The sequence below is a fragment of the Grus americana genome, chromosome 3 (assembly GCF_028858705.1).
Source record: "Grus americana isolate bGruAme1 chromosome 3, bGruAme1.mat, whole genome shotgun sequence".
Lineage (NCBI taxonomy): Eukaryota > Metazoa > Chordata > Aves > Gruiformes > Gruidae > Grus > Grus americana.
This window is the reverse complement of record NC_072854.1, coordinates 106,576,998-106,635,193: the sequence shown is the minus strand read 5'-3', so window position 1 is coordinate 106,635,193 and position 58,196 is coordinate 106,576,998. Positions and strand designations below refer to the sequence as shown.

Genomic DNA, 58,196 nt, shown 5'->3' with positions numbered 1-58,196 from the left:
ACACCAGCTCTCCCACACTATTTCCCAGTACCCAGGAGGTGAGTTTTTTGCACCACGCGAGCCACGGGTGGACTTGCCTTGCTCACCTGCAGTTGTTGCAGACCTCCATGGGCCGTCCCCTCGGCCGGCCCGCAGGAGCAGCCATCACCCAGCCGCTTGGCGAGAGAATGCCGAGGTGGGCTCATGGTGGGGGGTGGGGGTTAGGGAGACCATTTGCTGTGACCCCGGAGCCCTGGGGCAAAGCTGACTGCAGACAGGCTCTCAGCAAGGCAGGACCGGGGGCAGGACCAGGTTGAGCTGGACCTCACAGCCAGCACACACATCTTACATGGAGGGGGACGTCTAGGTTTTACTGGTGCTACCTTCACCACGCCAGCTGGGGATGAGGCTCTTCTGCCGGTCAGGTATGGAGAGGGTAATTTTAGCTTGGAGGTGTACTTTTCTGGCAGCCCAGAACTAAAGGACTTTTCCTACCAATTTTTACTGGTTTTCATGCGACAAAGACCCTTTGCGCAGGTTCAACAGCTTAAAACTAACAGCACTGCCTTGCCCTCACCTGTATTGGGCAGGGACATGGCGTCAGAGGGAGAAATGACATCTACTCACACAAGCTCCAGCTTGGGGGTGGATATGCATATTCCTCAGGCTGGAAGAAGAAAGCGCAGGTAGTTCTCCTGGTACCCAACTGGAGCCATCTTCATCCATCTGGCAGTAGAAACCACAACCACCCGGCAAAAACTTTGCAGGCATGAGGAGAAACCACAGCTTTGCGTGATGCCAAATCGACCCCAGAGCTTGCTGAAACTGGACGCTTGCTCTGTCACCGGCTTGACTGTACCCCATTCCTCACCTCCCTTGCACACCGTCTGTGCAAGCGGGAACCCTTGGCGCTCCCCTCGACTCTGAGCTCTGCAGCGCGCGTGCTGGAATCTCAATAGGCCGGCAGGGAAACGAAACGAGTCTTCTAGTATCTCATGAAGGATACCCAAGAAAGAGGTCATCATCAGGACTGTGCTGCATCTGCAAAGGCAGCTCGCGGAGGAGATGAGGAGAGGGCAGGAGAGAGCAGGTACATGCACGAGAGGGAGAGAAATCACAGTTCTCTGCGCTACAGCACGTCGCGCGCCCTAAAGAAAGTGCCTGGGCTGGCCCCTGGTGGCTGTGGCCTGGGTAATAGCGACGAGCTCCTCGGTTTTGTTAATGCCATTTTAATAGCTGCACGTCCGTAAAAATGTCTCTTCTTTCTGAAGAATCCACTTAACTTTTGCTTCTTCTTTAAAAAACCCCAAAAATACAGAAAAAGCAACATTAACAAATAAACCTAAGGCACCCTACCTTTACCAGCCCTCCAGAAAAAAAAAACCCAACAGCTCTATAGATATATGAAGCTGGCAGCAGCCTTCCATCATAGTACTCGATTCCTCTCACCTTGTAACTTTGGTATGAGGTTGACAAGAAGATTTTAATATGCTTAAATAGATATTTATAAGAAATACTGTATTATTATTTAAGCGTATGAAGAGCATATGCACAACCTCATATGCTTAAATAATAACACTTTATTCTTACATACATTTATATGCATGCATAGGTAAGTATAAAAAATATTATAGTAATATATTTACAATAAATATATATTAATTGCAATATGTTTATTAATATATTATTTGTAAAATATAGATTATAGATAAAATATAGATAAGTAATACTATATTATTTGTTATAATACAGTAAATAATGTATATTATTATTTAAGCATATAAGAAAGCATCTGCCCAACCTCGTACCAAAGCCAGAAGGCGAGGGGAATCGAGTCCTGTGAGGGAAGGATGCTGCCGGCTTTAGAGGACGTGGCCTTAGCCAGCAGCAGCTGTGGTACCCGCAGAGATAAGGCGGGAAAGGCCGGGAACTGGGGGGGATGTGGTGGCAGGAGGGGGAGGTGAGGGAGCCTGCGCATGGGGAACGATGTACACGCTGCTCCTTTCGGGCAGGGGGTGCCGCAGTATTTCTGGCTTACGGTGGGTAGGGAGCAGGGAGGTTACAGACGTGGCCGGGAGAGGCAGGGTGAGGGAGCAGGGAAGGGAACAAGCTTTAGAGCAAGAATGTATTCATGTCATTCGTATTTGTAGAAAGAGCACACACGTCGTCTCGACACAGAGCCTAGGACAGGGTTTGGGTGACCCAGGTTTCCCCACGTCGGGGGACGCAAGCTCGCTGCTTCCCACGCCGGGAGCGCGTGCCCTGCCTGCCCAGCAGCCGGGCAGGAGCAAGGTCGGAGCAGCTTCAGGACGAGGGGCCAAGGTCAAAAGGCCCCCAGTGTTAGCATCCTATTTTACAGGTTCTCCTGTAGTTCAGGTAACTAAGACCGGGGGGACGAATTCAGCGCCGGCGGCAGCAGGCAGCGGAAGCAGAGCAGCCCCTCGGCAGCGTGGCAGGGAACAGGCGCGTTTCTGCAGAGCTGTTACGCCCGGGCTCCACGATGCTCGTGGGTGCAGTATACCCACTATCTGCACCCGTAGCCAGATTTCATGCAGTACAGACAGCAGCTGCTGCGCGGCGGTCTCTGCTAGCAATAGCCACGACGGCTTAAAAATAGATTACTGCACCGTTATGAACTTGAATGCTACCCTAGTAGTGTTTATTTTATTAATTTATTGAATAAACACTAGCAAGGTTAGATACTGTCTGTGGCTTTGGCTTCTTTTTTCCACCGCATTCAAAGCAATTACTTTCATGAAAGCAAATGGTCCATTTAGTTGGAGAACCTATAAGGCAGAAATGAGATCAGATTCCTGAACAGATGTGCCCTTCTCTAGAGGGATTCGGTGTCTGCGAGGCTTCAAGCTGACACCCGCCAGAAAACATCTCCTAACTTCACTACGTACGAGCTGCGCAGCAGAGCTGGCGGTTCTATCAAAGAACCAGCTCCATAACTTCACAACAAGGGCGAGTTTCATCAATTTAAAGCATTTCGTGTAGCAGGGACCGGAAGGGAGGAAGGATGCCTTTGTCATGGGGATGGGGGTGGCTCCTCCAAAAAAACCCAGCCCCAATTCACTAAAAGAAAATGAGTCCCTCTTCCTCAACAACTCAGGCAAAGGAAAATGCTTCTGCTCATTTTTTGCATGCGTAGCTCTGAGGAGGGGGACTGGAGGGAGCCAACAGCAGCTATTGCCGGGCCATGCCTGATGCAGCACTTTCCCTTGGCGGGTGCTATGCGTCTCAGAAAGCTCCCGAGCTCCCCACCCAGCCCGGTCCCAGGTCAGCAGCAACTCCCCGGTGTCATTTCGGTGACTGTTATGAGAGTTAGCGCTGCTAACCGCAGCTCAGATCACGCCCTGGGAATACGGCAAAGCCCTGCTGACACAACCAGCCTCAGCCCTGCCGGTTACGGTGAGACGGTGCGCATCCACGGCCGTATCTCTCAAACCAATGCCCTGGACTTCCCCCGGCGCTCACATCTGGCTGGCGAAGTCCCAGCTTTCACCCTCTCCCCCTGGGAAAGTAGCACGGGGATCAGTTTGGCAACCCCCGTGCTCCGTATGGCCGCTCACGTGTCCGCGCCAGCCGGGCTGGGGAGGTCTCCCCCTTCTCTGTGCATCTTCTCTGGCCCGTGCTCACGGATGAAAGGAGGCGCGCGCACACACACACAAAAAGCCATCATCCACTCGCCCGTGGAGACGGCCCCTCTGGGTAAAGCACACTGGCACGCCAGCACATGGAAGCTTGCGTCGCTGCTGCCAATTCCCTGCCCGTTCCGTGGCTAAGCCAAAGCCTGAGGTCCCAGGGTTACGCCTGCCTCGGGCTGGCAGCTCTCCCGCGCCCCGAATTAGCAGGCACGGAGACCGTTTGAAGTCACTCCAGCCTTTAGATGTAGGGACACGCAGCTCCTCAGCGGTAACCGGTCTCGGGGATGCGCCCAGCTGGGACGCCAGTCCTGCCATCCACGATTCGCGCTCCTCGCAGCCGGCAGCCGTGCCCCTGCGTTCACCTGGCAGTCTTCCCACCCGCGGCCTGCTTGGCAGGGCCTCAGCTGCCAGGCAACGACGCCTTGGAGAGGAGGCCTGAGCGGGACCGTAAATAGCATTTCTTCGGCCTTCCTCCTCCTCCTCCAGTACCGTGGAAAGAACAGAGCGCGTCTCACCCGATGACTGCTACGTCACCTCAGCCCGTCCTCTCCTCAAAGCAAGAGTCCGTCCATGAGGTAAAAGCAGAAGAGATAACTACGCTCCTCGCCAACTTCAACAGATGCTAAGGGAAACTCGGAAGTAGAAGAACCTGCAAAATCTCTTGCAAATCTAGGCTGGCAGGAGAGGGGATCAGCTAGCCAAAGGGGGCGGGGGGGGCAAAGCCAAGGGTTAACATTTATCCCCGAAGCATACGGAATTAGCTTGCAGCCACTGCAGGATGTATATGCAATAGATATTTTCCAGTTGGGTTTTACTAGGGACGCTTCCGTGAAACAGCATCTCCGTAAACGCAAACGTCGCGCAATGAAGAGGTGAGGATAGGCTCTTGCCAAGGTAGGGGGACAAGAACGCACAATCCCAGCACCAGCAGGAGACCCGAGTGGTTTCCAAAGCCACAGGGATGCATTTTGTGGGCAGAGTTTGTTGCTGTTGTGGGGGGGTTTTCAGGTTTTTTTTTTTTTCCTTAAATCTTTCTGACTTCACATGAGCTTCTAGTAACACAAAGCACTCCTGCTGTTAGAGATCCTGCTGCGTGTAACGGCGTGCCTACATGCGATGAGGAGGATGCTGTTGGCAGGGGACGACGCAGCAGAGAATACGTGCGCGCCCCTCAAACCACAAGCTACGTGTAAGCCTACAAAATGCATTCTCGAGAGAGGTGGACGGAAACCTAGGCTTATTTCTCACTCAGGAGAGACTACGACACCAACTTGGAGAGCACATGTCGTACCTGCCTTTGACCCCAACCTCATGGTTTGTGGGATTTTAGCCAAGAGCATGGATCTTCAGTGTTTCTGCAGCAAAGGGACAGTAAGCATCACCACCGAGGAAAAAGCAGAAAGCTCCTGTCTAGGCGTGCTGCAACCGAGAGCATTCCTAAGCCTCAGCGTTTGCCTCATAATTAGACAATACTCTTCATTTTGAAGAAATTGTTTCTTGTATATTTTAGTTGTGAGCATCTAACAGGTAATATTCTCAGGGACGACAAGCAGGAAGCAACCGAAAACCACCCTCGGACTTACAGCTACGATTCACGCCATCCTTCCCTGTTAATCCAGAAGTACCTCATCACTGCCAGGTGTACGCAGAAAACTCTCAGATACAGAAAAGGCGGTACCTCTCTCCTACAAGGATGTGACTTTTTGTTGTTATTGGGTTTTTGTGGTGTGTTTATGTGGTGGTGGTGGGGGGTTGTTGTTGGTTTGGGTTTTTGGTTTGTTTTGTGGTGGTGGGGTTTCTTTTTCCAAATTAAAATCCCCGTGCATGGACCAGGAGCAAAGGAAGGGGTGGTATGAATCACAAGAAAAAAAAACCAACAAAAACCCAAAAAACCACAAACAAACCAAAACCCAAACAGATCTAACAGCCACCTCTGGAACACCCTATCTCTGTGCAGAAAGTCCTTCCGAAATAGTTCACAGCTTCTGCCCAGGGAGAAACGAGAGCGCCAGCTACAAGGGCAAGAGAAGAAGATGGCACGTCCTCACCTGTATCTCCCTCCTCCATCCTACTTCTCCACTTGCAGCCCCTGCAATGCCACCAACCCCTCTAACCTGGAGTACGTACTTGGCCATACACCACAACTGCCCTGGCCCAACTTAATTCTCGGCTGGGCAGCAGGGGAAGGATGCCTTTTGAGTAACGGGTGTCCAACATCAAGTGACGAGGCAATAAGCGTGTGGGGGTCTCTGCTCCCCCAACCAGGCGATTACTCTTGGAAACATAACCCTCAAAAGAAGGCTCGCGCTACGCTGAGGCACCCTTCCAAAAGATATGTAAAAAGTGATAAATTCTTACAGTTTGTGGGGGGTTTTTTTTGAGAGCGATTTCTTGCCTTAATCAACTATGTGACAGTAGCTCTCCGGAACAGCAACCAGACAGTCCCTTCGCATTCCCTGGAGGTGTTTTTGGTGCGCACGCTGTCTTTTATAGCAAGTCTTTAGCCTCTGCTGCATGCACCGCTAAGCATCATATGTTTTACATTCAAAAAGACAATGTGAACTGGATTAGGTACCATCTGACAAAATTCAGTAGCTTACATTAAGCAGATCAGCCTACGGAGTCATAATGGTCCCTTTTTAATTTGACCATTGATAGATGTAATGTTTTTTCACACACTGAGCTAGGTTTTTTTGGACATCATATTATCCAGGTCAGAAGATGACAAAGCCTCCTCAGCTTAAAAAAAACCCCAACGCATAAACAGTGGCTTTTTGTTCAGCAAAATACTTGTCTGTTTGTAGGCAAACCTGCCATAGACAAGTCTGCAACATCTACTTTGTCGTGGTTTAACCCTGCTGGCAGCTAACACAACCACACAGATGGTCACTCACCCCCCCGCCGCAGTGGGATGGGGGAGAGAACTGGAAAAAGAAAAAAAAAAAAAAAAAAGAAAGGTTAAAACTTGTGGGTTGAGATAGACAGTTTAATAGGGCAGAAAAGAAAGAGAATAATAACAATGATAATAGAATATACAAACCAAGTGATGCACAGCACAGTTGCTCACCACCCAGAACTGATGCTCAGCTAGTTCCTGAGCTGTGCTGCCTCCCAGCCAACCCCCCAGTTCTATACTGAGCATGATGTCATATGGTATGGAATATCCCTTTGGCCAGTTTGGGGCAGCTGGCCTGGCTGTGTCCCCTCCCAGCTTCTGGGGTGCCTTCTTGTTGGCAGGGCAGTATGAGAAGCTGAAAAGTCCTTGACTGCTTGGCAACAACTAAAATATCAGTGTGTTATCAGCATTATTCCCATCCTAAATCCAAAGCACAGCACTACACCAGCTGCAGGGAAGAAAATTAACTCTATCCCTGCTGAAACCAGGACACAGTGCAAAAAAAAAATCTCATCACTGAGGATGACTTCTTATAGATGGTGATGGGAATAATACACAAGTCAAAGCTGAACAAACAGCTCCCCAATATTAACAGGGTGATCTGGACCAGGGAAAGTTTTTCCTGACACTAGAATTCCTCCTCTGAATTCAAGTCTTTGAAGCCAAGTTCTATGAAAAGTGTTTTTAATTCCTTGCTCGTTACGATGACCAAGAGCAGCTGCATGTGTGTGCTACAGTAAGAAACAAAACTGCAGTACACAACGCAACCGACGTCTTTGATCTGAACGCTGCCTGGACTTCATTAAACCTTGAATTTAAACTTGAGCTCCAGAAGATAAACCGAAGTAGTCTAACATGGAATCTCAAGAGAAGCAAGTGTGGCAGGAAAAGCTGGTATTGGAGTGGTAGCACAGGAGTAAGTCTGGATTGACCGTATTATGAAACTGAACCTAAATTGTGTACTGCTAGGGAAATGGATAGTCCTGCTCCCTCACTTCAGATCAGGCGAATGATTTGGCTAGTTGACCACAAACGGTGGCACCGGCAGTACGTGCGTGAGACACACTGGGTTCAGTCGCATCGAAAAGGGGATTCAAATCACTAAGTGGTCACAAAACCCCATGAAAGCCAGAGGGCAAGAATGCATGTCCTGGGACAGTAATCCCAAATCACAAACCACCACCACCCCAGAAAAAAGAAAAAAAAATGCATCCCCAAAATTCACCAGTGGAAGAGACTGTTAGTGAGCAGAAATAGTTGCATTTACTTTCCTTCCTGAAGAAGATGGCATTGCTAATTTCTAGTAGGTGCTACAACCTGTTGTAGAGCAGGAGTTAATGAACCTGGTCCCTGGACAGCGGCATCACCTAACAGCTACTGCCAGATGGGATAAAGGGCTGGATGAAGCCAGCTCAGCGACGCGTCACTTCAACGTAGGTACGCTCCTATTAGTTACTCTACGTTCAGCAAGTTACTTTTTCAAAGCAAAATCTGAAGTGCTGGGTTCCAGCTCCGTGTTAATCAAGCTCTCCAGAACTGCCCATTGAATTTGCTACAGCCACCCAAGAGACGCTGATCTCAAGTCTGAGGCTATTGCCCAGTACATTTCATTTTCGGCTCTGGTAGGCCAGCTTGCTTTTTGGTGTTGCTAATACAAAGCATCCGACTTAAGAAAAACTAAGGTTTTGTATTTACTCTTGAGAAAATAGCAAGTAAATACAGCTGTTAACATACAAATCTAAACCAAAGACCTAAAAGCCACCTTATAATATAAACGTTATAAAGGACTTCACAGAACAACTCGGAAATTGAAATGCAGACGTACATGCAATGATATGCCTTAAACAGACGTCTAAACTTTGAATGTGTTTGTCACCAACGAGTAAGGAGCCACGTCCCGTCCCTCCACCCCATACAGTTAAACTCCTCCCCAGGAGGATGTCTACATGACCACAACTTGTTTCTAGTATTCAAAATCTCAGCTGCAACTGAATTACCCAGGAAATAGCAGAATTGCTATGGGGAGGGGGGGGGGAAAGAGGTAAACTATTTTAGGAACTGAAATTCAGGCTACTTTTTTTTTTTTTTTAATGTGAAAGAGGAACCCAAAGCCACTTCTTCCATAGAATGAGAACGCTTTAAATCAGTATTAAATCTCTCTTGCATGTAAACTGTATTAATTTTTTTTCTGATAACACAGCATGGGAGACTTAGGCAGATTTTTTTTTTCTCTCACTATTAAATTAGCCCACATTCAAGTTTGATGGTTTCCCCGCAGCTCCCAAACACCACAAATGAATAAGAATTTACATTTTTGAATATACAATTTCTTTGACACAAGGCAACTGTGGACACTAAGAATCTTGGAAGACTTTAAACGGTGCTTGCAAAACTGGCTGAGGAAAAGCGTGCTTCTCTGAAAAACAAACAAATCACAAAAAACCTCCCTTAAGTTATTTTGGATCTATTCATATTTTGTTTGCCAATAGTTTCCTCAAAAATTCTCTCACCCAACAAGCAGGCATAGACATTTCCGAGAGGACCACCCCCCCGTTTTATCAAAAGAACACTTAGGAGACCCAAGAGCAATAAACTCTTCCGGTGGATTATCACCGCGCAGGTCAGCTAACTCCCCCACGACCCATTTCCCACCTGTCAGCAGCCCCGGCAACGCGGAGCAGGACGACAAGCTGCAACACCTATTTAATCCCAAGCCTGTAGACTTTGGACTATTTCTTTCCAGGCGATGCCCAAACCTGCACGCGCAGGCAGCTAGCGGGGCCGCCAGCAGCTATCGCTCACTCCAAACGCTTTTCGGTTTGCTCTTTCGTCTTTGAGACTCTCCCAGGTACATGCGAACTGTCAACTCTGCAGGAGTTATGTCAACAATACTTAGACGGCTAGCTTCTAAAATCTGCTGGAAAAATATAACCCCAAAGAACTAAACTCTCAGCATTAACAAAAAAAAAAAAGCAATGTCACCTTTTCTCCTCCCCTTCCTCTATTAACATTAAACAGCATCAACCAGAAGATCCATCCAAAATTGGACCGACACCTGACCATTCTGGCAAAGTATTAATGTAAAAAAAGCAGTTCTCATTGAAAGTCGTTGATTAAATTGCTTTTATTTTCATGCTGCTGCACATTAAAGTCAAAAATGCAGCGTACTCGAGGCAGGGGGTGAGAAAGCTGGAGATCAAGTAATTTGCTCAGAATACAGTGTGTCTGTTAATGAAAATCTATCACACTTGAAAAACCGAATGAGGAGCAGAGAGGTGGTGCCGTAAGATTCCTCGGGAATAAAACCAAGACGGCACTCTATCAATACAGTCATAGACAGCTCATCACTAACAGGAGTCACGCGGCGTCTCCGGGACCACAGCCATCACAACGGACGCTCTCAGAGAGGCAATGGTTTACCCCTCAGGTGTAGGTGCAGCACTACGCGCTTCAATGTCGTCAACTGCACAGACCCCCGAGCCCTTCGCCTCCTGGTACGAATTCTTCTGCCTTGAACGGTTTAACCGCACGGTCATGGTATTCCTCACCCCAATCCTCTTTGAAGAAAAAGAACTTAGTATCACATTTGAGTACCAAAATCTCTACTTTGGTTTTCTAATATACCCAAGAAAGAACAAATAAAGTTCCTTTATCAATACTTCAGTTCCAGGTTATTTAAAAAAAAAAAAAAAAAAAAACACTTAAAAAAATCAGCCTAATTACCTTTTTGTGTAGGTGGTTACAGCACTGTTGACTGATGCGTGAAACAGAATTCTGAAGTACAGGGCAAAACAAGTAGTTAATTATACTGAAATGCATTTACAGCAACTTTAACAGGGCTGTTACCAAGTAGACAGAAATGACACCTCCAATCAGCTAAGCCTTAGTTGCTCACCTTTTGTATTTCTGTAGTTCGGGATGCTCCAAGACAAGTCTTCCTTAATTTTTAGTCGATACCTATGAAATGACTGGCATCAAAAGGACGTGATCACATTTTGTCTAGCATTAGTTTTCACTGTGACAAGCTACTCCATTTAAAAAGACTTTACTCTGCACAACCCTGGCAGACAGCATTCATTACTAGAGCTGAGCAAGTTATGAATAATGTGATTTATTCTGTAATTTTTGGCTCTCTGTTCAAGATACCAAAGCAGATAATACATCTCTATTAATCCTCTTTGGAAATCTTCAGACAAATTCACTCATGTGTTTAGAGCTCACTCAGAACCTCTCGAAAGAAGTTAGGAGCAAATAAGCTCTGTAGGGGTCTTAGCATAGAGGTGAAATCTGTTCGCTGCCTGCATATTTTCTTCTCCATAACTCATTTCATGATCTGCAAAAGTTATCAAAAAGTACACCACATAAGTCATTTCCAGACTGGTCCATCAGAATCCTTAACCAAGTTTCAGGTGAAAATTTAAAGTTTTTATAGAATATCATTTCAGCAGTAAATTTCTTCACAGAAACTTTCATCGGCAGTTGAGAGGGGGAATATAAAAAATGAAATAAAATATTAACTTTCAAATGTGTGCTCCTGTCTAAGTACACCTTCCATGAAGTATTGTAACTAACAAAAAAATGGTACAAAAGTGTCTTTTTGACTGGAGTGTACAAACTGAAACTAATCACAGGTGGACTACGCTCTCAAACACGCTAGGGGTGTGACTGAAACAGAAAGGTAGTCAACCGAAAAGGGAACACCTACAAACCAGGAAACTAGATAAAGAGTGCAAAAGGGGTTAAAAAAGAAAAAAGGCAAAAAACCAAACCCCAAACACACCAAAAACCCACCCCAAACCACCATGCCCCACCACTTATACCGTACTAACAATGAAAATCAGGAACGCTCCCAAGTTCAGCATTAAGTTGAGTAAGAAAGGAACCTGAACAGCACCATGCTTAGTTAAGAGAGCTTGGTCCAGCTCCAGACTCTACCCGGTAACGTACTCACCGAACTTGCTTTCACGTGGAGTGGACAGAAATTTTAGACTCTTAAAAACCCCTCACATATACACTACTTCAGCCAAGGTAGTTATCCCCAGTGTTTGTTTCCTAGATTTGCTACTGTAAGTATTCAGGTCATGCATTGAAGAGAAAAAGGGAAGGGAAGGCTGATGATTTTTTAATCAAACATAACCCACATGTAATATTTAAAAATCAAGACTAAAAGCAGGCATCATTTAATGTATTTTAATAGCAAACTTACAGGAACAGCACAGAAGACAGACAACATTAAAAACATGTACTTGCATGTAGGACAACTCAGTTAGAAAAGTATAGTGAATGGATGGAATCTACTGTATGATAAAAATGCTACAAACACCATTTAGTTGCCATTGATAAGAAATTTACTTGTTTAAAAAAATCCAAATGCTGGCATTGTCCAGAAAAATTTGACAGGTTTATTTATATTTTTATAAAGTTGACTTGTTGAAACTTGTTCACTGAAACATTTTTTTGACCACATTGATGTTTTATGTCCCCTCGTTTATATTAAAAATCCACACACAAATGAAAATGGAAAAAAACTTGCCAATACCCAATTCTGTCCCCTATTTTTCCATTTGCAACCATATACTTAGGTACCTTTTAACCCCATGGAAAAAATATCTAACGTTCATTACTACCAATAACAGGAAGAAGATTTTGCTTCGAGAATGACAAACCCATCTTAGTGAAGTTTAGGCACGCTCTCCACGTATGCGGCGTGCTAGCTGGATATCTTTTGGCATGATTGTGACACGTTTGGCATGGATAGCACACAGGTTGGTATCTTCAAACAGGCCAACCAAGTAGGCTTCACTTGCCTCCTAGTGAAGAAGAAAAGAGCATTTTCAGTCTCTGAGCACTAGGAAAAAAAATAATAATAAATCAAAGTACAATGTAACATGGCATTAAGTTTAGGCTTCTAGCTTTATTACTTGTAAACATCAAAAGTGTTAGATTCTCAAGAAATAAAAGCCTCCATTTGCTTATAAACCACCAAATAATATTCTATGTCAAGGTTGCCTTCTATTGCCATTTGGTGAAGACATCCTCCAGAAGACAACTGAACCAATGTTCTGACAGGACTCTCACAAGATAAGGGGTTATCTTATCAAAAGGTTCGTTTGTTTAGGAACTTCTCTTTTTAAAGACTGGGTTACACTATTTGAATGACTTCTCCGCTGCCTCTTCCAGAGTAAGAGCTATTGAGCACCAAGTGAAATCAGCAGGTGCTAGGGAAAAGAGGAGCGCGTATTCCTTCACACACACACAGTGCGGGAACGCAGCTCCTTCCCACAGGGTACTGAAGGGGTATCTTAATTCAAAAGTCAAAAATTAGCAAGGAAAAATTGTATAGAGAATTATTACATCTAAGACAACTCCTCCTTTGATTCAGGAACTCCTTGACGGGACAGCAGTCTGAGAAGTGCCATCAGACACTTGTCCTACTCCCTATACCTTCTTCCTGCCTAAGCACCCCCGGTCTATTTGGGGCACACAGCACAGCCCCCCACTATCACGGGAGGTTGTCACCTCACACCTGTGAGAATCACAGAGTCAGCACTTGGGAGGGCAAAGGACAAGCCCTGTCCTGGAAAAACTACAAGCCTGACCACAGTGTTTTCTGCTCCTGAACCACTGCAGACAGGATTCTGGGTTGGACAGATGTTCTGTTGGACCTAATCATGCTTCTGGCTCGTGTTAAGTTAGCTGCTTATTAAGCCCAGCCCAGCAACGGTAACCATTTATACATCTTTGGGTTGATACAAAATCCTAACACCTAACAATCTCCTAGGAAGCGTCTCAGCATCCCAGCATCAGGCCAGCATGCAGACCAGGGCACAGCACACAGGAATGATGGGGGTCACTCACAGAAAGGAGGTTGAGGTCCACCTTTCTAGAATACATGCAAGAAAACAGCTTGTGTGAACAACTTCATTACCAGGAACCACAAAATCAACTTACTAAGTTCAAAGTTCCTGTCTAAAAACATAGAGCATTTAATCCAAAGAAAGAAAAATATTTACTACAGCAGATGAGGACTACAGTATTAGTAAGCCATTCCATATCCAGTAGGATATGGCTACAAAAGTTCCCCTAACACAGTTTTGCTAAATCACTACGTGAAAAGTTAAGACACTTCACCAAATAAGCCACGAACAACACGGTACTAAAGGGGTTAAAAGTGGTTTTTTGCAAATACGCAAGCAGAAAGCACTAGGAATAGTACGTGAACAAGTTCTATACCAACAACTCCTTAATGCGAAACCAGCCATCTGAAAATAAGTATTAACTACCAACTAAATTTTAATAAGCAGTTGCTGATAAAAGGATACATAGGTAAACCTCAGGATTTAGGAACTACCACATTCACTCACAGCAGTGAGGACAGAACGACAACTAAAAGCAAAAGCAGCAACTTTGCAAATGCCCGCAGCCACCTTTTGAAGCTAAAAACGTGCTCAAGTTTATAGCATCTTGCACCATATGTTTTAGCCCTTATCAAGTGGGAGTCATTAACCAGAAAGACAATTTTTCCTGGGTATCAGGTATTCTACAGTTGCAGATAGGTTCTGGAACAATCTTTCAACAGCTAAAAGAACAGTAAAGACCTATCTTTAATCAGGAGCGTATTTCTATCACGAGAGGGAAATGTTCCCGTGACGAGGACACAGTCTTGGAGGGGACCTAATTTAGATGCAGGAATTTCATCCTCAATACACTCTAAATAACTTATTTAACTAATATACTAAAAAAAAAATATGCTTAGCATCAACTACATCGTACAAAAGCACTTACTTCCCTAACCACGTTTAGATGCGCCCTACCCAGCTGTTTTTCTTTGAAGAGCATTTCAGGATATCAAGACCTCCATTTGGACGCACTAGAACAAGCTTTATTACGTGACAACACCTTCCTCTCAGACTGCACGGCTTTCAAAAGCAAAGCCTCTACCAAAGCTCGAGGGCAGAGGAAACAGAGTCATGTGAAAAGTGCCTTAATGAGATGCGCTGTTCTGTCAAGTGCAACTACTTGCAGGGTGGGGATATTAAAAAAAAAAAACAAAACCACACCACCCCACAACATAAAAAAAACCCCAAACCAACAATGACAACAAAACCAACAACAAACCCCCCCCCCCCCAACCCATGTTTATAGCCTCTGTAAGGAGCTGCTGACCTGTCACTGCGTTCTTTCAGCCAGCGGTACCCGCGGGGCATCGCCAGATGCGCTGTGAGCAAGGGCAGGCTGGGGGCGGGGGGGGGGGGCAATCCCCCACCTCACTCAGCCCCCTCCCGGGAGGGGCCACGCCCACCGCGGCAGCCCACCAATCAGGCAGAGCTGGGGCTAACCCTAGAAACAGCCCGGCCAATGGGGAGCGGGAGGCGGGACCCTCCCTCACCTGCAATTGTCTCCAGGTTTTTGGGGGGCACTCCCAGCACTGACCCCTGCGCGGGGGGGGGTGTCCTTCCCCCGGGGAACCCCCCCCACCCAGGCTGCCACCCGGACGCAGGGAGGCTCACCTGCAAAGCACCGATGGCAGCGCTCTGGAAGCGCAGATCTGTTTTGAAGTCCTGAGCAATTTCACGCACCAGACGCTGGAAGGGAAGTTTGCGGATCAGAAGTTCGGTAGACTTTTGATAGCGCCTGATTTCACGGAGAGCCACGGTACCCGGCCTTTCAAAATTAAATAATAAATAAATAAAAGAATTAGTATTCAAAATAGACTCTACATCACCTTAAATACACGGGTTCATCATATAACCTAAACTAAGCACTGTACACGTGCTGTTTTCACTAGAAGAGCCCCGGCGTTTCCAATACAAAACCAGTTTCGCTGGCAAAGGGTCGCTGTTTTCTCACCATCGATCTGCGCAAACTTCCACTGGCCTCAACGGGGACACCACGGGCAGGCATGCGAGGCCCTGACTTCACTAAGAGAAGAGGTGGGCAGCGCGCGTTCCCTAACTGATGCTAACAAATCTCAGCGCGGACGTGGCAAACTCCGACGCCGCCACGAGCTCACTGTACCGTCGGTACTCTCCAAGCAATTAGCCTGAGAAGCAAACTCAATTTTAAGGGGAATCTGGCTCTTCTTCCCTGCTGGCGTAAGACACTGAAAATTCACAGAACTAACAGAATTTATATTCTGTATTATATTAGCAGTACAAACTACCCAGCCTATTTCCTTGTGTCAGTTTCAGTGTCAGAACTACAAATTCAGATTAACAACGTACTTGTGGAATTAATACCATGCTTATTTCTGTGGAAACTTTGTATTTTCCAGCTCCAGCTTTATTACCTTTCTCCTGGGCTATTAATTCCACCTCACACCTACAGCAACAGACTTTTTAGATTAAGTTTACTATTTCAAATCTGCTTCTCCTTTCCAATCCACTTTTTCCCCCCCCAAGGAATACGTACGCCTAGCCCAAAATCATCCTCCAAGCTGAAGCATGACCGTTACCATTCTGCACCGAGCAAAGAACTTCCCCGGGTGGAAAAAAAACACCAAAACTAAAAAAACCCAAAAAACCCAACAAACAACCCATCACTATTAGAGGATTGTCAAAAAGATCTACTGCTCATTCGAGCCTATATCCTCCCGTGCACAAACGTCTATATTTGGGACGAGCGAGGCCCCACGCATCCGTGGGCACGCCGCGCCCTCTCGCGGCAGATCGCCTCCCCTGCACGGCCACCGGAACCGAAACAGCGCCGGGGACGGATCAAACCCTACAAGTAAATGAAGATCCGCCGGTAACAATAAACTTCGCGGCGGCACAACCTTGCTGCAGCAGTTAAATAACCAGAAGCAAAAAAAAAAATTTTATATATATATATATATATATATATATATAAAAATAACTAAAATAAAATCGTGGAGTCGCGTTCGCCGTAGGGAAGGTTGTTGATTTTTTTTTAGGCGCCGGTACCGAAACCCCCGGAAAGGGGTTAATGGTAAATACCGGGTCGATGCCCGCGCTGGGGATTTATGCGGTTTTTTCGCGGGGACACACACACACACACACGACGAAACCCGCGCTCCGCCGCGGGGGAGCGGGACCGGCGGGCGGGCACGGAGTGAGCGCGGAGGGGGGAAGCCCCCCCCCGCCCCGCCCCCCCCGGCCACGCGGGGGGGGGGGGGGAGGAGGGAGTTTTGGGGGGGGGCGGTGCGCCCGGTGCCGCCTCTGCGCGGCGCTGCGTACCTGTAGCGGTGCGGCTTCTTCACCCCGCCAGTAGAGGGCGCGCTCTTGCGGGCGGCTTTGGTGGCGAGCTGCTTGCGGGGCGCCTTGCCGCCGGTGGACTTGCGGGCGGTCTGCTTGGTACGGGCCATGCTCCTGCCGACGTCGCTGCCTTACACCTGCCGGGGGGAGGGAGGGAGGGAGAGGGGGAGAGAGGAGGGCCGGCCGCCCCGCTCAGCGCACGCCCCGCCGGCACCTGCCCCCCCACCCAGCAGGCGGGCGGGCGTCCGGCCGTGTCTCCCCTCCGCACCTCCGGCCGGCCCCCGCCCCGCCGCCCCGCGCAAGGCGTCCCTGCCCGTGGCCGCTGAACGGCGGGGCGAGCCGTTAGCCTCGGAGCCCGCGGCCGCCTAACGCCTCCGACCGCCAAAATGATTTAAAAAAAAAAAAGAAATTAAACGTCTGCCGATCGCGGAATATTAAAATACAGGGTTTTTGCCCACGAATTCAATAGCGAGGCTGCGGCGGCTGAAGCCGAGCAAGTCGCCCGCCAAGCAGGCGCGGACAGGCGGCTGTCGCCTCCCCCCGCCGGCTGCCCGTCACCTGCGAAGTGTTTGCAAATATCTGCCCGGCAAACATCGGGGGGCTGGCACCCGACCCGCCGCTTCAACCCGGCGAAAAACCTCCTCCGAAACTGCGGAGCGGGTGAAAGCGGAGAAGCAGCCCCCGCCGGCCCTCCGCCGGGCAGCCCGGCCCTCGCCGCCGCCCGCCTGCGCTCCCGGACCCACCGGCAACGGCAGGCGAATCGGCGTTTATCGTGCGAAAAGGAAAGGGTCCGGATAAAGTGCGAGAAAGCAACAAACTTTTTTTTTTGGGGGGGGGGGGTTGGCTTTTGGGTGCCGTCTTTCTCTTTCTGTGTAACTGCTTCCCCAAAGCCGCCTCGCTCCCAAGCGCCTCTCACAGGCAAACTCATCTCCCAGACCCAGAACAAAATGGAAACAATCACGAAATGCAGCCCTAGTCCTTTTGCAAAGGAGGAAAAAATAAATTGCGAAAAATAACGCCAAAAAATCGCAAGGAACTCCAAACCATGTGGGTGCAGATGAAGGGGGAGGCAGCGGAAAAGTTTGCACTCGAAAACCAAAAAATTGCGTTGGGTTTGGGTCGTTCCTTTGGCGAATTTCTTTCCCTTTTTATTGTTTTTTATGCAATAGGAAAAAAAATATGGTCGGTGACCAGAGAAAAGAGACAAGATGGTGAAGCTGAGCAACAACTGTGGGGAGCAGGGGAAGGAAGGCAGGAGAGTTACCCTGGGCTGGCGAGCGGCTCCTCTTTGCGGCCGCTTCCCAGCCCCGATCCGGGGAATGTCGGGCTGAGGAGGCAGCTAAGGGGCTGGGGAGGCTGCTGGTGGGGGTTTGGAGCGGGGGCGAGGGGAGCAGAGGGGGGCAACGACCGCGCGAAGCGGAGCCGGGGGGTACCCGCGGAGGGAGCCGCTCCGGCTGCGCCGGTAAGGCGGCGCGGGGAAGGGGACCCGAGCTGCCACCGCCTCCCGAGACCCCCCAAAAGTTTGTGGGGAGGGTCGGGGGAGGGCGGCGGGGCGCCGCCGGGGGGTGGCGGGGCGCGGGGGGCGGCGGGCGCGGCGGCAGACTTACCCCGTCCGCTGGGTGAGCGCGGCTGCCGTGCGGGAGGGAGGGCGGGCGGGCGGGCGGGCGCGAGGAGGAGCCGGAGCTGCGACTGCTGCTGCTAGCGGCGGCGGCGGCTCGGAGCACAATTGAAAGATGGCTGACTCGGGAGGGCCGGCCCCCCGCTCGGCCCCGCCCCCGCCCGCCGCGCCCCGCCCAGACCCCGCCCGCCCGCCAATGGAGCACAATGGAGGGAAGGCGCGGCCCCGCCCTCGGCCCCGCCCCCTCCCTCGGCGCCGTGTGTACAAACACAAAAGACACGCCGCGCGCGCGAGGGGGATTCCCTCCCCCGGTCCCCCCGCCTCCCCAGCGGGCCGGGGGCGCGCGAGGCCACGGCGGGGCCAACGGCCGCTCAACGGCACCGGGCGGGGAGCGGAGCGGTGCCCGCGGCCTCCTCTCAGCCGAGCCCGGCGCCCCGGGCCGGCAGCCCTCGCCCTTCCACCCCGCCCGGCCGGCAGCCCCGCAGCCCCCAGCGGGCCGGCGCGTCCGGTCCCTCGCCAGCCGTACCCGCCGGGAGGGCGGCAGGCAGAGCGGGCAGCCTGAAAACAAGCCCCAGGGGAGCGGGGCATGGGGCCGCCAGCACCCGGCTGGGAGGTGAGCCAGCGCTGCACAGGGAGCTAGGCCGAGCTCTTAACCCCCACCAAAGTACAAGGCACCTTGTCATCCCCCAGAGTCCATCTTACTGGTGTCAGGGGTTTGGCTTTGTAAAGAATACCACCATAATTCTCACTGTAAACAGGGCTGTCAGAGCTAACCCGGCAAGGATCTGCTGTGGAAGTGCCATGTTCCTCGTTCCGCAAAATAAGAGCGGGAGAGGACTGCCGGGGTCACTTCCGACTCGGAAACAAACTGCAGACGCAATGGTTCACAGGGAAAATCTGAGGTTTGGGAAGGAAGAGGAGTCTCATTCCCTGTATCAGTGCTGTCATCGCCAATGGATCCCGCCCAGTTGTATCAGCTGCTATGTTCTTTAATGACAAAATTCACTCTTACTTTATTTTCTGTTCACATCAGAAGCCAAACACCCTATGGGAAAGTAAACTCTAATATGACTGAACAGTCACCTGCAATTTTCTTAACTGCATTTCAACTACAGAGTCAAATTCTGTACTCATGTAAAGTGGTGCCACCATCTTGTCTGTCATTGAGGAATAAGAAGGAGCTGTATTTGATTTGCAAAAACTTTATTACGGATGATGATGATGATGCAACGCAGTTCTGTGTAGAGACATCCAAGCCAACTCCAGCAGCAGAAGCAGTTTAGCCATGTGAGCAGAGCAATTCGCTTGGGGCTAATCAAACCCGACAAGGAAAGAGTGTTATCGCGGGCAGAACACCTGGCTAAAATAGATACAGGCTGCTTTGGTACTTGAATAAATGCAACGGGCTGCACTACACAGACTGGTGTAGGCATACCAGACACACACCTCTGACCCTATGGTGAGTTTATGAGAGGTGACTGTCAGGATAGAGAAACCATAAAGGATTTTAGTTATACTTACAGAAGAATTAGTGGAGTAATTTATCTATTGATAGTATTTCATGAGAGAACAGCACCTTATTGGACAGCCAGAAAGAGAACTCAGAGCTGTACGGTATTATACAATGGAGCATTTGCAAATACTCTGAACGCTAAAAGCCGGGCACTGAAATTGGCATAAATTCCCAACATAACGCACGCATCCCATAAAGAGCAGCTGGAAAAGCTAAAAGCCGGCTCTTCCACCAGTTCCCGGCTGCGAGAAGCTGCCCAGGAATTAATAATTATCCCAGTTACCTTTAACTCTGGACACGCTCGGACGCAAAGAGGAAGTAGCCGTGCTTTCACCGGTTACTCCCCACGTCCTTCTCCCGCGGCGAGGAGCTGTCCCCGCCGCACTCACCGGCTGCCGCCCTCCCTGGCTTCCCCGGCGGGACTCGGGCGACGCGGGACCGAGCCCTGAGTTTACCTGCGGCGAACCGGAGCAGGGCAACGCTCTGCCGCGGCCCTCCCCCCCGCCCCGGGGCTGACGCTGACACGCGTGGGTGCCACCTAAACGTGCCCGGCTCGAGCGCCCGGTTTGCTGGCGCGGCGCCGCCATTGGCGGAAGCGCCTTGGAATTCCATGACGTAGCGGCGGGGGGGCGGGGCGCGGGGGCTGTCCCGTCCCCAGTGCTGCGGCTCGGCCCCTTCCCCCGCGGAGAGCCCGGTCCGGCCGTGGAGCCCGGAGCGAAAGCCCCCGTTTTCCTCCGGGAAAGAGGGGACCGAGCAAGCCTGTGTCTCTTCCTCCAGGCCCCCACCGCGGCTGCCCGCCCTACCGCGAGCAGTTCTGACTGATGTAAACCGCAGCACTACGGTGCGCTGTCAACTGCCTGCACCGAAACCGATCAAAAGCCCAGATAAGGAATAACTATTCCAATATTTTCAACTTTTGCACCCTCGTTTCATCCTTGCTGATGAGTGCCATTAAAAACCTGCTTTTCCAGGGCGATGGGAACAGGTCCGACTCCGGGGCAGCCCTTTAAGCTTTGCCACAAATGCTATTTGTGCGCCAACAGGACACTGCAGAAAGAGACTCCAGACGTTCTTCTTTCACTGGCAGCGCTGATAAGCGTTTGCTCCTCCTTTCCGAAGGCCTTTATCTCTGCAGACCACAGGGATCTTCCACCCTTCAGTGTCTGCAAGCGGCCGTGAAGAAATCTAACCTAATGAGATTCCACCGGTTTAACCGACAGTAACATGCCAAGGACTACTGCAGTACTTCATCCTCACCCAGCGTAACCACCGCTGCTGCAAACGTGTCCAGATTGCTACAGGAAATAAGATTAGGATGGAAAACAGCTGGTCCAGATTGGAGCCAAGGAAGATTCAAATGATACTGGATAGAGGAGCATTCAAATCAGAAGTTATCCAACATGGTTTTAGCACCTTTCACAGAAAGTACACAGCCCTCGTTCAGCAAAAAGAGGCAGATTTCCACAGCTCATACTCATTTTGGCTGTTCAAGTGGCACACATTTTCCAAAATACTCTCTTTCACCTTCACCTTTTTTGGGAAACACCCTCTCTGTCTCGCCCAGGAGACTCTGGGCAGAGGAAGGCAGGCAGTTTTCCTGTTAGGCTGGATTAGTTGCAACTCACTGTATCAAGCTGAAAATACTGTTTCAAAATCGTTACTGAAAAAAAGATTTGTTGCTTTGGAGCAAACCCTTTAAGTTCAAGCTTTCCAAATAGCTCCTAGCCAGCTTCAAACGCTGGTATGAGGTGCTGGCTCTGTTGGCCAAAGAGCTAACAGATCAACCCCAGTGACATCACAGACTGCACGAAGATCTACCAACAACTGCAGCAGCTGCTTCCCTTTGCAACAGCACAGATTTCAAGCCCCAGAGCAAAACAGAGGGCAGCAGATGAAGCGTGCCTTTTTTGAGGTTATCCGGACAAAGGAGAATGAGTGAGCCCAGACTATGATTGTTTTTAAGCAACACTGCAGGTATCTTTCAGAAACATTTGAAAAAGGTTTTCCACTACAAAAGACATTCACAGTTTACCACCAAACTCCAAATGGTCTCTGCTCAAAGAAGAAATACTTCTTTCCTACCCCTCCCCCCCCCAAAGCACAAACTAAAAATCCAAATTACTTTGTCTAGTTTCAACTCAACAAATAGAGAAAGGTTCCCTCCTATTACTCAGGGGAAGTTGTGGTTGTTATTCATTTTTATGCAAAAAGCTACTCAGACATTTCAAGTGAGGGAAGGAGTATAAAAGACTAGCTTTATTTATCTACAACACTCACTCGACTCCTACTTCCACGTGTCTCCTCCCAGACCCAATTCTCCCTTCCTGTTCTCTGTCAGCTCCATCTCTCTTCTCTCACTCATTGAACCTCCAGCCACCCTTTGCACTCGAGCTCTGCGTCCTCACTTCTGTTCCCTGTTCCAGCTCCCAGCCTGCCGGCCATTTTATGCTTTTATATTCCCTACACACCCTCCTTGATTCAATATATTTGCTCAGGCAGTTTCATTTTTCACCACCTTTCTCCTTGACCCTATCCCTACCTTTCATCCTCTTGATTTCCACGTCAAACCTCTCCTTAGTTTTTCAGCCAGTCCCAGTCCCATACCTGCTGTGTTTCCTTCTGCAGCTCCCAAGCTGGACAGCCTCTCCTGGCCAATTCCAATCTCCATCCTTAACAGTCCAGTCCAGTGCTGCTTCATCCTCAACCCAGTCCTGGCTGGCCCGTCACCCACGTTCTGGCTGTGGCTGCTGTACAGTTACAACTTCTCCTGGAAATTAAAGTAAAATCTAAGTACAAAACGCTGGCAAGTTTTCAAACTATCTTCTTCTTAAGATGCATGAAATGCAGAATGAAAACATTTGTAACCCTAACTTTGTGTTAACAGTACATGTTGGTGCAGGTTTAAATGTATTCCTAAATAATCATCTACATAAAAGATGAAAATACACTATTCCCAGTGTTTTTACTAGGAAGTTACTAGGGGTAGGAATCATTGGCACTTACGAAGGAAAGTACAGGTCATTTAAAACCTAAAAATAATTTACAATATTTTTCTCTGTGTAAACAGTTTTCTATTCTTGTTTTGAAGTTTTCTATGTCATGAATTTGTACAGCACAGAAGTTATAGTATTGTAACAGCAGCCATTGTAACGCATAGTTCTTTGATACGCCAAATTGCCTACTATACCACACAGTGCACATATCTATCATTTGTATTATTTATACTCTCTGCCAATATAGAGGCAAAAAGTACACCAGCCAAAACTAGCAGCTGTATAGTACCCTTATCTTTCGAGACTGGCACCTACTGGAAATACAGATAAGTTGTGTAATAGTAGTAGACGCTGCTTTTTCCTCCCTTTCATCTGTTTTCATTGGGTCTTTTAATCGTGTATTTTGCCTTTTGCAGTTTTCTGAAATACTTCACATATATTAAGACGTTATGGCCCCACTGTTTAAAGAAAGCTCTTAAACACGTTTACTTATAAAGCACCTCGCAAGCTCCATCGACTTGGAAGATACCTACTCTTAAATCTACACGCATGCTAAAGTTTCTCCCTGAAGATTGATTCCTCAAGGAAAGTCCCCCTGTTTAAATAATAAAGAAGGACTACATGTGCCACATGAAAAAATTCTTGGAATTCCTGGGTTCTTTAGGAAAGCTTAAAAGAGACAGCTACTTTAAAATGCCAAATTGTCATTCCTGTCAAAGGTACTTCTTTTCACACTTTGAGCATCACATATGTGCAAGGGATTCAGAACAATCTATTTTGGAGACAAACTGCATTTTTCTAATGTCTCATAACCCAAGAGCAGTAAATCTGTTTTGGTTTTGTTTTTTCCCTCCAACCTTTTCTTTTTTTTTAATTTACACTGTTTTAATGAAAAGTTTCTCCCAAAAGGAATTTCAAGGACGAAGTTCTAAGAGAGTGAAAATAAGCTTTCAATAGCACAGAGAAGAAGATTCAGGACTCCCGGATTTTGCTTCTCTTTTTGGATTATCACTAATTTTTAGGAGGCTTGATGAGTTTGACTCAGCCTCTACCTTTGTGGTTCCTCTCCTACAAAGATCTACCAAGCGCCTGGTTTCACTGAGCACATGACTGCCTTTACATATGGACTCCTGTCTCTAATTCCCTGTGTATCATCCAGGATTCTCTTATTATAATCTCAGTTGTACTGCCTATTATTAACATACATGCACTGCTAGAACTCATCTCTCATCCTTCTAATGAGGTCGTACAGAACATCAAAGAGTAAATAACATTACATAAAATAGCGCTAATTCTTTCTTTGCCACGGTCTAGTGAGTTTCTTCTGGTGGAAAGAGTGCCACACAAAAAACCTTGAAGAGCATTCTATAATGATATCCCAAAGATCCACTCCTTTTTCTGTCTTGTTTGCTTATTTGTTTATAACAGCCTTTTAAATGTTTAATATTTTAATATCCTTTTTATTAAAAAAAACCTAAAGTCTATTGCATTTTAAAGACTGGAAGTATCTTTAATTGCCTGATACACAGCTAAGAACAGTTCAGGTACCTAAGATGCATTGTAGCTGTAACCATAGTCTCCACTTTTTCTTATCAGCTTTGAAGGGCTTTTATACAACAGTTCACTTTCTTAAGGTGGAAACAGGATTTGAAATATTAGACCAAAAAAAGCAGCGTTCCTATTATACTGACACTATAAAAATCCTAAACAGAAACATAGGTAGCCATACTCTATTTTATATTATGTTTTCATTTTGTATGACTCGTGCTTAATATTGGGTAATTATATTCTCATTTGTTTCAGTGTGTGGGATGATAAATACAATAACAATAAAAATAGCACTACATGTTTACACAGTCACAGACCTCCTCTTCTCAAGAGAACTTCAGGTTCTGATTGACTTCTCTAAGCTTGTGCCTTTTCTTCTTCCATTTCTCAGGACAGCAGTATGCTATTTTTCTTAAGCAGATGCTATCAGTTTGGAGTGCATTAAAGGGTTAACTGAAACAGAAACTGAGTCCTAGTACTAGATAGGGAATAGGGTACAATGATAATTGTGAGGTTATTGTACAGCCTTGCCAAAGACTAGAAATTTTATGACACAGCAAGGATTATCTGTGATTTTTAGATAAAATATGATCAAATGTCATAACATATTTCAGAGATGTGCTGTGAAATTTAATTATAAAAATATGTCTAAGGCATTGGGTGAAAGGACTGGTGGACAAGTAAAAAGAAAATAGAGTTTATTCTCTGTAATGATAATACAAGATTTTGAAATTTACCTGCTTGAGTTAGTTTGCATTGACAGACAGATTTCAAGTGGGCTTTTGCAAGATTTTCTGCAGTATAGGGAAGAGCAATCGTTCTGGGGAGTATTTCTTCCTAAAGTTACAGTATGATAGAATTATTAAACTCATTTTAGCTCTCCTGGTTGTTCACACATGACTAAGTTATCAGAACAAACTTTTCCATCTTTTTGAAGCATTGTATTGTACTGTGGAAGGAACTGGATAGCCCGAGGGCTTCGTCCTAATGGAGACTACTGTAAAATCTTTTATTTCCTAGTACTTCTGTGTTGATAGATTCATTAAAGCTGCCAAGGAGAAACAACCAGCACAAGCTCTAATTGGTTCCCAAATAAGATCCCTACTACTTCAGTGATTTACTCAGAGCTCCTGTTGTAGAAGAATTTCAGCAAGCTGATTTGCCCCAAGACTCACAAACACTGGAAAATAAACCCCTGCAGGCTTGCATTAGGGAGAGAAAAAAAAAGGCTAACTGTTTTCCACCACCCATTAGGCTCACATTGGCCTCATTTTGCAGCGCTGTTCTTGTAAAGGATGTCTTTTTATGCACTGATGCAGTATCTAGCCCATGCTGACACTGCCTTGAAAGGCTCTATGAGCTACTATACTTGACAGAACTAAAAGAGTAATATTATTTATTTCATTTCTTTGCTCATTGGGGTAATCTCATGAGATATGAATCTCTTCTTCATGAGGGCCCTGGGGATAGCAGTCAGACTGAAACTCAGCCGTACTTTAGTACAATGCAAACAGCATGGACCACTGTACTCAGGCTCCAACAGCAAACAGCAGACCAAAATATCATGTATGATGCCCAATATCATAATTTATTTGGAACAATATTCTGTAGGCTGGTTATTTTCAAAATAGATCTGCATCTTCCTTGTAAAAGCACACGGGTAAGATTGTCTTGAAATGGCATTGATGCTTCGGAAGCCTCCTTTGTGAAAGTCAGCTGAAGAAGGGTCTCAGGAATGAAAATAGTATTCTGAGGTCTGACCCTAACACAGCTGTGAAGTATTCTGCCATAGCCCATCTTTCTTAACAAGTACTCCCAAATCTCAAAACCCACTTTCTGGAGAACTAGTCTCCTGAGAGACAGCAGAAAAGGGAAAGAGAAGATGGAGTGGCAGACAGTATATTTTAAAGCAACAGCAAAGAACATCAAGTTCTTTTCAGTCTTATGAGACTGCAGAGGTTTTTAAAGAAATGAAAGCTTCTTATTTTCCCAACATTCTTTGTAAGTCACACATTCAGTAGACTATACTTTACTGTACCACATTTTTAGATCATATTTCTTCATTTCTCCTCCTCCTCAAATTTGCATCTCATAAGGCATCTCAATGTGAAAGCTGCAGTTGCTGTTAAGAATAGTGCTTAATATTACTGCTGCTCATTAGTTTCTAAGCATTAGAAACTAATGTAACACAATTCACGTTCAAACCTTCTAAGGAATAACTAATTTGCCCTGACTACTCATTGTTGAGTATCTACAATCCCAGCTGAGAATAAAAGGATTCACAGGTATTTACCACTTCTGAAAATCAGGCCTAGTATGCTTTTGACTACATACCCAAATGTGGGCATCCCAATTAGAGGCTATTTTCAAAAAATCCTTCAAAAATACACATATACTTGCTTTCACATCACGGAGACGACGACGTTAGAGCCAGAATTAGAAGTTCCCGGCTCCCAAACACGCTCTGACCACACATCTGTGATAGAGAAGGGAACCGGAAGCAAGGGTGCAAAAGAACGATGTGGAAATAGGTAGTTCCTTTTGATCAAACTGTGCCTGCCAAGCCTCGCTCTCTTTGTGGGTACTGCAGAGCCACTTTCATGGGGCCCAGTGCTTTAAAGGAGTCCAGTGATCCTTGGTGTATGGGAAGAATTTGCCAGACAGCACCAGTTCTTCATATATGACTTGTATGTCTTAGTGAGTTGCTGGCAAAATTCCCTCTTCAGTTTTACAGTGGGTTTGGGGAGTTTTAGTAAAAGCCCCAAATCCCTGCAGACAGGTGATAACATCAAAATCTCATCTTTTGTTTTGGAATTCTAAAGAAAGTGTCAGGCAGTTGTGCTTGTAGAGACAAGCTTGATCCCCTAGCAGCTCAAAACCCACCAAAACAAACAAACAAGCAGCAGAAGGTAAATGAGAATGCACAAATTTAGCATGTGCTAACATTGCATGATTCTGGCAAATCTGATGTTCCGTGGGGACTTGCTACAATTTTTGCATGCTAAGTCCTGGCACTACTACTTGAAGTGTACCAGTGGTGTGAAAATACAAGCCACAATCTAGGCAACTAAAGTGGAGAACATCAGCTGGGTTTAACACGGACTGCAGAGCACGGATCTCAAGAAAGGGGCAGAGAAGCAGCACCACTTGAAACCTCAACAACAAAGAATACAGGAGAGGTTGCCAGCCAGTTTCCCCTGGGCTACAAGGTTTTCAAGCACAGCTCCCATGCTGGCACTCTGTCCCACATCCAACAGAGAGGCTGTGCTTATGTAGGATAAATCCCCACTGTGAGAGGAAGTATTTATCAGATGCTACTGAAGTCGACATTACACACTTCATTACATCTTGAAGTTACACCCTTCAGCCTAGTCCTGACCCACAATGGACAGCTAGCATTCCTGGGAGCCACTGTCATTTCCCACCTGCCAAAAGCACACAGCGCCCTTCTCCCTTGGCTCACTGAAGAACGAAGGTGGCTGTCTGGCAGTCCTAAATTTTGGTATGTGGCTCAGAGGGTCAGGAAGATTGGCCACACCACATCTGCAATATTTAAGATTCTTGGTTATGAGAACCACAAGATGACTTCTAGAGCCTTTACGGGTAAAGGGCTGCCCGCACAAACCACACAGTGAACACACTTGGGTGCCATGCCCAGTTCTGCGGACGTGAGACATGGTTCAAGTGGCATGAAGGCTTCTCCTGACAAATCGTTCCTCTAACTTCCTGCTACAAAAGAACAACAGGGAGGAAAAAAAAAAAACCCAAACCAAAACCTAGCATCAACAAGATTTTTCCAACTGTGACTTTCACACACTAGCAAGACTTCTTCATAGCCCTGCTTTGAGAAAAAAAAAGCAATCTGATATATTCTGACACCAACACCACTTCTAGGCCAGAGCCCAAGTCAGACAGGAACACGAAGGAACAAATGCACAGCTGTATCACTGTCATGTTGCTAATATTCAAATATAACCATGTGAGGACATGATTTTTCCAGGCCTCACATACTTATGACTTAAAGATCCTCAAGGGGCATAGTATGCTGTCTTACAAATTCCTCATACATGACACATAATTACCTCTATTTTGGAAAGGATTAGAAGAAACACTGGAAGGGAGTCCAAAATACGACAGTGACATGCCTTAAACACCATACTAACAATTTAATTTCAATTGCACGGGTGTGAAAAGATGTTGTATAAACAAAATGGCAAACCATTGCAATATCGAGCCAACAAGAAGCTACACACATGTGTAGTGTTATAAAGTCAGTATTCACCAGCTTGAGGTTCCTGTATAAAACAAACAAACAAAAAAATCCATTTTCCCCTAAACATGATTTCTATGGTTTCTTTTAAAGAGAAATCCCTGCATCCATTATTATTCATGGTCCTCTTTAGGGTCCTCTTTAAGGGAGAACATTCTCTACACAAGGAGATAAACATTACAAGAATGTTGTCTGAATGTAAGCGGGGCTTATAATGATCCAGTCAAAAAGAAGCCATGTCAAACTCAGCACCCAAAGAATGAGGCCTCTCTACATTACAGACTCGATCCTTCACTTCAGACATTTCTCCCTCAAGTCAACAGAGCTTTGAAAATTTACACAAGCTGAGGATCTGACTCAGAACATTTTATCAAGGGACAAACGAATCAGTGACATGATCTGCTTTAAACAGGATTTACGAACACCCACGACGTGCCACAGACTGCTAACCACGTGTTATCTCTGCTGAACGTAACCCAAAATGAGGGTTTACCTGCTTGAGGCACTCTGCTTTAAACTTCTGTCTTTTTAGACCTCTCCTGTGTGCTCTCCCTTTTGTTGCTGTCCTCCTTTTCTCCTTCAGTTTCTTTGTAGAATCTCCCCAGGTAAACTGAAAGCAAGCAGATGAGGGTGGGGTAATGTAATTTGGGAGCTCCTCCCAACTACTGGAAATGCAACTTCAGTTTTAGCAAGGAACATTTCCAAATCAACTTGCATGTCAGGTGAAAAATAAAAGAGGATACCTGATTATTTTTTTTTTCCCTTCAGCTGATCATTTCAAGAAGAGTATAACTTACTTTGGTCTAGGAGCTTCAGACTATTGCAAACAGTGTCACAATTGTATGAAAAGCTCACATTACAAAGGCATGTTCACCCTCTGCTGTTTCTTAAAAACTTTAAGGCATAGGGGTCTGACAGATAATATCTACCACCTACATAATACACATCTTGTACTGTATGCTCACTCTTAGCTTTGGATTTTTGCGAAGTTGCCAAACATTCAGATGCCAATGAGGGAACTAGAATCCAGTCCTTACACAGAGATTAAGTAATTCAGCACAGTGTCTCTGCAAGCTATAATTAAAAGCAGTTAGCTTCATTACAGGGAGAGCAAAAGTAAAGAGGCAGAGACCTATTTTTGGTATTGTTTTCCTATAAAATATACTATACACTACAACTAACCCATTCACCGCTCTCCAGCTGTATTCAGTTAAAATTAATCAGAAAAGTGCAGGACATAGCTGATGCTATTAGGGATGTACATGTGAAAGGAGCTTATATCTAAGCACTAAGGCTTGCAAATCAAAGGAGACACAAGGTTAGGGAAATCTTAGAATCTGAAGTATTAACTTCTACAGTATTACCTGGTCATCTAATTAGCCAATTCATCTCAAATGATTGCTGCCAAATTTTAAATTATTATTAACACTAACAAGGTTGGCTGTGTTGATGATACAGCAAAACAAAAAGGGATTTTAATTTCTCAAGTTCAATACATATATATATGTGCAGCGCAGTACATGTTCCTTCCCTGAAAGGACTCACAGTTTAAACATCCTTGAATAGGATGGAGACAAAGATATTAAGTACAACAAAGGGACTAATGTGAGGGCAAAAACAGTTTTACAGCTATTTTTAAATCTTGATTATGTCTAAGTATCTGCATTATTGCCGACTGTGGGCTATAATAAAATAAGTGTATAAAATACAGTTATTCACTAGAGACTTGTTAGGAGATTGATATCTAGGCATTCACTGTGAGACAATAAGTATATTTAACAGGAACCATTGTATTAATACAAAGGTAATATAAGTAATGTAACATTTGTATTTCTCCCCCACCTGCTCCCAACCCAGTATCAGGTATCTTAACACTGTCTCTACCCATTGCGCTCATGACACAGAAGCTGAAGCAGATGACTATTGACATTTGGCAGGAAGCTGCACTTGCAAATATCAACTTAGATTCATTACGGTTAATTACATTTTTGTAAAATGGTATGATGTCATAGTATCTGAAGTAAAAAAAGTTCCCTCGTATCATACAGCATCTTCATTATTGTCCTGAGAATACGCACACAAAGGTTTCTTTTCATCCTATCCTGATCCTCTGTGCAAACATAATATGAAAAGGTGTAACACATTGAAGTCTTGCAAATCTATTATCTGCAACTTGCATTTTGGGATACCATTAAACTGTAAAAGAAAATATATCCAGATGAGCCAGTCTCCATATATATGATAGCATGTGACCAACTGTCTACCAGACAGAAAACCCACTCTTAAAAGACATGTTTTCAAATTCTTGAAGTGGCTTCAGTGGACAAAATTTACCTTTATTAATATCTCCGTGCACTTACAATATTCTAAAAGGAACATACACATCTGTTTCATATTTTAAGTGATATCTTTCATCCTTTCTCTCTCTCCTATGTCTAGGAACACTTTTAGAAGTGAGAAACATTGAATTCCTATCAGAGCAACTTTTGATCCATCCTTTGTTAATCTGGGTACCTTGTGAACGACTAGTTTTGTGTTCTTCACTCCCAGAGGCATCTTTCATGTGCAGATTAGAAGTTAAGGGCCAATGAGCACCTTACACCTTCTCTCAGTACAGTCTTGCATAACATGATCTTGGTCTTGACAGACCGTTACTAAGCACTATAAAGCACTGCTACTACTATTAAAATGGAATATGCTGGAGGAAACAATAAGGATGAATGAATGAATAGCAGCATTATGACAGTTACACATCAGATGGTTCCAGATAGAGATATTGTAAAAACCCTGCTCCACGTTAAATCGAGTAATAGATTTTAGGCAGAAAATAGTCTACTACACTGCATATTATAGGCCACAGAGCCACACCCAATAGCTCAGACATCACATACACGGATATCAGAATGAAATAAGAAAAGGATGGGTAGTCTCATCTCTTAAATTATGTCAAGATGGCAGGAAGTTTTAAATTCCAGTCTTGGTCCTTCCACTGACTTGAGAAGGTAGCATAACCAGTTTGCCTGAGTGTCACTATTTAAAAAGTCAGAGTACTTACTTATCCCAGAAGGATACTGTCAGGTTTAATTAATTATGTCTGTAAAATCCTTTCTAAATGAAAAGTGGCAAGCATGATTTATTAATTAAGTCTGAAACACCACTGCAGAATCAGAGACTGATCATTGTTTTATCAAGAGAATAACATTTTAATAAAATACATTTCAAATGGGAAATTATAATAACAGCCTTTTTGACTTATTTAGACTTTTCTTTGTGAGGAGCAAGGCAATAGACTTTTGATGAATTCTAGGAATAGAAGCCTAATGAAGAACAAGAGATACAGGAACACTCGCCCACTGACATTAATGTGGCACTAGCTAAACGGCATTGCATAAATCATGAGAATGGGGACTATATACCTAGCACTGCTGTAGGGCCAAGCTGGAAGAAAACTACTCCTCTGCCTATTAGATATCACTTGCTTGTAGTCTGACTACGCGCAAGGATCCGTGCAAGTCACCTAATACGATACAGCCACCCAGAACCACAGAGAGCATGGAATGAACAGCCCAAAACTACCTGTAAGGTGGCAATGTATGGTGTATGACTCCACTGCCATCGGCTCTCATGCTCACAGGTGTATGACAGCTCTAGCACGCATCTGCAGGCAGAATCCAGGTGTCAGAGTTATGGATGACAGCTGTCATTGATGCACACCTTCTCTTGGGGTGCAGTGGGCCCTCATTTTCGGTCCTCTTTTCCCTCCAATGGCAGCTGTCTTAGCTAAGCTTCTCCTCACTGGGAAATTATAATTCAGGCGATGCTCAGTAGGGCCAGGAATTCATCAGCACAGATATAAGAGTAGTTCAAAACATTCAGAGAAGACGTGAATCAAACAAGTGATGAATTACATTGATTCAGCACATCCACTGGACAGTCCTGTGGCCCAACTCTTTCCTGGACAACTCCGCCTATTTGGCCCGTACTGACAAGCTCCACGCCCTCAGCGCCAATAGCCAGAGTTTCAGAGGAGGAAATGAATCATGCCCTCGGAATGCAACTGAAATCCCACAGATCTAAGAAAATACTTATTCATCTGCATATGTATATGTGCACACCTCATATATTGCCAATTAAATTTCAATCAGATACTGCATATGAATAAAAATACCCCCAAATCTAGTGGAATTCAACATTAGGTGGCATTCCAAAGATACAGCATATGATTATAAATGAAACAATCAGTACTGATTTTGGGCCTGCTCCAGCACAAAACCTACACAGACATCAGGTTGGAATGGTCGCACTGTGGCAGCATGACACATAATTCAGAAATATCAACTTGTTCTAGAAAGTAAAGACAGCAAGGGATTGCCTAGGCTGGGTCAAAATGCATCGCGAAAATATTTTAGCTAAAATTAATATAGTGTAAGAAAGGGTGGGGGAAGTTTGATTTGTGAGCTGGCCAAGACAAGCCCATGAGGAGATCTGCTTAATTAAATTATTACTAATTTGTTTACATTTGTGTGTGAAGTTCCCACTTCTGGGTCACGTCACATCACCTCTCTGCCTCTTTGTTTCCCAGCTTCCTCCTTTTTACCACAGAGACTTCAGACAGTCAGGGATGAGAGCTACCTATCCATGCTCACACAGGTCCGGCCAAAGAGCACGGCTCTTCCGCGAGCAAAAAGGGTGGGACAGCTACAGCACCAAACTTTCCGGAACAGCCAAGCAGCTCAGACATAGACCTCATCTTTTTAAAGCAGTGTTGATGCTTAAGGCCTGAATTTAGCTGCAGGCTCTGACATTAAGTTCCTATCTCATTTGCTAACAGGGGATTTTCAGTGTGCCAGGTGCCCCCTTAGCAGGGTAGCCCCCCTCTGGGGGGGGTCAGAGCTGAAGTGCGCAGATTATACCATAAGCAACAATCCTTGCCCATGCTGCTACTAAACAAAAAACACTGCAGGTAATGTCATTGTTTGGAAATGAAAATAAGGTGACAGGTGTATTGTGCCGCAGATCGCGGGGCAGCCCAACCATGTCTTTGCTAGTGTTTGCAACAGTTCCCACCAGAGACAGCTGGGAGCGACCTACCTTCAAATATCCTCTAGCTGGACAGTTACGATGAAGATGCGGAGGAGGTTTGAAGCCATCAATGAACGTAATAGTTACACTGCCTGGATCGCCATCGTACCTCTGTACGCGTCCTTTCCTGGAGATAGAGGTGTGTGTTTTCTTTTAACCATTTCTTCAGTCTTCTGCTTATGGGTAGTTCCTACATGTCATGAAGAGCTGTGTGGCCTCCTGCTCAACTTTCACCCTGATTTAAAAACATTTTATGTCACTATGTAACCAAATCTAGCCCAAATATCAGAGTTCAGGGCCTCTTCCCATCCACATGCTAAAATGCATGTAGCAGGACAAAGTAGCCATAGGGACAGAGTCCATCATCCTGCAAGTCCTCACATGAAATTTGCACCATATTTGATTGGACAATTAACAGCTGCACATTTTCATTACAGTTCTTACACTTGCAGTGCTTTTCAATGGCAGCATTGCCCCTTCCCAGCTGCCTGAGGCGATATGAGTATTTATTTCCATTCTCATGCTGCTGCTGCCACCACTACTAAAACAGCAGAGCAGACAAGCATGTTTGGAGCCATAGTCCATTTCGCCTGCTGTTACATCCTCGCAGAGTTGATGTGACAGGCTGTAAAAACCCTTTACAACCTGGTAGGCTGCACATAGCGGCCTGAATTAGAATGATAGGGCTCTCTGGTGTAGAAAAGGTAAAGCACAGAAACTGCTTTCCAGGATGGCTTCTGGTATCACTCCCGCTGGCACACAGGGACATTTCTCCAAGCAGCACACTCCACACGAACAGTGCTCAGGGCCATTTCCTAAAACAAGATACGAGGACACCGTGTGTAAGATTCTGTACGGTACGATCAGACCTATTCCCTCACAGGCAAGGGCACCATGCTCCAGTGTTTTAATTCCCAAAGACTGACCGCTAAAAATACCTGGATTCTCAGTTAACCTTACATGTCAAAAAAATGATAAATTACGTGACTGAAACATCAGATCGACTCCAAAATATCCAAAATACAGGTTGCCTTAAGCCCAGTTTGAACCTCCAGCACTTAAAAAAAAAAAAAACAAACCACAAAACAAACAGAAACCCAGCAACTAAGAAACCTTTTAAAACTCCGGCAAAAGGAAAAATAGTTAACAGCAATTAGCAGCCCAGTCAAACCACCCGAGGAGAGAGGCAGAGACCTCACACGCACCGCCAAACCTCAGGGAGCCCCAGAGAAGGGCCGAGAGCCGCCGGGGCGGGAGCGGGGCTGAGGGAAGGAGGCGGGGGGGGAAGCCGCGGGGTCCCCCGCGGCTTCCCCCCCCGCCTCCTTCCCTCAGCCCCGCTCCCGCCCCGGCGGCCGGCCGTTATCAGCTCGCGCCAGCCCTCTCCTCCCTACCCCACGTCACCTGACCGCGCGCCGCTGTCGTCAGAGGCGCACGCGCGCCAGCCGCTGGCGGCGGCGGCGAGTAATGGCGTTGCTGGTGCGGGATCCGTTGGGTTCGCGGGCGCGGCCGTTGCCGCTGCCCCCCGGTGGCGGTTCGGTACGCGGCCTTCTCCGCGATCGGGCTCGGGCGCTGGTGAGTGAAAGGCGGGCGGGGGGGGGGAAACCGGTGGCGGCTGTGGGGACGCGGCGTCACCTCAGGCCTGGGGAGGGGGGTGGGGGAGGTCCCTGAGGTCCCTGGGGTCCCTGGGGTCCCGGTGCCGGCTCCTGGTGCCGGCTAGCAGGCCGCAGGGCTGCCCTCGCCCCTTCCTTGCTTGCCGTGAAGTCTTCGGCCTCGCTGCGGTGGCGGGTTGTCGCGCTATAAGAGAGCCCTCTAGTCTCTTAAATATATTTTATGTGTACGTATATGAAAGCTATGGATCTTAAATTCTTTACAGTTCAGAAAAGCGGGGGGGGTGTTGGGGGTTTTGGTTTGTTTTTTTTTTGATACAGACTGTTTGAACGCTTAGTGTAAATTTTGCCATAACACGGTGTTTCCCCATGCATGTTTACAGGCTGATTTAGAGCGTGTTTAATCCTTCAGGAAACAGGAATTAAAACAAGCACTGTAGAGAATGTTTATGCTTTTAAGATCATCTGATTTTTGCTTCTCCTCCGTTCCTATAGAAAGGAAGGAAACATTACACCTTAACGATTTACTTTGTCAGAATGTTTCATTTTCAATCAATCATATGATTCAATTTTGCTGTTTTTAGAATATTCCTGAAGAAAGTTTGTATGTGAAATGTAATGGACGACTGGTTAACGATGAAGATGTACTGCAGAATGGAGCTGTTTATAGCCTGGAACCAAGACTTTGCGGTGGAAAAGGAGGTTTGTTGCTTAACTGCTTAGATTAGATTCTTAGGTTGAAAAACATATTGTTATACCATAATCCATACTGATAGCAACAGTGCTGATCTATTAGGAGATCTCTTGTAACGTGGATTACTGTGATATAATGTCTGCGAGCTGAAACTAAAGTCTATATGCAAAGCTGAGAATTGACCAAGGAAGCTGCGGTTCAGCTAACAGCTTTGCTGGCATAGCTCTTCACATCCCTGGTCAGCTTAGCTCTATTAGTAGAACTCTGTAATATGCGTCAAAGTGACTTCAGAGTTGAAATTGTGTTTAAAAGTATCTGGCTTCTTAGGCTCCTAAGTTTCATTCATGGTCACTTCGGACAAATATTCCAGGTACAAATAGTCTGATTTATGTTCTATGACCTAATTGATTTTGTCTTCTCTTATTTGAAAAAAATATATAAATGCAAAGACCTCAGTAGCCTAAGAACTAAAGAATTCAGTCTAAACTAGTCTCCTTATGGTGACAAAATATTTTAACTGTGTTACAGAAGACCTGTATTAATCATATAAAAAGATACAGCCACTGACAAATATTGGCAGTCCTTAAAATGGAACATAACGGGTGAAGAAAGTTTAGCAGAGTATTTGAGTGTAATTGGAGTCAATATGTTTGCTTTTTGACTCCAGTTTTCGGAATTTCCCAGCTGTTGAGCTAAAATACTGAATGATTGTGCAACCTTGCATCAGACTGCAGCTCAGCTTACTTTACCTTCTTCAGTTTTAGATAGAACTGGAAATAAGTATTGTTCCTATATGAGCTTATGAGGTATTATGGTTTCTTTAAGTGCCCTAAAAGTGGTGCATGTGGTATAAGTTCATAGTATAGGATGCTTCTTCCTCACCTATTGTCCGTCAGCTTCAGTTATCCTGGGTTGACACAGGATAGGTGTTCCGTGATTCACTCTGTGTTACTGATGTGTCATTGGGATCAGTTTAAAATTGTTCTTCAACGATTTTGCCTGCTTTCTAAGGTGTTTCTCTTGTTTTGACTTTATAACTTAAAAGCCTGATAAAAACAGGCAAACAAACACAGGTCAGAACTATTGAGACTTACTGTATGATCTCAAGGGAATACAGATCATGCAGGCTTAGAAGAGAACGGAGTGTTTTGTTATCAGACTTGATTCAGCACCTGCGACCTTAGTGCATGCATTGCTGTTGACTTTTGGGAGTGTGTCTGGCTAGGAGTAGCAGCTAGGTCCGCATTTTTCAGAATATAAAATTCAATAGCATGTTTCACAAGCTACAAATATTCTCCTTGCCAATGGCAGCAATTGGTTTTATTAGCTGAACGCAATATTTTTTTCTGCCTCATGATGCAGTAGGTTGTCTGGACTGGTTACTGTTTGCATCACTCCTTAAAGGTACTTTTGGGACACTGAAAAGTATAGATTTGTTCAGCTTCTAGTTAAAAAAACCCAGTGCTTGGCACTTTAAAATTGCTTGAAGGATTATATTAATATTAATCCACATTGTGTTTCTTTGAGGTAAACAAGTGTCTGTCTCCAGCTGGAGACAACATAAGGTAGGACCGAGTGAGAGAAATTAGTGGTCTTGCCTATGAGTAATCCATGGCTGAGGAGCGTATAGAAATCTATTTTGGGGGGCTCTCCAGCATAACATTGTACATCATGATCATCTTGATGAAGCAGCTAAGACTATCTCCTAAAAAAGTTACTTTATTTTTTTAGATTTTTAAAAGGGGATTTCGATTTGGTGGGGGCTAAAGGGGCTTAAGGGGGAGGTATATACTGACTAAATTAGAAAGGACCCAAAATGTTATCTCGAGACAAAAAAGGTTTCAAACTTTTTTGCTGGGGGATCCAGAAATAGACTTTCATGTTAGAAGTGCTGCACAGGTTCTAGTAAATCTGCAGTCCATCTGGTGTGATATCAAGAGTACAAAACTGAGATGAGTGGTAAACTCTGGATACCTTTTTTTCACTTAGTGTTTCAGCATTTCACCCAGTGACAGTTCTCCAACACGTTGCAAGTTTCAATTTACCCTTTATTTCCGTTGTATTGAGGGAGAGGAAGGTGTTGAATTCACTTTATTTGTTTTCCATAATTAATTCTTTTGTTGTGTACTAGCTTGTTTCCATTTGTTTCTGCTAATTCTTGATTACTTTTTTCTCAGGATTTGGATCTATGCTGCGAGCACTTGGTGCTCAGATTGAAAAGACAACAAATAGAGAGGCTTGCCGAGATCTCAGTGGAAGGAGACTTCGAGATGTCAATCATGAAAAAGCGTAAGGCATTTTCTTAGAAGCTAGAATGATAAACTGACCATGTAGTTCACTGTTAACAAAAGAGGTCAAATTACAGGCTGTTGTAGCAATGAAATCTTATTTTGAATACTAAAAAGAGAAAAAGTGAAATCTTAAGGTAGATGCAGTCAACAGGATTCTTCTGGCTATAATTATATTACTGCAAAATAGAGGTGATTGTACTGCAGCTTGCTTCTCAGAGACTGTTCTGCAGCTCTTGGTTTTCTCATCTGGAGTTCTCACAGTTCTTTTCTCCAAAGCTGCAAGACCATGATATTGTGGATATGTGACCTTACTGCTGTTTCTGGCTTCCAAAATAAACTTTACTCTCTTCTCTCTGTAGCAGAATCTCTATATACTCCTTCAGTAATCCCCCTGGGTGTTGTTAGCTGTCTTTTCCCATTGTCTCCCATCCTAGCAGGTGGCGGAAGCATTCAGTAATTGCAAAGCAACAAACTGGTATTACATTAAATGTTGGAAACGCTCTCATTTTTGTGGTTCTGTCACCTGCAGGATGGCTGAATGGGTGAAACAGCAAGCAGAACGGGAAGCAGAAAAAGAGCAAAGGCGCTTGGAAAGGCTGCAACGGAAACTTGCGGAGCCAAAGCACTTTTTCACAAATCCGGACTACCAGCAGCAGTGTCATGAAATGGCTGAGCGACTAGAAGATTCAGTCCTTAAAGGTATTGCAGTTTAACTTCACTTTTTCTCCTCAAAAAATAAAGCCAAGTAAAAGTCCCTATAGCCTCACTCCAGTATGAAAATGGAAAAACAAAAAATTGCTGACAGTAACTCTTTCAATTGAATGAAATTTTAAATTCCAGTAAAATTTGTTGGACTTAATTTTTCCTCTTCAGCTGCTGCTTCTCTTAAATTGCATTGAACAGCATATCACAGATACAAGTGATGCTTCATCTTGCTGTGTCACACTGTCATCTCATAATAAAAGCAAAAGTCTGTGAAGGTAGTGTTGCTAGTTCAGCTGTAAGAATTACATAATCATTTTCAGTGAAATGATAAAATATAAACAGGTCTTATGTAAAACCAAGAAATTTAATCCAACTACAAAATGTCTTGTTTCACTTACTGTTCTTTGTATTTAATTTATTTACCCACAGATTGTTCCCTTGCTGGCAGCTTGATAGTGAAACTTGGGCTGAATGGGATGTAGAACCTAAAAGTTCAGTTCAGGAATCCAATTTTAATTGATTCTGGCCTCAGTAAAGCCATGTAGGAAAGCTTTTGCTGATGCTGAATTTATTTTGAAGCTTTGAGTCTACATAAATGTGCACTGATAGTGATTATTTTCAGTTAGTGTTTTAAATTGCATCAGAAATTAAAAAGATAAGTAGAATTTACAACATACGTGATGAAGTCAACTTCTAACTTTGTTTCGAAGGATTGCAGGCTACTTCAAGCAAAATAGTGTCACCAGAAAGTAGCGATGGTCGGAAACGTCCAGGTGAATCTGGAAACAATGGGACAAAATCTCGAAAAAGAAAATGTTTTTGGTAAGCATTATGCCTTTGTTTTTATACTTGAGTATTAAGCCTTGAACAGGATGAAAGGTTAGGTACGTACAAGCAAGCAACATCTTAGCTGAGATGTAGACTTAAATAGGAATAAGTAAATCAAGCTGATTAAATTGGAGAACTGAAAGTAAATGTTGCTGCGTTCATATAATTCTGTCCCAGCTGGAGCAGACAAACTTTATTTGCAAAAATAGGTGCCCCCCCCCGAGCTGCCTTCTAATATGGTTATGTTCTATTACCTCCAGTTGCCCTTTTTTCATTAATGAATTAAATTTACAATTAACTGAAAAGGAAAAAAAAAAAAGATTTTGGTTGTTTGGGTTTTTTTCCTGGCACTTTTCACCTACTGTAACATGAGAGAGAAGCCTTAATGATTCCAGCGGTGTTTGGAGTAGCAGTAGGTAGCACACATTTCTCTTTTGGGAATGCTGTAAAAAGATACCTGTTTTGGGGGGATGTTGGGTCCTGTTCAATATTAGCAGCTCTTCCATTTACTAAATTATCCTAAATAACTGCTGGAGTAGTTCACTGCAGCTCTCTGAAGTGAGTTTTGGAAAGAGAAAAATTGCAATAAAAATAATTAAAAAGAAAAAGGTGAAAATAGATTAATATTAATTAATAATGTATTGATTGTGCCAGGCTGGGATTGGAAGGATTGGATGATTGTGACAGTTCGGATTGTGAGGATGACAGTGAAGATGACTCCACTCATGCATCTGATGGAAGTTGTCCATCAGGCAGCAGATATAATGGAAATGCTGGAAATTCAAATGAATGTTCAAGCAGCTCTGTGAGTTCGGTAGAGGATAGTCCAGCTACCAGTGCAATTGAGAAACCACTGGAGCAGCCAGAAGGTACTGGAAGAGATCTGCAAGGAGAGACACATGCAGGTGGGCAAACTGAAATTCCAGCTGATGAAAACGGTAACATGACAAAGCCCTTGAAGGAAGAGGCCCAAGAAAAGAATGAGGTAACCCAAGCTCTGAAAGAAGAGGAACAAGAAAACGTTTCTTCTAAGGCACAGGAAACGAACCAGTTACAGAGCACAGTAAGTATGAAACAGCACAAAATGTGATAAGTCTTTCTTCAGCTGCTTTTACTCAATCACTTTTCCTTTTGTGGATCACAGAAGAGGGGAGGGGATTTGTATCCTATGACTTAAATGCATTAGATGCAAGTGCTTGAATTAGAATCATAGTCTCCCTAACAAGGTAATAGATTCTCCAGAGTTTGATTCAGAGCACAAAAAATCCCAAGGTTAAAAGGAAAAGCAGCTTAACTGAAGATGCATCGTATGACTTATGAAAATGGAGTGTAGCAAGTTAATGGCAACTGCAGCCGAAGAAGGCCCTTGGTTGACAGCGTCTCCATGGAGAGAGTTGAATTGTAGTATAGTGGCATTGTCTTGAGAGATACTAAATAGAATGAGTCAAGGAAGAACTTTATAAAATTAAAATTTTAGTAGAGTTTCTACTAAGATGCAGTTGCCCTTGACTGTCTAGTATTGTCTTTCCTGAGATCCATGTTTTCCCCTTGGGGTTTTTTGGTTGTTTTTTTCCTCCTTCTACATAAATAGATACATTCTTCTTCCAGAATTCTTTATTAAGGGAAAGAAAGGAAAATAACACCCTTTTGTAGAATGAGAGACTCTTATCAATACTTCTTGAGACATTACCAAGCACTGTCCAATTTGACTAAATCATTTATAATGTAATTTGACCTTAATGTTTATCACTGACATCAATGTTTAAAATAGAAGTCATTCTAAGTAGATGTCCCCTAAGCCAATCAGCTGATCAGTCTTTCTTAGTTTCTATTATAAAAAGACTTGAGTCTAGTTCCTAGAGGACCCTAGTAGAGTGATCCAAACTTCAGTTCTTCATTCACCATTGAAAGTCTGAAATCAGCAGCTCCTTCACTAGAGAGACAGGATTGGTATAAATGATGGACTTCATCTGAACTGCAAAGGATGGTGGAAGAGTGGTTTTAAAATTGATCATCTGGTGTATCTGTGGTGGAAGCAGGTCTGTACTGTTGCCATACCATGATCTCTGCTGGCAATCTGACCATGAGGTTCCTGCTCTGGTGATTGACAGGAGGATGGCTGGGATTCTTTTGCTGAAGAGGCTTTGGATCAATCTTCCAGCAAAGAGAAAATATAGCTTTTCCCACTGAATTTATGAAAGCCCAACTAATACTTTGCAGTAAAAAGTGCTAATACTTGTGCTTCATTGCCCTTGCATAATGTTACTATTAAAAATTTTGGGGAATAATGAATCTAGGTTTATTCTAGCAGTAAAACAAAATGTAGCTTTTGGGGGGGGGGGCTGGGGAGTTGCTTGAATTTTCTGCCTTATTTCAGCTTGAGCAGAAAGTCTACCATCAGTTGCCACTGCCAGTGACTGAATTCTGATAAGCAAAAGTTTAATACAGTTAAATAGAAAAAAGACCAAGGATGTAATCCAATAAATTAGAACTTTGTCATCTACTGTACTTTTAGAGCTGGCAAATTTTAAACAGGATGTTTACCATTCTTCACTGTTTACCTTTTGCTCAGTATTTGCGAGACTGTCTATTCCTAGAACAGGAAACTCCACCAATGCTGTGGCAGATTGTTATTGCAGGTGGAAATATTTTTTATAGTAGTCCTTGATGGATTTTTATTTTTTTTTTTTAAAGTAGGATGAGAATAATGAGGCAACCAGTCTTTTTTGTATGTTTAGCAGGACAAAGGTTCTAATTCTGCTAGCATTAATTGTATTTGCTGAGTTCATAATGGAGCAATCTCATTCCCACTGCTGGTATTACTTCTCTGAAGTCCCTTTGATAACTCCAGCACGATATGCAGCATAAGACTATAATATGAGCTTTAAGTGTGGAACAAAATGGGCTTATATCTCTGTGTCCTTTTAATGTTGGTGTTTAGTGTGTTACTAAATGCCAGCATTTGAATTATCCAGTCTTTGTCCGTGTTCTTTTGTGGACAAGACCCTGGGCTTGGCCTAGACAATCTACAGAGGTCCCTTTCACCCTCAATTATTCTGCAAATGTAGTAATTTCCTTTTAAGATGAAATTTTAACCATTTTCTTGTGGCAGGATGAGATGTGAACTTCAGAACTTGCTATCCTGTTAATCTTACTAAAAAGAGGAGTGCTTTTGTATTTATTTCTATAATTACAGTGTAACTGCATTAGAAATGACTATTCATCCTCCTTCCTGCTACTGCTGGGTGCATATTGGTTATATTCCACATCTGGCTAAAATGGGGCTGTTAGCTTTGCCATGCCTCTGGAAGCCAAGGTTAAGCTACTGAACTCCTAGGTGAGCTGGCAGGCTGTTGGTTTTAATTTGGTTTTCTTGGGAGTACTTCATTTCCCTGGGGATAAAACCAGTGTTGACTATTTTGTCTCCAGAGGAATAGGATTAAATACTGCCACTTTTTTTTTTATTATTTCACTTTTTCAGCATTGTTGCAAGTAGAATGTATTAATTCTAGTGGAATAATTTTAAAAGTTCAGCAGTGTTTATATCATTTAAAATGACCAGTGCTTCTGTCTTGGAGGCTGTGTACGTTGCAAGCCTGAGCACATCTGCAGCTTGTCTGGACTTGTTAGAGCGAGCCTTTAGCTAGCAGAGGCACTGCGAGGAGTAGAATTGTAGCAGCACGGTTGGACACCAGGTACACAGCTCACCTGGGCATTCACCCTGCTCTGGGGTGTGTTATCTTTGCGTGTTTTACAATTAGGCTGCTAGCTAGCTTCAGTTTGCTTGTACATGATGCGGTAATACTTTGTCTGGGTAGCATAAGTATCACTAATAATGAGAATATCCAACATAGACGTTGCTCAACTTTATTAAGTAATTAGAAGTCTGAGATAATCTTCATTGAAGGTCTTCTGTAAAATGAAGCATTCTGTCTATACTTGTTCCTCCCCCCAGTTAGGAAGAAAATAATAATAATAATAGTCTGATGGGATGTTTTTCTCTTTGCAGGAGGTGGAACCAATAGACCTACTGGCATTCAACTCTGCTGCTGAAATGGAAGCCCTGGGTTTAGATAAACTGAAGATGGAATTGATGGCTTTAGGACTGAAATGTGGAGGCACTTTAAAGGAAAGAGCAGCAAGGCTTTTTTCAGTGAGAGGTCTGTCTAGAGACCAGATTGATCCTGCCTTATTTGCAAAGCCATCTAAAGGGAAAAAAAAGTGATTTTTTTTTTAAAAATGTAATTTTGTATCTGTGTGCTGTTAAATTTTTCTGGTTCTGTTGTCATTCTGTACTGCCACATAGAATTATTTGGCATCCCTGGGTAGTCTTTTGTTTCTGTTCTTAAGGAAGTTTGATTAATGTAACACAGAGTAAGTTGCTAGATAGCGAGTTAGTTATGTGTTCAATATTAAAGGAGTGAAAACTACTATCTTTTGATAACCTTTACAAATAGTTATAACAAGTCTTAATGCAACAGGTGGAACAAACTCTCTATACAGAAAGAAATAACCTGAATGTTTTCTGGAAAATGGTTGTGTGATACTGTCATCACCTATTTTAAGAAAAATAGCAATCCTTTCTTAGCTTTATATTGAATCTCCTTTAATGTGTATTCCAGTTAGCACAGTTACAACTGCCAAATGAGAAACATTGAACTTATGATCCAGGCTTAAAAGCTGAAGTTTCTTTATACAAAAAGAACATTTTTATATGGATGAGGTCAGTATAAATGAATACGCTATTCTGTGATTTTCCTTTGGATGTCAGGTATCAGTATGATATAAATTAATTAATGCGTGCAAGTATTTCTTTTAGAAGAAGTTAAATAAGAGTATTTACTTACTTTGCTCTGGAAAAGTATTTGAGGGAAAAGAGAATCACATCCTTAAGAAATTAAGAAGAATAAAGTACACTTGGCGGCTGCTGAAAGTAAGATACAGAGTGATCATCTGAAGCTGAGTGGGAAATTTAGGATGGGTTTTAATGGAATTGTCTCCCCAGGACTTAAATATCTGCAGTTGGTGATGCTTTATCCTAGAGCAGCATCCGGGAGCTTATCCTGCGAGGTGGTAAGGCAGTGTGCTCGCTCGCATGGCTGCGGGTGCAGTGGCCACTCCCCTGGTTTGAGCAGCTTTTAAAAAGGTTTTAATTCAGTGCCTCGAACTTCAGATTTTACCACCATATGCTGGAGAATATTGTGTTTATGATCTACTTATCAGATTTTCTTGTAGAGACGCTTGAAAAATTAAAAATGACATCTCTCCTGTTCCGACATGGTACCGGAAGTTTGTCTGTTTCAAAGGTTGGCTCACAAAATCAAGTTTTGAATTGCAACACTGATAGGAAGTGGGCTTCAAATGCTAGGAAATCAGTTCACTCCTGTAGTATTTAATGTTTCTGACATAAGCAGTTTGTGTCTGATATTTCAGTCAGTTTTACAGTCTTACAGCCTCTCTCCTTAGAAGCTGTTTTGCTGATGCTTTATGGAAGTTTTGGACTGAGAGAGGGCATTAAGGATTTATTCTTGACAAACTCCACAGCCAAGCTGTTTAATCAGCCGTGTTGGTGCAGCTGCTCCAAAATGCTGCTTAACCTGACAGTTTATTTTCTCCCAGGTACGCTTTGTTATCAAACAACGTTGGTTGGCTGGCTCACTGCCCCGCCGAGTTCGTGTGTGGCTGTGTGTCCGTCCGTCCGGGTGCGGGGGCCGCCGAGCCCGGTGCCGGCAGGTGTCGCTGCGGGCCTGGGCTGCGGGGTTCCCGGGTCTCGTCGTCCCCGTCCCCCCCCCCGCCGCTATTTTGGCAGCCGGATCCTGCACAGATCCTGGCTCGTAGGAAACGCGCCTTGAGCCTGCTGAGGACGCGGGTGGGAACTGGGAGGTGCGGAATTGATTTCTAACGCAGCAGCTGATGTCTGGGTAAGTCAACAACACCACACGTACTATAGTTTTTGTACCTGCAGGATGGATTTGAGGCTATTTACAAGCATATTTGATGTGGTTAAATAAAAATCCTTGGTATTCTTTCAACTGAGTGTGCCCGACTTCTAAATTCACGTCCACGAGATCAGCTTCGTTAGCATCCCAAGGAGTTCTGAAAAAGATGGGCAGGTATTTGCAGTGGTAATTTTACTGCCATGCACAAACCCAGCACTGGTGGATCTGTTTGACAGTGTTCTGAAAACATAAATCATGGCACTTAAGGGCTAAATCGTTAAAGCACATGTAAACTGTTCTCTATTTACTTATGTACGGGCTCCAAAAGTAATGAACTTGGCATTTTGCAGTTTATCATTGGTATAATCTGGTTTATATGATGAGCAGTGACTTAAATGCAGCAAGTGATATAGTAGGTAAGATGATGTTTGGTAACAGTAAAGCACTTGTCTGACACTTTAATCTATAAGGCAGTCTTGGAAAATTAAAAATGGGGGAGAGGAGAGAGACATTAAGACTCTGCAAATAACATCTCATGGGGGTTGCGACAGGGCAAATGGACCCTGTGTAGAAAGGAAATGGTTTTGTTTACTGATCATGTTTCATTAGGAAACTGGAATGCAGGGTACCTGGGAGGACACCGCAACATTGTGAAGTTTTGCTGGGATAAATGTGTCGGCTGGGAATGTCCCACTTGGGCAGCAAGCCCAATGTGCGCTGACCACTACTCTCATAAAGACATGCACGTGGTTTGGGCCAGGAGAGCCTTCAGCTCTATGAACGCACTCGAGCTCCTCTGTAGCAGGGCAAGGATAGCGTGGGCCGAGAGAGAATAGGCCTGTTTAATGACCAGTTTTGGCAACAACTCTTGCCTAAGTTATTTCCCCTCGCTGTAATTGCGCTCTTGCTTCAGTTGTACTGACGCAGCCATTTCTAAGTCTACCCCGCGCATCACCTATTTGCCTTTTTCTGTCGTTGCGGATTCCCTGTTAAACCAGATCAGTTCCCTGTTGGGCATATGATGTGGCTGTAATGAATTTGTGCCAGCAGGGTAGGGAATAAACGCTGGTCACTGAAGGGCAACTGGAATATTTTAAACCAGCGGTAGTGCCAAACGCTTCATTGATCAATTGTGTCTTCAGTAGTGCCAGAATTAAAATACCCTACGTCTGTGTTAGAGGACAACAGCTCACGTGTACCTTGAACCAGCTCCACACTTAAGCACGTTTCTTTGGGAACTGCTTAGCTCAGCAGGAGCTCGCTCTGGGATATGTCCACATAAAGGGTTAGCTTAGAGCAATTCTGTGTCCGGAGAGCCATACGGGCACTCACCGGTGAGGCTGGACGTCCACATGTCCGTAGGGCGTCCTTCAGAAAATGGTTGGAGAACAAACAGGACTTGGATTGATCCTTCAACAGAACAGAAACAAGCAGGTGAAGCGCTCGAAGCTTAAGAATTTGGGCAAGAAAAGAAGTCAAATACCAGTTAAAAAAAAAATAGAAAACTGTTCCAATGTAGTATGGCCCATTTCCATAGGACAGAATGGCCTCAGAATAGAGGTGATCTTTCTAGTCCAGGGCCAGAGGGTAACGCAGAGTTTGCAGTTTCCCAGCCTGTTTCTTTTTTCAAGGATTAATGCAGCTTTGCATTTCAAAAGTGTTGCTAGTTGTAAATGCGCCGAAACTGTGAACATCTTTCCAGAGAAAAGGTTCGTGCTCCCACGTAAACACTTCCCCAACAAGCAAGTGATGTGTCTTACCGAATTCCTCAAAAGTGTCATGTTAAATGCATTTATTTCAAATATCTAGAAGATGTAGAGCACTGCCTCGTGTTTCTCTTGTGTTTCAGAGTTACTGACTGAAAAAAATTAATTGGTGAAAACACTGGCACAAACCTGAGGCTGGGCTTTTCCTCACCTCATACGGATCCACCTATACCCTGGAAAGAAATATAAGTACATATAATACACAAAGATAGCAGGGAACAGGGACAATATTCAGATTTGGTAAGAAATTGCTTCTGGCTGGCAGGTTCAGAATTGGCACGTAGCGTTTCCTTCTGTGCTGCTTTCTAACAAGCCTTTGCTTTACTGATTGCTTGGTGCATCAGTGCCAAAAAGCAACACTCTGGACCATCCAGCGTTGCCAAACAGGAGCATTCCTAGCTAAACCTGAACAATTTTTTTCCTTTTCTGGCTTCTTTCTGTGATACAAAGGACCAGAAACTTGCTGCTGTTAAGTGAAAATTGATATTTTCATCCCAGCCCAGAAGAAAAAGCTTTAGAGAAATCAAGTATCAGAAAAACCCACCTGCCTTGGCTTAATGATGTTTTTGATTTCCACTAACAATTTCCTTCTTGGGATCTCCCAGCAGCGTAAGAAGTGCGGGAGAGTTCATATTCATGAGCGCGCTGTAAGATTAGGACTCATTACCTGTTTTCTAAACGGAGCTACAGAGAAATAACTTGCGCAAGTTTAGAAAGATCATCACCAGCAGACGGCAACAGCTGCCAGCCTTCGACCAAAAGGCTCCTTTCCCATTTTCCTCCCCTACGCAGTTCCTCTGCAATGTGGACACGTAAATGAGGTACTAAAAAGCCGCTGCAGTGTTTTGACCTAAGCAGCCCTTTCTTTGCTGGAGCGTGCGGGAATTTCTTCCTTTGGTTTTCTGCGCTTGATGCTGTAGGTGGCACTGAACTGACGGCAAGAGATGTGTCCGGTTCCAGCGGCGCCGATGAAACCCTCAGCCCTTTAGACAAAATACCTGACGGGAGGCCCTGGCTCTGTCCCGTGCTGCACGGGCATACGGTGCTGCTGCAGAGCGGGGATAGTAGGTCACAGTTATGTCATTCTGCCTATTCCAGAAACAGCCAAAATTAATCATTTTGATGCACCTGAAATTCATTCTTATCTGAGATTTTGTTCCCTGGAGAATGTTGACATTTTAAAGGTTTGTTTGTAGCGATGTCTGCTCTCAAGAAAGCGCTGCTTTTAAATCTTAAAGGTTCCTCCAAAACACGTAACTGGAGATGTTAAAGACAGCACCCTAGTTACTTACGGCACCCACCTCACAGCTGGCTTTGCTTTCAACGATAGCTGAGCAATTAGGGTGGCTTTGCAGATTAACACCCCTGAAGGTGGGGAGGTGACAACTCCTCTGACCTCCTCCAGCCGCCGAGGAGGAGCTGGGCAGGCACTGCTGCCTTCCAGCGCCGCTGGGGGCTGTGCAGGGGCTGCCGAATCCCGGACGGTTCCTCTGGATTTAGACCCAGCGCGCTGGTCCCCGCACGCGTGTGCTGCATGTCCTGCTTCTCCCCGCTGTGTTCGCCGTGTGCCTCTGAGCTGGCCCAAGGAACGGGGAACTGCATAAAACTTGGAGCGCGAAGGGGAACAAGAAGCTCTTGAAAGACCTACCTGGGATGTATGGAAAGAGGAGCAGTGTTTATACGGCTTGCGTGATATCGTATCCAGCGTAAGGTAACTCGCCGAGACCTCCCAAGGGTGACAGAGAGTCACTGACCACCGGGCTGGAAGCTGGCAGTCACCTTAGAAGTAGCAGTTGCAACCCGACTGTGTTCATTTTCAGCAAACAGAAAAACACGCTTTTCAAGGGAAAGCAGCTACTTGGACTTTCAAAGGGGAACGTTCATAATCACTGAGAAAGTTAGGAGGAGGAAAAATGTAGACGGAAAAATGCAAATAAACACTAGGAATACCTTTAAAACAAAATTACTACATAGCTTTGGGAAAAAATAATAAAAATCCCTGATTCAGCAGTTGTCAAAAGGATACTGAGAGCTGTGGACTGATGACATGCCCAGTATCTCCAGGTAACTATTTCCTGCCATGGTTAAAAACTGTTTCTCGGCCGTTCTGTACCTGCTGGTTTAGCTGTGGGGAATCCCAGCACCCACGCAGCTCTGGCGTGCCCTTGTACCCCTGTGGCGGAAGGCAGCAGTTGTGATTAGGTTTTTATTTTGTTTTATTCTGAAATGCGCTGACCTTGTGGGCGCTGCTCTCCTCCACCTGCTCCGTGAATGGACAGAGGAGTTCAGGTCCCGGCCTCAAATCCAGCGCTTTGCACAGGAGCTAATTTCACGTTAAATTTATGGCAAAAACTAGGAGATGCTGAGACTGTTAAGAGGATCGTCTAAAAATATCAAAGTCCTGTGGGATCTCCGCCTCCCCCCTTCTGTTTGCCCCAGATTCCCCTTTCCCAGACTCCAGCTGTTCCCAGCCAAAGCCGAGGAGCTCCCCCCGATTATCACCTTTGCCGGGATGTGGATTGGGCATCTGACTTTCCAAATTAGAAAGCTGGCCTGAAAGGCAAAGTGTCAGACACTCTTGGTAGGAGTTTGTGAAATGCAAAGCGGGGGGAAAAAAAAAAAGAGGAGGAGAGGAAATAAGGTCTCACCAGCAGGGTAAAGCTGCAACTTCTCATAGATTTTGAAAGAAAATGGGAGATCAGCCTTGGTTCAAATGAAACTGTGGAAGGATCAGACAAGGCAATGTAACTCAGATAGCGGTGGCATTTAATATGGCTTGAAACTTTTGTTCTCTCTCCGAAAAACGTAACAATAACAGAGAGAGAAAGTGCTGCTGTCCTGCCCAAGCCTGTCTCATTAGAAAAGCTTCCATGAGACCAACAGATTTCCCCGTGTCCGGATCCATTAAATATTGCAGGACCTCACAGGTCGCTTTGTGAGCAGTGCCGTGAAGGCAGGTCAGAGCGCACGCTCGCGTTAAGCTTTAACCCAGACACGCTGCCGCTGCGAACCCTTATACAACAGCTTAACTTTAAGCGCAGGACTAACAAGGCTGTTGAAGCCCTTAATGTGAACGGCACAAGCTTACTTCTCCTTGAGCACCACGCTTTCAGTAGTGCAGGACGATGCCTGACGTTTTAACGCTGCTTTTGACTTAAAACACCTTTACATTTTTTAAATCGTTTCTGCTTATATGTGGTTCATTCCGCCGCTGCACTGCTCTTCCTTTTTCTTTTTTTACAGCGCAGCATAAATGTTAATGCTGAACCACACTGCTGCCAGGTACATAAGATGTTCTGCCTTTCTTCAGAGACCGTGGTGTCGCTCAGACGGAAAGGATAACATGACAGCTTGACAGCCTTTGTGTGCGTTACAAGTTGTACCGGTATAAAAGCAGCGAGGCAGCACACAGACGGTATCACAGCAAATGCAGTCTGGATTGAGGATGACAGGCCGGGAGATAATTTCCCACAGCACGGGCTGATGCCTGAAAAAGCCCCAGGTGTGGTAGTATTTCATCCACAGCCCTCTGCCTAGGAGTTTGCGCTGCAGAAATCTCTGGAGCCTTCCCCACATCAGCCCAACATCTGAGTCTGCTGCATTTTCACCGCAAAGCCAGCTGGAGTTTGAGGAGCAATGTCCTGTCTCCCCAAAAGCAGGGAGTTTCAATCCAAATGTGTGTTAAAAACTAGCCACAGCATCCATCATACTGAGGCAATAGCACAACTGGTTAATCTTTAATTAAAGAAGCTTAATTTTTCAGCCACTTTAACAGATGACGGTGATGCTGTGCACAGGGGGAGGGAAGGGAGGGTCTGGGCAATACCGGGAGTCCCCAGGCACAGGGAGATGGGGACACGAGATGCCAGACATGGGTGTTGGTGATGCCCAGCCTGGCGTATAACCACCTGGGCTATCTATGCTATATGTTTCTATAAATCACCTCTTCCCCAGACCTCCGGTCCATGCTTACCACTGGCCTCATGGCCCTGGACCGCACCACGCGCTGGGCTGGAGGGCTGTGAATGCAGAGGGGTGGTGGGAGCAAGAAGGGGGACGCCGTGGTGTCTGTGCGGCTCCCCTAGCAATAAATAAGTATCCGTGCCGGCGGCAGGGCTGGCAGAGCTTGATGGCCGACAGATTTGTGCCCTGTCCCTGCGCTGCAACACCCACAGTTCTCCCCACAGTAACACCGGGTCTCCTCGGCCACCGCTTCCCCGCCTCCCCTTCTCCGCCAGCTGTCACACATCTGCACAGATCCACCGCTCGCTGCTACGTACCTTGTGTCCACAGGAAACCGGAGCAAAGGGAGCCGGATGCAAAGCAAGGGGAACGGGACAGGGTGCAGGATCCTGGCGGAGGGGAGCAGAAGAGGGGTCAGTCCTCATCTGCCTTGCTGGTCCCAGTCCCGCACCCCTGCTGGGATGCTCTGCCCCCCCCCCCACTTCCCACAGCAGCATGGCCCCGACTGCACAGGATGGGATTTCTCCCAGGCCTGGGGGATGATGTCTGGAGTCCAAGTCCATTCTCAAGCAGGAATCAGTTCAAACACTTTCTTCCCCAGGAGAGGGTGTGGATAAATCGTCGGCTTTGTTCTTCATGGTGATAGCTGAGCTCATGGCCTTCGGGCTATGCCCTGCCCCAAGCCGGGTGGAGAGGAACTGGGGCTGAATGCCGATGCCATTCAGATAGATGCTACATAGTCATGAGAAGGGAATGGCCAGAGATCCATCCAGCTCATCCAATTCTAATTCCAGTAACCCATGGTGCTGTAGCCCAGCACTGGTGACTGGTGAGTCTGTGCTTCTGCCTTTTTTTCTCCCCTTAAAGCTCTTATTTTGCCATGGGCGTTTACATAAGTGAAAGGTGCCAGCCTACCCACGGGCCAAGGTGACGGCAGGGATGCCTGGGTGACCTCAGACCTGGGGTCCTGAAGGGCAGCAGGGACACTTGACATCTCAACCTTCCTGATGAATGACCCAAAGCCACCGCAGCATCCAACGGGTCCTTCTTTTCACCCGGTCCGTGGCCCATGGCCACCCCGTCTAGCCAGACAAACTGATTTTGGAGTCTTCCCACCAGCAGCAGGTTCCGCCAGGGCCTCGGGGACCCTGTCCTACAGAGATGGACAGCAGCGACCACTTCATCCCCAGAGCCACCGGTATCTCAGTAGGTTGTGAATCGAGGAGAGGAGTCTGACACGAAGTGTGGAAATCATTATCATTGGTGACACCCTGGGCAACAGTTCGGTACAGTTTAAAAAGGGATTAAACCACATTATCGCTGCATTTCTCCAGGGGATGTGTCGGGTTAAAACGCTTCACCTGGGAAGGGAGAGGGTGGGAGGCAGCTCAGCTCTTTCTGCACTACAGCTCCAGCTGATTGCCTGCAGGTTCTGGCACCGCACTGCCGCACCTCACACGGAGAGCATCACCTCTTGCCTCTCAGATACCTTCCTAGGTCTTCCCTTTAAGTGTTGGCTTAAACTCCGCAGCAGCTCCGGGAGAAGTGCTGGCGCTGTGGGCTCTGCTCCAGCTGCCGATCCAGCCCAGTCCCAGTCCCTGCCCGAGTAGAAAAGCTTTACCAGAAGCAGGCAGGATCACACAGGCAACCGAGAAGAGCTGTTACTGTGCGTATGTTTACAGGAGCTGGGCACTGGGGTACATTCAGATATATGACAGATTTTTTCCCTCTACTTTTAGACCTAAGAATAAATATAAACAAACACATGGCTACTTTAATAATTGTATTTTATTGTTTCCTTGAGTTTGAAAGCACACAAAACTTGGAAAATATCCCTAAATTGAAATAACTGTAATAACCAACCAGAAAAATAAGGGTCTGATTCTACAAACTGCTACTCATGCGAGCAAACCTAAGTCCTAATATTCCCATTGACTTCAGGACTCTAAATTCTGCCTAAAACTGTGCTAAGCCCATGGTGCAGGGGCCAAAAATATAATCCTTTGAGTTCCAGGTAATCTGTTATGTACATGTATAGATATATATGTATATATGCATACGATACATACGCACATATATATTCTTTGAGCTCTAGACAATATTTTATGTACATATATGTATGTATGTAGACAATATGTATATATCCAATACGTATGTAGACAACACATACATATAGTCATATACTATATATATGTACACAGTGTGTGTGTGTGTGTGTGTGTATACAATATATACATGTAAGTGCTTCTGCTTTACAATTCACCATAAACATGACTTGGACAGACAAGAACCAAAATTTATGAAACACCCTGAGTGTGAGACTGAAAAGCTGAAGCCAGGCATTACTTCTTCACCTGGCGATGGTCACTCCACCCCTCCTTTGCCTGTAGCTGGTTGCAATATTCCCAGGGTGGGGACTAAAATAAATTGGACGCAGCTCCATGAAATTCAGTGAAATTTGGCTAGCATCAGGGGGGCCTCGAGAAGCCGTATGGTCCATAGGTACCCCTCACATAGGTATGTGTGAAGACAGATGCTCCTCTGAGCCCACCCATAGGGACAGTGCCTTGAAGTGCACCCTCTCTGCAGGGGTGCGTGGGAGAGCCGCAGCCCCAGTGGCTGCCGACCCTTGCAGGCGGGTATCTGGGGGTCCCCCCAGACCTTTATCACCATCCCCAAGGCCTGGGACTGGGGTAGCTCTGGTCAGGGCTGCAGGGAATCGGGGGACTGGGTGACATCCCACTCTCCCCGTGAGAGCCACAGGTCCCCGACTGGCCACCCGCGTCTCACGCCAGTGCCATGCCGTCCGTAACACAGCTGCACTTCTCCACAATCATGTTGGGAAACTCGGCTGCTTCGATCTCGGTGCGGTTGCCCCTCTTGACGAGGTACATCATGGGGAGCGGGGAGCTCTCCACCACGGCGCAGGCGCGCTCCCCGTAGCCGAAGCGCTGCAACAGGCTGGGGGGCTGCAGGCAGCCCCCTGAGCACCGGTAAGCCTGGTACCCTGCCGGCTCGATGATCCAGTACTGTGTCCAGGCAAGCTCGCGGAAGTTGACGTAGTGTTTCTGTCGGCAGCAGGTGGACTTCCCCATCACCACCTCCTCCTTGCAGTCCCCGGGGCCCCTGCGCACCAAGGGAGAAACAAGAACTGATGCCGTAACTGGGAACTGGGAAGGTGGGAGATGTAATCTCCCCGGTTGATAGCACAGGCGGGCCCTGAGACGTGGAACTTGGACCACGTTTGGGTTTTGTTTGAATATTCAGGCAACAAATATGGGAAGAGGAGAGCTGTGATTCAGCAGCAACTTTCTAACTCCTCTGTTCACAGTGGTTTACTTGTGAGGGCAAGAGCTGCGTGTCCTGGGTTGGCACACACAGTACAATAATTCAGGGGCAAAGTTACACTGCAGACAGCACAGATTTAGGTTTCATACGTACCCATAGTCTTCCAAGTCGAGGGTGTAAAGCACCAATTCAGGTTTGCCTAGGGCTTTATCCTTGGGGTCCTGAGAGGTGAAACTCACGGCTTTGGCCATTTCTGAGGCATGGCTGCCTACCCTTTCTCCTTCGATCCAGACCTCCAGGAACATTGGCTCCCGCCTCTTGTTTCGCAGCCAGTAATGCACGGCCTGCGTCACGTCGAAGTTCTTCCAGCCCGACTCGCGTATGGGAACCAGCCTGTGCGACAGGGGCTTGGTGTTAGAGAAAAACCCATCAGATAAAGCCCGGGCTCACAGTGCTGTTATTGCAGCAGAATAATTTGCTTCATCTAGATTGTCACGTGCCTTGATTGCATGATAATTTTTGCTGAGTGCTCTGTGCAATCACCCATGGCTATTAATTCACACCGCAAAAAGAAGTGAGCAGATATAGCAGACGCTGAAGGGCTAAATAAAACCCTTTGTGAATGTTCATGTCAAGGTATTGATTCATGCTCATACAGAAATATGGCAGTGCAGGATTATATGCAGCCTCAGTATTCGTGACGACAGCCTGGCAAACACCACTACTCCCACCTGCTCCTGTCATAGCTGTATTAGGGCCATAAGTTTCTACCCACCCAGAAAATTGGTTTGATGTCAAATTCTGCCTTCAAGGGTTGTAAAACTTCCATGGAGCTCAAGGCTACAGAATCAGATGCTTTTTTGCATAATTTGCTTATTTAAACCAGCTAATGAAACAGCCAATGGAAAGAATACCAGCAGCCATGTGAGTTAGAGAGTAGGAGAGAAGTGAGCCAGGTGGAGGTTTGTAGAAGGGAAGACCAAGCAGTACATGGCATCGTATGACACACAAATAGATTATTTCAATGAATCACCGTACATTGCAGTCTTAACCCAATACCTGCTCTTACAAACTCATTCTGGGTTTAGAGGCTATAGAGCCTGACACTACAGATGTAACCCCATCAGACTGCCTGGAGGCACAAACGCATGACACCCGAACCCGGCCCAGAGGACCCATAGCCCATAACCAGAGTCCTGCCTTCAGAAGAGGTCCCGTTCTTACCGGGAGTCTATCAGGGAGGTCCTGTTGGTACCATCCTGCTGCCGTTGTACCCAGTACACACTGACTCTGGCGTTGGAAACAGGCCTGTGAGACTGCTTGGCAGGCAGGTGTGCTCCGTCCAGAGGCTTTTTGAAGAGTTTCAGTTCAGCCATTGTCACCTCACTGTTTTTAGGTATTCTGCCCTCCATGTCAAAGATCAGGTTCTGGCGTGTGGTGGTGTCAGAGTAGAAGACTTCTCCTGCCATGCCTGTGGATGTTGGGAACAAAAAAGACAGCCTGTCATTGCCATGCTGGTGAGCAAAGCCCTTACAGTTGGACCACAATTATCATCACAATGCACTCCTTCCACGGTACCAAGATGAGCCCTTGTGGCAGGGACAGCCCCTAAACACACCTTTTCTAATGCATACTTGAATCAATGTCTTTCAAACGCCCTAATTCTTCTTCTATATCTGAGTCTCTGCAACCTGGAGGCAAGAGAAAGAAATCTCCTCTATAACTTGCCCCCAAACTGAGCAAACACAGAAAGGTGCCCATCTCTCTGTGCCAGTGCTGGGCACCCAAGCAAGAAACTGCATGGCTTGCAATGAAAAAGTTTTTTCGTTCACTGCCCAGGGTGTTACGTATGTCTTTTGAAAGTGAAACAAGCTTTAAGTGTCCTTGTACCGACACCATTGTGTCTGTTCCACTGATTTCCTCCTTGATATTTTTCCCAGACAAAAAAGAAAAAAAAAAAAAGGTGAGAATGAAACATCCTCAAAGAGCTGTAATTGCTATTAGAGGACATACGAGAGTTTTGACCAAAACACTGCAATGTCTACACTTTCTACTGACATGGGTTTTTTTACATCGTTTTTTCACCTGCCCAAAATATTGCCTGGGTACCAAGGCTGTTCTATCAAACTCCAGCAGCAGCCTGCCCTTTGCAAGGAGCGTAGGACCCCCTCTCTAGGTGCGAGCAGTTACTAGCACGTGTTAATCTTTAAGATGCTGTTACATGCATCTCTTTGGAGCCAGACCCAAACCTCATTCCCCCTGTGGGGTTTGCCTCTGCCCGTCCCACAGCTGGCCAGGCGAGCGTGGGCAGCTTCGCCTGGCAGCAGCGCAGTGCTTTGTGAGTTCCCGACAGCGACGGCAGAAACGTTACCTGTGTTGCCAGGGATCCCCCTGAGGATGCCGGCCAGGCTTGGCAAAGCTCGGCGCTTCACCCTGTGGCGCTTCAGCATGGAGATGTATTTGTTCTTTATGTGGTCTGGGATAACCAGATCCACTAAGTCTCTCTTATGAAGTTTAGGGACCTCAGAGAGCCCCAGCTGCTTCAGCAACACCTCCTTGAACCCTTCCTGGGTAAACGCTCTGACCGTGATGACCAGGCAGAGCGCACAGAGCATCTGGGCGAACCTCGCGTCCATCCTCCTCCGTCAGCAAAGCGGCCGCCTGCCCGGCAGAGATGAAGGGGGGATGTCCCCGGGGCTCCTCTCGGCAGAGATGCGGTGGCAGGCTGCCTGAGTGGGACGGAGGTCCCCTGCGCCGGGGATTTATAGCCAGCCTCGTCCCACTGGCACAACAAATTCCACAAGTGGGGACGAAGCAGAGGACTTAAAAGGATCACCCCCCCGTCGGTAGACACATGCCAGTTTAACACCTTCATCCACTGCAAAGTTAATACAAGAAGGTTCAGGGGAGCTTCCAGATTGCTTCGTGGGGAAGAAGTTTCCATCCTTTTTTAATTCCCTGTAAACTTTTGCCCAGAAAACCCCTGAGTGATCTGTGTCTCATGTTCAGCCCAGGTCAGGGAGGAAACACATCTGCAGAGTACATTGCTTTATGTACCGTACCATATGATTCTTAAAGGAAGCGTCAATCTTTACCGCAGAGGACTTGCTACCTAAAACAGCCAATATCAATCAGGAGAATAATGCTTTAGCTGGAAGTCCACCTTTATGGCAGGCATCAAAAAATCATTTTAAATCTTTTTTTTTTGGGGGGGGGGGGGGCAGGTACTGCTTTGATCTCTGAGTATTTGTATCAAGCATATGAATCACCGGTGAATCACAGCAGTTGAATGGTTTATGCACAGGCCTGACATTTTAGAAAAATGTCCCATCCCTCTCTATGGATTCCTGTG

General features: G+C 45.6%; 3 protein-coding genes across 4 annotated transcripts; 1 reads left to right on the top strand and 2 right to left on the bottom strand.

Moving 5' to 3' along the window:
• Window positions 1–11,700: 11,700 nt before the first annotated feature.
• LOC129204153 (histone H3.3A) lies at window positions 11,701–34,544 on the bottom strand. 2 transcript variants are annotated; one of them, XM_054819569.1, is made up of 6 exons: window positions 33,773–34,544; window positions 32,258–32,339; window positions 22,475–22,637; window positions 16,722–16,876; window positions 15,036–15,189; window positions 11,701–12,335 (listed from the first exon to the last, which is right to left on the bottom strand). In XM_054819569.1, the coding sequence occupies exons 4-6, from the start codon at window positions 16,847–16,849 to the stop codon at window positions 12,207–12,209; spliced, it is 411 nt and encodes a 136-aa protein (XP_054675544.1). In that variant the 5' UTR covers window positions 16,850–16,876; window positions 22,475–22,637; window positions 32,258–32,339; window positions 33,773–34,544; the 3' UTR covers window positions 11,701–12,206. The 2 variants fall into 2 exon arrangements, with proteins under 2 accessions (XP_054675544.1, XP_054675543.1); XM_054819568.1 differs by lacking the exons at window positions 22,475–22,637; window positions 32,258–32,339; window positions 33,773–34,544 and adding an exon at window positions 18,347–18,453.
• Window positions 34,545–35,181: 637 nt separating this feature from the next.
• Window positions 35,182–45,920, top strand: SDE2 (SDE2 telomere maintenance homolog). Its single transcript, XM_054821555.1, has 7 exons — window positions 35,182–35,335; window positions 35,955–36,072; window positions 38,242–38,353; window positions 38,885–39,054; window positions 39,771–39,882; window positions 40,543–40,951; window positions 43,898–45,920. Exons 1-7 carry the CDS (start codon window positions 35,228–35,230, stop codon window positions 44,111–44,113), a joined length of 1,245 nt encoding a protein of 414 aa, XP_054677530.1. The 5' UTR covers window positions 35,182–35,227; the 3' UTR covers window positions 44,114–45,920.
• Window positions 45,921–54,342: 8,422 nt separating this feature from the next.
• Window positions 54,343–57,480, bottom strand: LOC129204567 (left-right determination factor 2-like). The gene is made up of 4 exons (XM_054820792.1): window positions 57,216–57,480; window positions 56,069–56,315; window positions 54,998–55,237; window positions 54,343–54,682 (listed from the first exon to the last, which is right to left on the bottom strand). Exons 1-4 carry the CDS (start codon window positions 57,478–57,480, stop codon window positions 54,343–54,345), a joined length of 1,092 nt encoding a protein of 363 aa, XP_054676767.1.
• Window positions 57,481–58,196: the final 716 nt, after the last annotated feature.

Excerpts from the sequence above, each read along its gene's own strand:
- SDE2 (XM_054821555.1), top strand. The coding sequence starts at position 35,228 with ATGGCGTTGCTGGTGCGGGATCCGTTGGGTTCGCGGGCGCGGCCGTTG. Across the intron at positions 36,073-38,241 it reads ACTTTGCGGTGGAAAAGGAG|GATTTGGATCTATGCTGCGA; the intron begins GTTTGTTGCTTA and ends CTTTTTTCTCAG. Across the intron at positions 39,055-39,770 it reads AGAAGATTCAGTCCTTAAAG|GATTGCAGGCTACTTCAAGC; the intron begins GTATTGCAGTTT and ends TTTGTTTCGAAG.
- LOC129204567 (XM_054820792.1), bottom strand. The coding sequence starts at position 57,480 with ATGGACGCGAGGTTCGCCCAGATGCTCTGTGCGCTCTGCCTGGTCATC. Across the intron at positions 56,316-57,215 it reads GGGGATCCCTGGCAACACAG|GCATGGCAGGAGAAGTCTTC; the intron begins GTAACGTTTCTG and ends CAACATCCACAG. Across the intron at positions 54,683-54,997 it reads CTCGACTTGGAAGACTATGG|GGGCCCCGGGGACTGCAAGG; the intron begins GTACGTATGAAA and ends CTTGGTGCGCAG.
- LOC129204153 (XM_054819569.1), bottom strand. The coding sequence starts at position 16,849 with ATGGCCCGTACCAAGCAGACCGCCCGCAAGTCCACCGGCGGCAAGGCG. Across the intron at positions 15,190-16,721 it reads AAGAAGCCGCACCGCTACAG|GCCGGGTACCGTGGCTCTCC; the intron begins GTACGCAGCGCC and ends TAATTTTGAAAG. Across the intron at positions 12,336-15,035 it reads CTGCCATCGGTGCTTTGCAG|GAGGCAAGTGAAGCCTACTT; the intron begins GTGAGCCTCCCT and ends CTTCTTCACTAG.